Source organism: Tamandua tetradactyla, chromosome 4 (genome assembly GCF_023851605.1).
Source record: "Tamandua tetradactyla isolate mTamTet1 chromosome 4, mTamTet1.pri, whole genome shotgun sequence".
NCBI lineage: Eukaryota > Metazoa > Chordata > Mammalia > Pilosa > Myrmecophagidae > Tamandua > Tamandua tetradactyla.
Genome location: NC_135330.1, coordinates 122,061,423 through 122,133,511, shown reverse-complemented (window position 1 = coordinate 122,133,511; position 72,089 = coordinate 122,061,423). Strand labels below are relative to the sequence as shown.

The 72,089-nt window shown below is 37.2% G+C and overlaps 1 protein-coding gene and 1 pseudogene across 1 annotated transcript; one reads left to right on the top strand and one right to left on the bottom strand.

Moving 5' to 3' along the window:
* Positions 1 to 25,761: 25,761 nt before the first annotated feature.
* Positions 25,762 to 63,771, bottom strand: LOC143680482 (uncharacterized). The gene is made up of 3 exons (XM_077156899.1): positions 63,619 to 63,771; positions 28,264 to 28,439; positions 25,762 to 25,928 (listed from the first exon to the last, which is right to left on the bottom strand). The coding sequence occupies exons 1-3, from the start codon at positions 63,762 to 63,764 to the stop codon at positions 25,762 to 25,764; spliced, it is 489 nt and encodes a 162-aa protein (XP_077013014.1). The 5' UTR covers positions 63,765 to 63,771.
* Positions 59,087 to 61,262, top strand: LOC143679522 (HAUS augmin-like complex subunit 5 pseudogene; annotated as a pseudogene).
* Positions 63,772 to 72,089: the final 8,318 nt, after the last annotated feature.

The window sequence follows — 72,089 nt, the reverse complement described above, 5'->3', positions numbered from 1 at the left end:
GATACCCGGGTCTCTGGATGACAGATGAGAACTCTGTCACTGAGCCACCATGGCCCTCCTTAACTAATCTATTTTTGAGTGAACTGGGCTGGTTTGTATTTATCAATAATCTTTACAATAGATTTACCTTATCAAATTTATTGTCAAAAAGTTGTTCATGGGGCAGGCCACAATGTGATTCTTGGGGTGGGCCATGCAACAAAGAAAGAAAAGTTGTTCATAGTATTCTTGATAGGTTAGTGTCTGTCCATAGGGTCTGCAGAAACCCTAATCTCTCTCTCTCTCTCCTGTAATCTTGGTAAAAGTTTCACAATTTACCTCATTCTTTTCTCTTTTCTATATGCCATTACATTGATTTCTGCTCTGATGTTTAAATTTCATTCATTCTCCTTGTTTTATTTTAAGTCACTTTTTTTCTAGTTACTTAAGATGGAAGCATGCATAATTATTTTAAGAGACAATCTTTTACAATATAATAATTTAATGTTTAAAAATTCCCACTAATTACTGTTGTAGCCATGTCCCACATATTTTGAAGGGTTGTGTTTTCATTCTTATTCAGATCAAAATAATTTCTAATTCCTTTTGTGATTTCTTTAATTTAAGGTTATCTAAGAATCTGTTTCCTATTCAAATATTTGAAGATTTTGAATATATATATTATGTTCAAAATATATATATATTTCTAATATTGACTTACAGTTTTCATTTTTATCAAAGAACATAACTTTAAATTATTTCAAACTTTTTAGATTTTTGAGATTTGTTTTATGGCCCAGAATGCGATCTCTTTATTTAATATTCTTTATGCATTTGAAAGGAAAGTGCATTCTGCTGTTCAGTATAGAGTGATCTATAAAAGTCCAGTAGGTGAAATTAGTCAATATTGTCACTCAGGCCTTCTATAGCCTTGCTGATTTTTTTGTCTGTTTGTGCTATTAATAACTGAGAGAGAATTTTCAAAGCTCCAACTATATTTGAAAATATCTCTATTGCTACTTTCTCTTCTATCAACTTTTGCTTTGTAAACGTGTGATTTCTGTGCATACAAATTTAGAATTTCTATCTCTACTTGAGGAATGTGTCCCCTTATCATTATGTAACATCCCTCTCCTCTTTGGCAAAATTCCTTGTTCTCAAGTTGACTTTGTCTGATGTTAGCATAGCCATGATATCTTTCTTTTGTTTAATCACAGTGTATCATTTTTGTTCTCTTTAATTTAAACCAATGCAAGTTTTTATTTTTAAGGTGGTTTTCTTGCATACAGCATATGGTTGAATTTTGCTTTTATATAACATCTGACAAGCCCTGACTTTCCAATTGTGTTGTTTAGGTCACATACATTTAGTATGATTATTGATATCATTGGATTCAATTCTTCCACCTTTCTATTTGTTTTCTACATGTCTTATTTCATCTTTCTTATTTCTTGCCTTTTTTTTAACTGAGTGGTTTTAATTATGTTATTTTATCTTTCTATTGTTTTAGCATTTAAACCTTTTATTTTTGGTGTTTGTTCTATGGTTTACTACATGCATTTCATCAAATTATCACTGTCTATATTCAAAGAATATCATGTAACAAATACTTCAATTTTACCCCTCCTATTTTTACTTTATTGAAGTCATATAACATCTCCCTTTGATTTTGTTGAATGCTTTATCTCTTGATAGTGAGGGTTTTGTTTACTTTTTTCCCTTGTTCTTCTTTGTGTCTCAGTTTTTGAATGAATGGTAGATTAATATTTTTGGAATAACAGTGATGATTAGGACACATTGTATTTATAAACAAAACGGACAAGTCTATTCTTCTATCATGCTGTTCCGGTTGAATTAATATAGTCTTTAGATAAACTAGCTCTCTGGTTTGATGTTCTTGCCATTATTTTTAGGGCATCTGAGAGATGACAAACTCTCTCGGTTGTAGCCTGCAGCTATCCTGTGCTTAGTGTGAGGTCTGGAGGTGCCAATGGTTTTACTCAATTTTCCTATTCCACCTTCAGTTTTCAGCAGGACCTGCATGCCTGCCTCACAGAAGAGATCCTTCTCTACACTCTTCATCCATTGCGAAGTATAGAGTGCTTGTGGTGGCTTGGAATTATGTACCCCAGATAAGCATGTACTTAATTTTAATCCGCCTTTGTGCGTGTGAACCCACTGTAAAAAGAAACTTTGGACTAGTCTACTTCTTCTTCAATTAAGGTGTGGCCCAACTGAATGAGATGGGTCTTGTGTAGAAAGCCATGGAGAGAGATTCTACAGGAAGTAGCCAGAAGCTGGAAGTCAATAGAACCTAGAATAGAAAAGAAAAGACGCCACCATGTGCGTTGCCATGTGATGGAAAAGCTAAGGGACCCCAAGGTTTGCCAATCAACCAAAAAATAATGATGCTGTGGGGAAGTAAGCCACCTGGCCTCTGAAACCATAAGTCAATAAACTTCTGTTGTTAAAACAACTGATTGTATGGTATTTGTTTTAGCAACTTAGAAACTAAAACATGCTGCTGTGCATAGCTTGGGTCAGGCTTGTTGGGGAGAATGGAGTTCTCGGTTTTCCTCATCTAGCCTCATATAGTCAGGCTCTGTATACCTGGGCCTTGGAAATGGGGGTTTCTCAGGCACTTACCCCACTCCTGTGTTAACCATATTTTGCTATGTGAGTTTGATTTGCATATTACCTGTGTTGGGTAGCCTTTATGCATTTTTTGAATGTCGAGATAAAAATTCTTTTCTAATTCTAGGATTTAGCATTTCATTTTGTAGTCTAATTTAGGTTTTTATGTACTATGTGGGGGAAGAACAGGAAAATTTTCAACTTCTTCAACCCCTTCTCTTCAAATATGTAACTTCTCAGGATCTTTCCTTTTCTCCTTCTCAACTGTTCAGAATTCTACCCATTATTCTATTCCCATAGCTGCGAATAATACCATTTCTGTGTCAAGGACATTAATATTGCTAAGGTCTGGTTTATATTCCAATTATTATCTTCCTCATATGCAATTTATATTTTTATAGGCACAGCTTCAATTTAACTTCTGTGTGAAAATGTTTCTATCAGTATAATTATAATTGATATTCATTATTTTTTAAATTTATAATATTTTTAATAACACACATAGATGTCATGTCTAGTGTCATTTCTGGCACTTACATAGGACAAAATAAGTATGATTTATTTTAGAATTATTTCTACATGTTTAACTCTTCTATTAGAATTTTAAATCCTGGTCTCTAAGGAATATGCATATAAATACTTGTGCCACATTTTACTCAATAATTCATGGCATCAATGCATAGAAAAATAATTTATTTCCTTATTTGACTTCTGTTTTCAATTCTGTCCACTGTCTGGAAGCATGTATTAACTTAAGTTTAAGTTTCTATTTTTTCATGCTGAAAATTCAGAAAACTAGTCAGAAGCTTAGGTCCAGACAAAACTCATCCATTAGAGAGATTTTTAATCTTTCCAGATTTCCCTCAACTCAAAATCCATGTGGCTAAAATGATATTATTTAAGAAACTTTGTAGAATTGTCATTAAAAACAGAAGATTTAAATGATTTTCTGATATGCAAAAAATGCCTAAAGGGTCAAGTCATTCCGATATTTGAATAAAAACAGAAATATAAGTGATTTTCTGATATGTGAAAAATGTCTTTGCATATGCCTACCCCATAAAGGACTATGCTGATTTTATTTAATACAGACACATATTAATTTGAAAAAACTATACATAATTTTTATCATGTGCCTTTAATATATCTGTTGTAATAAATGATATAATTTTAAAATATATAAGAAATTTAGGACTTACTAAGAGAAAAAGTCTAAATATCTAAGATATCTCTATTTTCTGAAAGTTTATATCTTAATCAATCATAATTCAAATGTTTATTTATTGCAAGATCGCTGTTGCAACATTTCAAAAATCAACATTTAATGTTCTTTAATTTGATTAATTTGTACTACCTACTAAGACCAACTTATTTTAAGCATAAAATCATTACTACAATGAAAATTGTTCTCATTTTTGACAGCAATCACTCAGATGATATCATATAGCATGATAACATTTCCTAAATAATCTCCAAATAAATATGCCAAGCTTTCATTCAAAATTACCCTTTTCAAGTAAACATTTGAATAAACAAATGGGCTTTTTTATCATGCCATGAAGGTAAAAATGATTAAGACTCTTGGCAATTGACAAAATTTTAGAAGTATGCATCCACTGTCAAAGACTGTCCTTCATCTATTCCTCAAGAAGTTTTATATATAATTTACAAAGTGCTATGCATTAAATGAATTTTGCTATTGAATTTTTATAGGGAAGAAAGATGAATTTTAAGAAGACAAAATCCATATAAGCAAACAGATTAATGATTGTATATTTTTAAACCAATAACATGAAAATCTTGGTAAAAATATATAGTTTAGAATTATTAAGCAAAGTTTCTTGGTAATTAAATATCAAAAAAAGAATATATATAATTATTATAATTGTGTCATTGCAGAATATAAAATAAACACTGACTTGCTTGTATGCACAAATAACTAATTACAGTATCTTTCATATATATTAATGACTAAAATTTACTTTTCTATTTATCAAACTGATAACCTTACTGTTATACCTTTATTATAAAAATCACTCAACCATTTTAATATATTGATTTATACTCTCTAAATATCAAAAGAGCAAGGAATTACAAAAAAAAGTGTTATAGTGTATCCTAAATTTTGTAGATCACTTGTACAAGAAAGAAAAGCATAATTTGGAAGCAATCACTTTTGGTAAATATCTTCCTTTAATTAAGGAATATCTTCCTTTAATTACCAAATCTTGTTTATTTCTGATTTTAATCTAAGACCATGTTTGACTCAAACTGTACCAACAAAACATTCATGTACTTTCAATATATTAGATAGTCCCATCATTAATATTGCAATCTGAGTTAAGACAAAACACTTAATAATTTAATGAATTTAAATATTTGATTTAAGCTAAATATTTAGGTTGAGTTTTCACCAACTTATTGTTGTACATATTAGTAATAATAGAGCTACAAATTTTATTTTAAATTATATTATTTACTGACTAACCAAGATGATTTCATAAGGTGATCCAGGGTTCCATTTGCCCACAGAATATTTGAACAATTAACCAAAATTATAAGAGCCATCTTCCTCACACCCCTGGAACAGAGTTGAAGGTTGGCAGTAAGTGGGCAAATGCTGAATTGAGAAAATGGACCTTTAAAAACAGGTAGGTGCCATTCATTTTCCCTTCCTATCATGTCTTCCAAATCCTTCCACAACATGGTAAGAGTCACTCTTGATCTCATTGTGAGGTCATGGAAGTTTGGGCATAATGGATGCCTGTATGCCACTGCATATGTATTTGGAGGCATCCTGAAATACTGAATCAGGAAAATCATTCTTGGCTCATCCTTTCAAAAGTTTCCCTACTGGCAGAAATACACTGGAGAAAGGTAAAGCACTGTCATAAACAAATCAAAGCAGATTGAGACAAAAGATCACCTGCTTTACATCATACTGCAGAACACATGTAAAGAAGAGAAAGTTTACTTCATAAATAAATGGGGGATTTCTAAACAGAAAGCAAAAAAACAAACAAACAAAAAAGACAAGAAGCAGGACCAAAAAGCAAGAGAAGGCAGGCCACGTGGCTCAGCGGGCAGAGTTCTCGCCTGCCATGCCGGAGATCTGGGTTTGATTCCCAGTGCTCACTCATAAAAATAAATAAATAAATAAATAAAAAGCAAGGGAAATGAGGGAGAGACTAAAATATTTTCAGACAATAATCACTGAGAGAATTTGTGACTAAGAGACAGGATCTATAAGAAATTCTAAAGGGAGCACTACAGGCAGATAGGAAAAAAATGGAGAAAAGGATCTGGAGAAAAATGTAAAAATGAAGACTATGAGTATAAGGTAAATAAGAGGAAAAAAATTAGAAAGGACAAATAAAATCCAAAGGACAAAACAGTGGAAGAAAGTACTGCCTTAACAGGAATATCATTAAATGTTAGTGAATTAAACTCCTCAATCAAAAGATGTAGACGGGTGGAATGGATTAAAAAACAAGACCATTTATATGTTGTCTACAGGAGACTCACTTTAGAGCCAGGCCAAAACTAGGTTTAAAGTGAATGATTGGGAAAAGATATTTCATGCAAACAACAACCAGAAAAGAGCAGGGGTAGCTATACTGTGCTAGCTATACCCTAGATAATCCTAATCCATTTTGTGGAGGCAATAGTTTCTTTTAATCCCTGTTCAGTAATATAGGTTGGAAAATTGATTAGATTATCTCCACAGAGATGTGACTTATTCAGTTGTGGGTATTGGCTTTGGATTAGATGGAGATGTGACTCCACCCATTCTAGGTGGATCTGTATTAGTTTATGGGATCCTTTTAAAAAAGAAACAATTTTTGGAAAGAGTAGAGGAGCCATGAAAACCATGACAGCCCACGCAGCCAGAGACCTTTGGAGATGAAGAAGGAAAATGCCCTTGGAGGAGCTTCATGAAACAAGAAACGTGGAGAGAAAACTAGCAGATGCCACGATGTTTGTTATGTACTTTTACAGCTGAGAGAGAAATCCTGAACATCACTGGCCTTCTGGAACCAAGGTATCTTTCCCTGGATGCCTTAGATTGGAAATTTCTATAGCTTTGTTTTAACTGGGACATTTTCATTGGCCTTAGAACTGTAAACTTGCAACTTAATAAATTCCCCCTTTTAAAGCCATTCCATTTCTGATAGATCAAATTCTGGCAGCTTGCAAACTAGAATATATACTAATATCTGACAAATTAGACTTTAAGTGTAAAACAATTAAAAGAGAGAAAGAAGGACACTATATATTAATTAAAAGAACAATTCAATAAGAAGGCATGAGAATCATAAATATTTATGCACCAAACCAGAATGCTTAAAAATACATGAGGCAAACACTGACAACACTGAAGGGAGAAGTAAATGCCTCTAACATTATGGTTGGATACTTCAATTTCCAGTATCATAAGTGCATAGAACATCTAGGAGCACATCAATAAGGAAATAGAGATCTTGAATAATATGATAAATGAACTAGAATTAACAGACTTTTACAGAACATAACACCCCACAACAGTAGGATACACATATTTCTCAAGTATTCAAGGATCATTCTCAAGAATAGACTTTATGCTGCGTCACAATGCAAGACTCAATAAATTTATAAAGGCTGAAATTACACAAAACGCTTTCTAGGAGCATAATGGAATGATGTTGGAAATGAATAATAGGCAGAGGGCCAGAAAACTCACAAATGCATGGAGGCTAGACAACACACTCTTAAACGACCAGTGGAGCAAGGAAGAAATTACAAGAGAACAGTAAATATTTCAAGCAAATTAAAGTGAAATATATATATATATCAAAGTTTCTGGGATGCAGCAAAAGCAGCTCTGAGAGGGAAATGTATTGCCTTAAATGCCTCTATTGAAAAAAGGAGAAGGACCAAATATCAAGGAATTGACTGTTCTTTTGGAAGAACAAGAGAAAGAAGAGAAACTAAGGCAAGCAAAAGGAAATAAAGAAGATTAGAGCAAAAATAAATGAAATTAAGAATATGCAAAACAATCAAGGAAATCAGCAAAACCTGAAGTTAGTTCTTTGAGAAAATCAGTAAGATTAATGGACAACTAGGTTGGCAAGAAAAACAAAAACAAAAACAAAAACAAAGAAGAGAGAGGGTACAAATAAATAAAATCAGAAATGGAAGAGGGACTATAACCACTAATCCTACTGAAATAAATGAGGTAGTGAGAGGATACTATGAGCAACTATATGCTAATAAATTAAGAAAAGTAGATGAAATGGGCAACTTCCTAGAGAGGCATGAACAACCAACATTGAGTCAAGAAGAAATAGATGACCTCAACAAACCAATCACAATCAAAGAGATTAAATCAGTCATCAAGAAGCTTCCAAAATAAAAGACTAAGACTAGATGGCTTCACATGTGAATTATACCAAGCATTCAAGAAAGAATTAGTACCAATCCTGCTTAAATTCTTCCAAAAAACAGAAGAAGAGAGAAAGCTACCTAATGCATTCTATGAAGCATCACCCTAACACCAACAAGACAAAGATATAAGAAAAGAAAATTATAGACCAATTTCGCTAATGAATATAGATGTAAAAATCCTCAACAAAATACTTGCAAATCGAATCCAGCAGTTTATTAAAAACTTATACACCATCACCAATTGAGATTTATTCCAGATATGCAAGGCTGGATAAACACAAGAAAATCAGTTAATGTAATATACCACATCAGTAAGTCAAAGTGGAAAAGCCACATGATCATCCCAATTGTTACAAAAAAGGCATTTGACAAAATTTAACATTGTTTCTTGATGAAGACACTTCAAAGAATATAAATAGAAGGGAATTTCCTCAACATGGCAAAGAGAATATATGAAAAACCCAGAGCTAGCATCATCCTCTTTCCTTGTAAGATCAGAAACAAGATAAGGATGCCTACTGTCACCATTGTTAGACAACAATGTGCAGAAAGTTCAATCCAGAGTAATTAGATAATAAAAAGAAATAAAATGTATCCAAATGAGAAAAGAAGAATTAAAACTCTCATTGTTTGCAGATGACATGAAACTGTATGTCAAAAACACAGAAAAATCTACACCCAAGTTACTACAGCTAATGTGTGATTACAGAAAATTGACAGTATACAAGATCAATACCCCAAATTCAGTAGTTTCTATATTCTAATAATAAGGAATAAGAGGAGGAAATCAAGAAAAAATTCCATTTTCAACCAAAAGAATAAAATGTTTAGGAATAAATTTAACTAAGGATACAAAAGACCTAAACACATAAAACTATAAGAAATTCCTAAAAGAAATCACGGAAGACAAGGGCATACCATGTTCATGGATTGGAAGACTAAATATCATTAAGATGTCAATTTTACCAAATTAATTTATAGATTCAATGCAATACCAATTAAAATCTCAACAACTTACTTTACAGAAATGGAAAAGCCATTAACCAAATTTACTTGGAAAGGCAGGGTTCCCCCAAAATCTAAAAATATCTTGAGAAAAAAAAAAGTGGGAGATCTCACACTACCTGACTTCAAAGCATATTATGAAGCTGTAGTGCTCAAAACAGCATGGTACTGGCACAGATATAGATATATTGAATAATGGAATTGAATTGAGTGTTCAGAAATAGAGTCTCTTATCTATGGAAAATTTATCTTTGATAAGGCAGTCAAACCAAACAACCTGGGACAGAGAAGCTTCTTCAATAAATCATATTTGGAGAAGTGGATATTTATATGGAAAAGAATGAAAGAGGATCCATATCTCACACCATATACAAACATTGAGCCAACATGGATTAAAGACCTAAATATTAGAGCTAATACCATAAGACTTTTAAAACAAAATGTAGGAAAAATATCTTCAAAATCTTATAATAGAATGCAGTTTTCTAGACCTTACACCCAAAGCATGAGGACTAAGAAAAGAAATAGATAAATGGGGTCACCTCAAAATTAAACACTTTCGTGCATCAAAAAATTTTTCCAGAAGGTGAAAAGGCAGTCTATGCAATGGGAGACAATGCTTAGAAATTGCATATCAGATAAGGGTTTTGCAATAGAACATATAAAGAAGTTCTTCAATTCAACAACACAAAGACATACAACCCAAAAGACATGAACAGACACTTTTCAGAAGAGGAAATACAAATTGCTAAAAGGCACATGAAAAGATATATAACATCTCTGGCTCTTAGGAAAATGCGTATCAAAACCGCAATGAGATATTGTCACACAACCACTAAATGACAATTATATATAAAAAAAAAAAAGAGAGAGAAAATGACAAGTGCTAGAGAGGATGTGGAGAAAGAGGCATTATTATCCACTGTTGATTGGAATGTAAAATTTTACAAATTCTCTGCAAGGCAGTTTGGCGGTTCCTCAGAAAGCTAAGTATAGAATTGCCATATGACCCAGTAATCCTATTACTAGGTATATATTCAGAGGAACAGAAGGAAAGGACACAAATGGACATTTGCATGCCAATATTTATAGCAGCATTATTTATGATTGACAAGAGATAGAAAGAGCCCAAAATTCCATCAACAGAAAACTGAATCACCAAACTTTGGTATATACATATAATAGAATATTATACAGCTGTAAGAGAGAATAAAGTCATGAAGAATGTACCAATGTGGCTGAACCTTGAGAACATTATACTGAATGAAAGTAGTCAAAAACAAAAGGACAAATACTGTATAGTCTCATGATATGAACTAACATTAATGAGTGAACTTTGAGAGTTAAAGAACAGATAGAGGAGCTAGAAACAATTTGGTGCTGAAGTAATACAGATTGTACAGACTGTATAAATTCAGAAATGGATAGCACAATTCTACTTGAGTATAGCACAATAATGTATGGTACTGAAAGAAGCTGGATGTGAGAATGGTTCAGGGAGAAGAGCTGAGGACACATATGAAATCAGAAGGAAAGATAGAGGATAAAAACTGAGACAATATAACTTATTAATGCCTATAGTGGACAATAATGGTGATTAAATGTAGAAATATAAAAAAAATGTTTTCACATGAGGAAGAACAAATGAATGTCAACATTGCAAGACGTTGAAAATACATGTCATATCTGGAAAGGTACAATCAATACAAGTTACTGTCTATAGTCAACAGTCACATTGTAATGTGCTTTCACTGAATGTAACAAAGGCATTGTGCCAAGGGTAAATGCCAACAAGTGGGGGGTATGCAGGGGGTATGGAGGATGGGTATGGATTCTTTGTGGAGGAAAAGGAAATATCTTCCCACAGATTATGGTGGCAAAAGCATGTCAACTTACTTAGTGAATTAGTTAGGGTTCTCTGGAGAAACAGAATCAACAGCGAACACTTGCAAATATAAAATTTATAAAAGTTTCTTATGTGACCACAGGAACGCAGAGTCCAAAATTCACAGGGCAGGCTGTGAAGCCGACAACTCCGATGGATGGTCTGGATGAAATCCACAGGAGAGACTCACCAGCTGAAGCAGGAATGGAAACTGTCTCCTTTGCATCCTCCTTAAAAGGCTTCCTGTGATTAGATTAAGCATCACTCATTGCAAAAGACACTCCCCTTTGGCTGATTACAAATGGAATCAGCTGTGGATGCAGCTGACGTGATCATGATCTTATCCTATGAAATGTCCTCATTGCAACAGGCAGGCCAGCACTTGCCCAATCACATAAACAGGTACCACAACTTGGCCAAGTTGACACATGTCCCTAACCATGACAGTCCACCCCTTGTCAACTTTGGAGCCATATATATATATATTTCCAAATATATATATATATATATTTGGAAATTAAGTGTGGTTTAAGGTGATATATACCTTAAACCACACTTAATTTCCAAATGAAAACAATAAAGCACACATTTTTTCCTTTTACCTGACAATACTCAATTGTCCTGCATATACTGGAAACACATCATATCTCTCCAGAATAGAGTGCAAATCCTTGGGCAACATTCATTCTTAAACTTGATATCTTAAAACTTAAATAGTATAACATAAATAAAACAGTATTACAGTCCTCGTTTCTGTAACTGATCACGTGGTCGAAGTTCATATTTATCACTACCTTCTTCCACTACCCATTCCATTTTCCCTTTACCCTCAGTAAGCACTTCAGCTGGCCGTGGTTCTTTGCCTGGTGGGGTGACCCAAACGTTCATTCCTGAAGTTTCAGAGCCATTAGTAGGTCTGCCTGGATTGCACTGTTGCAGTTTTCCATTGATTTTAATCACAGGGCATGGTAGTACTAAAAGACACCCTAGGGGATCTCCTATATTCCAAGAAAACTCTTCTTTACCTCCATTATGTAGTTGCAGTCCTACTTCCTTGTGATAGTCAGGGTCTATTACCCCAGACAATAATTTAATCCTTTTCTTGGCTTGTTGATCCAGTGGCATAAGTAGCCCAAAGTGACCAGGTGGCAGTCTTAACTTCCAGTTCAGTGGAATCATTGTTGTTTCTCCAGAGGAAGCACACCCCATTTTGGAACTAAAACCTGTAGACCAGCAGAACTCAGGGTAGCAGGGACAGGAAGCAAAAATTTTCCTAGTGGATAACTAGAGGTAATAGTGAGTGGTATCACACCCATTTCCACCCCTTGGTTCCTGGACCCTTGGATCCTGGCTATGGGAGAAACAGCACCATATAGCAGACACTGATTCAGAGCATATACAGCTTCCTGGAGAGCATTACCCCAACCTTTCAAGGTATTTCCACCTAGTTGGCACCATAATTGAGTTTTCAAAAGGCCATTCCGCCGTTCTATCAATCCAGCTGCTTCTGGATGATGGGGAGCATGGTAAGACCAGAGAATTCCATGGGCATGTGCACATTCCCACACTTCATTTGCTGTGAAGTGCGTTCTTTGATCTGAAGCAATGCTATGTGGAATACCATGATGATGGGTAAGGCATTCTGTAAGCCCACAGATGGTAGTTTAGGCAGAAGCATTGTGTGCAGGGAAAGCAAACCCATATCCAGAGCATGTGTCTATTCCAGTTAGAACAAATTGCTGCCCCTTCCATGAAGGGAGTGGTCCAATGTAATCAACCTGCCACCATGTAGCTGGCTGGTCATCTCTGGTAATGGTGCCATATCGGGGGCTGAGTGTGGGTCTCTGCTACTGGCAGATTGTGCACTCAGCAGTGGCTGTAGCCAGGTCAGCCTTAGTGAGTGGAATTCCATGTTGCTGAGCCTATGTATAACCTCCATCCCTACCACCATGGCCACTTTTTTCATGAGCCCATTGGACAATGAGAGGAGTTGCTGGGAAAAGAGGCTGACTGGTATCCACAGAATGGGTCATCTTATCCACTTGATTATTAAAATCTTCCTCTGCTGAAGTCACCCTCTGATGTGCATTCACATGGGACACAAATATCTTCATGTTTTTAGCCCACTCAGAAAGGTCTATCCACAAACTTCTTCCCCAGATCTCTTTGTCACCAATTTTCCAATTATAGTCTTTTCAAGTACCTGACCATCCAGCCAAACCATTAGCAACAGCCCACGAGTCAATATACAAACGCACCTCTGGCAAGTTTTCCTTCCAAGCAAAATGAACAACCAGGTGCACTGCTTGAAGTTCTGCCCACTGGGAGAATTTCCCCTCACCACTGTCCTTCAAGGACACCCCAGATAGGGGTTGTAATGCTGCAGCTGTCCACTTTCGGGTGGTACATGCATATCATGCTGAACCATCTGTACACAAGGCTTGAGTTTTCTCTTCCTCAGTCAATTCACTGTAAGGAACTCCCCAAGAGGCCATAGCTCTGGTCTGGGAAAGAGAAGGTAATGTGGCAGGAGTGGAAACCATGGGCATTTGTGCCATTTCTTCATATAACTTACTTGTGCCTTCAGGACCTGCTCTGGCTCTATCTCATATATACCATTTCCATTTTACAATAGAGTGCTGCTGTGCACACCTAACTTTATGGCTTGGTGGGTCAGACAACACCCAGCTCATGATAGGCAACTCAGGTCTCATGGTAACTTGTTGGCCCATGGTTAAGCATTCAGACTCCACTAAGGCCCAGTAGCAAGCCAAAAGCTGTTTCTCAAAAGGAGAGCAGTTATCTGCAGCAGATGGCAAGGCTTTGCTCCAAAATCCTAAGGGTCTGCATTGTGGTTCTCCTATATGGGCCTGCCAAAGGCTCCAGACAGCATCTCTATTTGCCACTGACACTTCCTGCACCATTGGATCTGCTGGATCATACGACCCAAGTGGCTGTGCAGCTTGTACAGCAGCCTGGACCTGTCGCAGAGCCTCCTCTTGTTCAGGTCCCCACTCAAAATTAGCAGCTTTTCTGGTCACTCGATAAATGGGCCGGAGTAACACACCCAAATGAGGAATATGTTTTCACCAAAATCCAAAAAGATCAACTAGGTGTTCTGCCTCTTTTTTGGTTGCAGCAGGGGCCAGATGCAGCAACTGATTCTCCACCTTAGAAGGGATATCTCAACATGCCCTACACCACTGGACACCTAGAAATTTTACTGAGGTAGAAGACCCCTGTATTTTTGTTGGATTTATCTCCCATCCTCTGACACACAAATGCCTTACCAGTAAATCTAGAGTAGTTGCTACTTCTTGCTCAGTAGGTCCAATCAACATGATATCATCAATATAATGGACCAGTGTGATGTCTTGTGGTAAGCAGAAACAATCAAGGTCTCTGCGAACAAGATTATGACATAGGGCTAGAGAGTTGATATACCCCTGAGGTAAGACCATGAAAGTATATTGCTGACCTTGCCAGCTGAAAGCAAACTGTTTCTGGTGGTCCTTACTAATAGCTATTGAGAAAAAAGCATTTGCCAGATCCATAGCTGCATAGCAGGTACGAGGGTATGTATTGATTTGCTCAAGCAATTATACCACATCTGGAATGGCAGCTGCAATTGGAGTTACCACCTGGTTGAGCTTATGATAATCCACTGTCATTCTCCAAGACCCATCTGTTTTCTGCACAGGCCAAATAGGAGAGCTGAATGGGGATGTGGTGGGAATCACAACCCCTGCATCTTTCAAGTCCTTAAGAGTGGCAGTAATCTCTGCAATCTCTCCAGGAATACGGTATTACTTCTGATTTACTATTTTGCTTGGTAGGGGCAGTTCTAGTGGCTTCCACTTGGCCTTTCCTACCATAATTTCTCACTGCACAAGTTAGAGAACCAACGTGGGGATTCTGCCAGTTGCTCAGTATGTCTATGCCAATTATACATTCTGGAACTGGGAAAATAACTACAGGATGGGTCCAGGGGCCCACTGGACCCACTGTGAGATGGACCTGAGCAAAAACTCCATTGATCATCTGGCCTCCATAAGCCCCCACTCTGACTGGTGGTCCAGAGTAATGTGTTGGGTCCCCTGGAATTAATGTCACTTCTGAACCAGTATCTAATATTCCCCGAAATATCTGATCATTTCCTTTTCCCCAATGCACAGTTACCCTGGTAAAAGGCCGTTGGTCTCCTTGGGGAAGACTTGGAGGAAGATTAACAGTAAATTTGTGCCAGTGTAACAGATTTCTCCCCCAAAGGGACCTGGCCTCCCCTTCATTCAAGGGGCTCAGGGTCTGTAAACTGTTTCAAGTCTGGAAATTGATTAAGGGGCCATGACTCTGTGTTTTTGTAATTCAGGTTGGACTTATGTTCACTTGACCTAGAACTCTTTTGTTTATACAACTCCAACAAGAATTTAGTAGACTGCCTTTCTATTGTATTTCTAGGTACCCCATGATTTACTAGCCAATGCCACAAATCTCTGCGTGTCATATATTTTGATACCTGCTTTGAGTTTGCCGTCTATTATAATAGTTACATCTACCCCGTCTTTGGCAATTAAGTGCTGCCACCTGGCTTCTGCCAACTCGGGATCCTGTCATCCCCATTGTGTTTAAGGATTCCAGCTCAGTGACAGAAGTTCCTACAGTAATATCTGACCTACAGAGAAGTGCAACCACAGAGCTCTTGAGGGATGATGGGGCTAGTCTCACAAATTTATTTCTCACTGTTCTGGTAAAAGAAGCATCCTCTGGACATTCCTGGGGTGTAAGAGCAGGCTTTGCATGATAAATCCATTGTAACATTCCAATCTCTCTAAAATCCCCTCATCTACATTATACCAGGGCAGTTCTGGCATTTCAACCTCAGGTAATGTTGGCCACCTTTTGATCCATGTTTCAACCAACCATGCAAACAAACTGTTAACACCTTTTCTAACCGCTGGAGCTATAACATTGAATGCAGAATCTCTGCTTAGTGGGCCCATATCCATACATTCAGCCTGATCCAGCCTTATATCCCTCCCACCATTATACCACACTCTTAAAATCCATTGCCACACATATTCCCCTGATTTCTTTCTATATAAGTTGGAAAACTCACACAGTTCTTTTGGAATATAGCATACCTCCTCATGTGTGATACTTTGTACTTCACCTTAAGGGGCCTGTTGGGACTTTAGTTATAGGTCTGGAAGAAATGAGAGGTGGTGGGGGTGGGTCATGAAAAAAATTAGAACTATCTTCCAAGCCATTTACTTCAGGGCCTTCATTTGCAGTTTCATCTGATGAAACAGGATTAATCACTCTAGGGCTAATCCCTTCAGGAGGAGGTTGGGTGGCCAATTCCTCAAGGCGGGCTGGAGGTGGGGCACTTATGTCCTCAGGGCAAACTATTACAGAGTTATCTAGAGAAGACTCAGCATGACTTAGGGCTTCAACTTCACCCCCAACATCATTATCAATCCATATGTCACCATCCCATTTTTCAGGGTCCCACTCCTTTCCAATCAATGCCCTCACTTTAACGGCAGACACCGTGCAAGACTGAGATTTCAGTTTACGCTGTAAAGTTTCTGCTCTAACAATAAGATTCTGAGTCTGATTTTCAGAGATCTCAAGTCTGCGGCTATAGGAAATAAGATTTTCCTTCAGGATAATCATAGAAACATCTACATCTTTCAGACAGCACTTAAGCTTCTCATTTGAAGCTTTAAGCCCATCCCTTTCACCCCTAAATGTAGCCAGTGTATCTGAAAACAACCAACCAACATCTCTATAACTCTTATTTCTACAAAACTCTGTAAAGATGTCAAAAACATTATCCCCCAGAGTCTGGCTTCGTATAAGCGAAGCATTAGGAGAATCAAATAATGATAATTTGACTATCTCCTTTGCCAACTCACTCTATGGATTGGGAGTGTCATTCTGATTACAGGAATCAGAGTCCTTAGTGTCTCTGAGTTCAGTCAGAATAGAAAACCATTCATAAAAACCCATTTTTAAGATTCTGTTTCTTAAGAACCACTCCTGGTACCAAGATGTATTAGTTAGGGTTCTCTGGAGAAACAGAATCAACAGTGAACACTTGCAAATATAAAATTTATAAAAGTGTCTCACGTGACCGTAGGAACGCAGAGTCCAAAATCCACAGGGCAGGCTGTGAAGCCGATGACTCCAATGGATGGTCTGGATGAACTCCGCAGGAGAGACTCACCAGCCAAAGCAAGAATGGAACCTGTCTCCTTTGCATCCTCCTTAAAAGGCTTCCCGTGATTAGATTAAGCATCACTCATTGTAGAAGACACTCCCCTTTGGCTGATTACAAATGGAATCAGCTGCGGATGCAGCTGACATGATCATGATCTAATCCTATGAAATGTCCTCATTGCAACGGGCAGGCCAGCACTTGCCCAATCACATAAACAGGTACCACAACTTGGCCAAGTTGACACATGTCCTTACCCATGACACTTAGGTTGAATTGTACAATGTGCAAATAAAACTGAACAGAGAGAAACAATTATAAAGAAAATGTGGAAAAAGAGCTGTATCTATTTACTGTTAGTCAAAAGGTTGAGAGTTCAGAGTTAGAGTTCTGAAGCTAAGAAGGTCAGCACTACCCCATACAGGAACTATTTAAGAAGTTTGAAAAGGGATCAGACTTCAGCTAGAGATATTAAATGAAGCTGATCTGAATAGGAGTAAGGTCAATCAGAATACAGGGTAAAGGATGATATCGCCCATATTTTAGAGCTTCAATTTCTGTATGAGGCCATAGGGAGAGATGTTTATTTGGTGCAAAATTTATATTTTCGGTAGTGCATTATCTAATTTAACTTTTATCATCAGTTTGGTTGAACACCATAATTGCATGAGCTCTTGAACAGGGTGTAAGATCTTGTTGGTTTGTACAGGTTTTAGGATATCCCAATGTATCCCAGAATAATTTAGGCAGAGAATAAAAAAGGATTTGTAAAGTGGGGGGCTGGGGAAAATGAAAGTATAATCAACTTCCCTAATTGGGGAATTCCTGATTCTTGCAATAGGCTGAGCCCCAGATCTTGGGGTTCACCCATATGAAACTTATTCCTGCAAAGGATAGGCTAAGTCTACTTAAAATTATGCCAATGAGTCACCCCCAGAGAACTTATTTTATTGCCCAGATGTGGACTCTTTCTCTAAGCCAACTCTGCAGGTGAACTCACTGCCCTTCTCCCTACGTAAGGCATGACTTCCAAGGATATAAATCTCCCTGGCAACATAGGACAGAACTCCTGGGTTGAGATGGGAACTGACATGATGTGATTTGAAAAAACTTCTTGACCAAAAAGGGGAAGAGATAAATGATACAAAATAAAGTTTCAGTGGTTAAGAGATTTCAAACAGAGTTGAGAGGTTATGCTGGAGGTTATTTTTATGCATTATATAGACATCCCTTTTTAGTTTATGGTATATTGGAGTGGCTGGATGAAAGTACCTGAAACTGCTAAGCTGTGTTCTAGTAGCTTTGGTTCTTGAAGGCAATTGTATAACATTATAGCTTTTATAATGTGACCGCATGCTTGTGAAAACCTTGTGTTAAATGCTCCCTTCGTGCAGGGTAATGAGAGATGAGCAAAAAAATAAAGGATAGATTGAAATATTAGTGGTCAGTGAGAAGGAGGGGCAAGGGATATAGGGTATATGTGTTTTTTTCTTGTTATTTCTTTTTCTGGGAGTGATGCAAATGTTGTAAAAGCAATCATGGTGATGAATAAACAACTATGTGATGATATTGTGAGCCACTGACTATATACCACATATGGACTGTATGAGTGTGTGAAGATTTTGCAATAAAAATATTTTTCAAAAGAAAACAAGGAAAGGACACTGCACTTCACATTTGCCTTGCACTGACTTTCTTGATAAGAGGACTCAACTTTGAAAAAGAGCACCAAACAATGCAATCACAATTTGCAAAGACTATGCAAAATGCTTTTCTGTTTTGGTTGGTTTGTTGGGAGGCACATACAAGCTGGATAAAAACATAAGAAACAGTCAGCTCAGAGATTAAGTCTGGAATTAACACTTTAAAATATTAACAAATACAGTGTGCAAAAAAATTATAAGAGAAAGAAATAGGAAATGATGACCCATCCAAAGAAAACAGATGAAAATCCAGAAATTATCAATTAAGAAGACCAGACTTTAGAAATACTGGAAAAATAATTTTTAAAAAATGATCCTTGAAATGTTCAAGGTGATAAAAGAAAACACAAAAACCTTAAGCATAGCAAGAAAACAATGAGTGAATAATATGAGACTCTCAATAAAGAGAATATTTTAAGATGAAGCAAACAGAATTACTAGGGATGAACACAACAGTAATTGAAATGGAAATTCCCTAGATGGATTCAACAGCAAATTAGAGGTCAGAGAAAAAGAATCAGTGTACTCAAATAGTTAAAAAATTGAAATGATTCAGGTTAAGAAACAGAGAGTGAAAAGAATTTTTAAAATGAACAGCATGTAAGAAACCTGTAGGACATCATCAAACATGCAAATTTATGCATGAGAATCCCAAAGGAGAAGACTTAAAGAGATAGAAAGAAAATTCAATGAAATAATGGGAGGTAAACTTCCAAAGGTTAAAAAAAAAAAACATGAAACTATACATTTAGGAGCCCCAACAAAGTCAAAGAGGATAAACTCAAAGAAAATCAGACTCAGACACAATGACACCAAGCTGTTGAATTGCAAGGACAAGGAGAGCATTCTGAAAGATGCAAGAAAATAGAAACAAGCTATGTACAAAGGATTGCCAACAAAATTGTGTCCATTTCTCATCAGAAACCATTCAGGCGAGAAGGCACTGGTCAAAATATTTAATGTGCTGAAATAAAAAAAGTGTCAAACTAGAATTTTATATCTGGCAAGATTGCCTTTTTAAACTGAAGGAGTGATTAAGACATTCTAAGCTTAAAACAAGCAAATAAAAAATCAGGAATTCATCATCACTAGATCTGCCCTACACGCAATGCTAAAAGGACTTCTACAGACCAAATGGAAAAAGACACTAGACAGAGTATTGAACAGAAATAAAATAAAAAGATATCCAATAAAGGTAATCATGTAGATAATTATGTAATTTCCAGTTCTATTGTAGCGTATTTTTTGTATGTGACTACACTTTTTTTTTTTTTTTTACTTCTGACAGGTTCTTAAATGCAAATGCATAAGAAATAATGATAAATCTATGGTTTTGGACATAAATTGTATAAAAATATGATTTGTAAGAAGTACACCATAAAGGTGGGTGGACTGCAGGATATAGAAACCGTGCTTCTTGTATATGCTACCGATATAAATTGATATCAAATCAAACATACCTTTTATATATTGATTGTATTAAACCCCCGAAACATAGAAAACTTGAAAAATATATACAGAAAGAAATGAGAAAGGACTTAATATACCAAAAAACTAAAATTCAAATGAATAGGAAAATAAGCATTAGTAGAAGAATTGAGGGACAAAAATGAATAAGACTCACAAAAAACAAATAGTAAGATGGTAGAAGAAAACACAGCATACCAAAACTTATGGGATGTAGCAAAGTAGGTGCTGAAAGGGAACTTCACAGCTCTAAATACTACTACATTAAAAAAGAAGAAAGACTTCAAATTAGTGACCTAACCTCATAATGGGAGGAACTAGAAAAAGAAGACCAAACTTGACAAAAAGTGCACAGAAAGAAGTAAATAACAATGATTAGTGTGTGAACAAAAGAAGTGGACAATAAAAAAATAAATAAAATCAATAAAACCAAGTTTGAGTAATGAAAGTGGTAATGGTAGTACAGCATTAATTAACACTACTGAACTGCATATTTGAATATGGCTAAAATGATAAATTTTAGGTTGTATATATGTTAGCAGAATAATAATTTAACAAACATAGAGTTACACTTGCAAACTGAACTCTAGTGAAAACTATGGGCTGCAGCTAATAGCATGGTTATTATAATTTTGTTTTATCAATTGTAACAAAGGGACCACGCTAATTTAAGGTATTAATAATAGGGAAAACTGCATATATGAGGGGCACTGGCAACATATTAGAACGCTGTACTTTCTGTGTGAATTTTCTCAAATATTACAAGTTCTCTCAGAAAAACAAATAAAATATATATTCTGAAGCTTCTTCATTGTGAAGACATTTTTCCTAGCAATGTCTGTTATATCACAACAAATTAATTCAATGTATTTTCAATTTTTTAAAGGTACAGGAGGCCCAAGAGCAGAACTTTAGTAACCCCACTGACTCTTTTTTTTTTTTTTTTTTACTTAGGCAGGCACTGGGAATTGAACCCGGGTCTCCAGCATAGCAGGCGAGAACTCTACCTGCTGAGCCACCATTGCTCACCCCCAACTGACTCATGTTTGAATGAAGAAAAATATTTCTCAGAAAGCTCTAAAGTAATATATTTGAAGTATTACTATATTTATATTTTGTAAATATATTAGTTCATTTAATTCCTATAGCACTATTATAAAGCCAGTACTCTTACTTGGTAACCTAATGTCAAAAGGGAAGGGAACTACTAGCATGAGAGGTGATAATGCTGCTAAATAACACAAAGGAACATTAACTTGCCTTATGATGGCACAGCTGGTGCTTTCAACATCTCTACTACATCTTAAAGACAGTCCAAGTAAGTAAACAAATGTTAACTGGGTTATGCAAGTTCCTATAGGGGGACTGTATTTCACAGAGCCTGGATTCTTCAACATGTTGACTTACTAAATCTACCAATTTTCCCAACTAAGTAATACTAGAATATTTAATGAGGCTCATGTTGTTCATAAATGTTCAGAGCAGCTTCAAACTCCTAATGGTCATGTTGGTCTACAGCTGTCACAGCTAGCCATCTCCTCGCTGACGCTCCAATAGGCAGCCATGCATTCACTAAAAGATGTTCCAACTCAAGCCAAAATAACATTTATCTTCAAAATTAGTATGGAAAGTGTAGTATGTTTGAAACATTATTTGAAAAGTTAATTTCCTTGTCTAAGCATTATTTAGGAAATTAGTTACATTTACCTGTGGTCCTCTGACTTTGTCATAAATTTAGTGTGAAATGTAAAAATTCTATCTACATTATGAGTGAATTAATAAGCTGTTTCCCATGATGATACATAGGTTTTCTTTTTTAAAATAATTGAAGAAGTATAATATACTTTCAGAAAATGCTTATAAGTGTCGTTGAGTTTGTTTGAATAAACTCAAATAAAAAGAATCCTGATTTTAAAATTGTACGTTAGGGCGGTGCAACAGTGGCTCAGTGGCAGAATTCTCGCCTGCCATGCCAGAGAACTGGATTTGATTCCTGGTACATGCCCATCAAAAAAAAAAAAAAAAAAAAAAAAAAAAAAGCAAATGGGATGTTATCATTTTATCATTACTGGATAAGCCCTGCCTCCCCCATTGCATTCAATCATTAGTCCCCAGCAATAATACTACCACAATTTGTGAAAGCACAGAAGTTCTGCTTAATTCTCTTTCTTTATATAAAGGGAGTCATTTGCTTTTGCTTTTATTCTTGTGTTTTTAATTCAGTATTACATTTCTGAGATTTACTCATTAACGTGGAAGGGGTTATGGCATTCCACTAGCATCCCACGTTGCAGATATTAGAGATTTGGGAGGGGCTAAAACGACTAACAGCAGAGAAGTAGCAGAATGCAGGAAATCCCTTGAACTCTCATTATTCTGAAGCACAGTTTGGACAAACTTAGTCCATGCCCCATGGTCAAGGTACTTACTGGGAGGGGATTGAAGCGGGGTGTACAACCAGGAGACATATTGCAAGACCTATTTATAAGTTAGCAGCCTAATAGGGACTTAGAGAATGACTAATCTCTGTATGGAATAAGAAATACAACATGGTATCTTTGGTCCAGAATCAATGCTTGGAGTGTGCACAACGAGTGTTAAGGGCTGTACACTGAGGATCTGGCAAGAATGCTGACAGGAGCTCAGCTGAACCAGTGCTCTACTAAGGTACAAAAAGGTGAAGGAATAAAGTCTCAAGGTCTTCCAGGTTTGCCTCTCATTGTCTATCATAGTGCATCTGTATATGGTTACTCTTAATGTTATATAGTATACACTTGTGTGTATATAAAAAATATATATTTATCTGTTCTACTGTTGAGGGGTATTTGGGGCATTTATAATGTGGAGTTTTTAAATGCAGTGTTGCTCATAACATTTTATTACATGCTTTTTGATTAACATGTGTGCATTTATACGGGATACACTGAACAGGTTAGTTCATGGGTATGCACATATTCAGGCTTGGTTAAATAATTTCGAAGAGTACTCAAACAGTGGTTAGATTAATCTAGATTGCAGGAGCTTTCCCTAGCTCCCGCCTGGGGTCTTCCTCGCAGCGAGACGGGGGAACTCGGTAGCCGACCGGTCCCGGGGGCTCGAAGGTCTGGAGGGTGCGCGAGATGAAGAACGAGTCACGGGAACTGATGGGGCTGGCAAGGCATCGCGCACCAGAACATTTATTAGGGGAAGTACAGAGGTTTATATAGTGGTGAGGCGGAAATGGGGGGGGGCAGGGGAGGCACGCTGCGTGATTGGTGAAGAGGCTAAGGGTGGCAGCGAGGGATTGGGTATGCTGAGAGCAGAAAGGTCCAATGGAATGGCTTGAATATGTTGCTAGGCAGAGAGCTAGAGGAACGGGGCTGAAATTACATCCGGCAATTCCTCCCTTTTTTTATTTTAAAGGAGGGATAAGGTTAGAGGAGAAGTGGAGAAGAGAGGGCACGCTGCTAGGTATGGAGTGACCGGAGGGCTAGGTGGGTAGCAGGCTCCCTTGGAGTCTCGCGAAGGGCAATACCGACCCATACTCACGGACTTCCCCTGGGGACCCTCGCTGGCCGGGCGATTAGGTCCCAGGGTGGGCAACACTGGCTAACCAGACCTGAGCTTGGTGGCGCTCTTCCAGGCAGGCAGTACCCCTCATTAGCTGTAGGGTAGCAAGAGCGAGTAGTTGGGTTTTTTGCCGGTCGGCGGAAGCACGCCGGGCTAAACACACAATAATCAGGATGAGTAAAATTAGAAGAAGGAGTAGAATACTATAGAAAATTAGGTTTGAAGGTTGAAAGAGTGAGGAGAATTTTGCCGCTAACTCGGAGAGAAGGGTGGTTGAGAGTTTAGGGACGGTGGTTTCTTGCAGGGTAAGAATTTTGGCTTGGAGCTGGTGGGTACAGTTCCAGAAGGACTCGTTATAGGCAGTAAAGATCCAATCACGAAGGGTAAGGCGGGGTTGAGACCTATTTACGGGTATTGGGGTGATACAGAGGTGGGAGAAGGGGTAGCGTCCATCACATGTGGAAGAAGCAAGTTCGTAGAGCGCTTCTATATCTAGCGCCATTAAGTAGATTTGGTGTTGCAGGTGGAAGATAGCACGGTGTTGTAGGAGGTTGATGGTGTCCTGGTCGCCGAGGGCGCGGGTGGCAGTTAGGGTGATGTTTTCGAGGACATTGGCGGTGGTGGAGGTTTGGGTAAGCGCAACAGCGGCAGTGGTGGTGGCGGCCATGGACGCAATGAAGGCAGCCGTGATGGCGGCGGTGACCCCGAAATCTCGTTTTGCTCTGCTATGTAGAGTTTCTGCAGGGACTGAAAGAGAGAGTTGCGGGGCGACCCAGGTGGTGACATTGACAGGAATCCAGAGTAGGCGGGGCTGTAGGACCAGAAAGGCGTAGGGGAATGAAATGTTCCAGAACTTTGCAAGGTAGCAGGAGTATTGGAAGGGTGGAGAGGGACAGAGCAAGAAGGCGAAAGGTGGTTGAATGAAAATGTGGGTGCATATAGTAATGTTGGGGCCGGGCGTTATACTAAAGGGCAATGGTTTTGACGCTGAAGAGTCTGGTGGTTTTATGGTTGCATTTGTTATTGTGCAGTTTTTGAGGCAAATGAGGGGTTGGAGGTTAAGGCATGCCCAAGACCCGCATAGAAACATGTCTGAGAAGGTGGGAACGGAGGTTGCATAGGTGACTAGTCTGGCCTGAACGCCAATCATGGGGACATAAAATGCAAAGGAGGAGTTAGGTAGAAAAGGCAGGGAGGAGTTATTAACACGGTCGAAAAGGATGGGGGTGGGAAAGTGACAACTGTACCAAGTAAGATGAGTGATGGGGAGGGATTTGCGCTCCTGAGTTAAAGCTGGGTGGGGGGTAGAACAAGGCCAGCTAGGGGGTGAGGCATATGGATGTTTTGGGGAGCTGTATGTGCCGGCGGGTTTGGTGCCGTTAGTGGGGGAAGAGGTTAAGTTGAGGTATGGCATAGAGCCATTTTGGCGGTAGTGCTCAGCAGAGGGCTATGAGGCACCAAGCAGCGTTAATGAAGTCCAATTTTTGCTTTTGTCAGTGGGGCGATAGGTTTCCGAGATGTTGGCAGAGGTGATATTGAGGCAGTTAATGAATGGAGGGGGGCATGAGGAAAGATTGGAGTTTTTGCCATTGATATCGGTGAAGAACAAGAGAGCAGGAGTGGGTGGAGTGAGTGAGACATTAAGGGGGGCTTGAGTAGGCAAAAGGTGGGGATTGCAAGGAAGGCCGAGAGAAAAAGAAGAGTGAAGTAGAGTGGGGAAGAACGGACTGTCCGGTGTGAGGAAAAGAACTCCTGGCGGGTTTTGCACTGCGGCCCAGAGTTCGACGTCTTGACCTGTGGAGGCAAGGGAAAGCATTATTATGAGGAGTTGGATGAGGGTGGGGGAGGTGTGAGGGCAGTTCTGCCGGGCCCTCGAGAACAGTTGTAGGAGCTGCTCAGGTGTGGCAATGTTGCTTCATTGGTCCTGCTGAGGTGTGTCTCCTAGGGACATCTGGGCAGTCTGGTGAGCTAGGTTTCTCATTTTGCGGCGAAGCCGCCTGCTTGGTCGCCGTGGCGGGTCTGACGTTCCTTCCGGGGATCCAGATTGGCTGCGGTGCATTTTCTGGAAAGATACAAGCAAACCCACGCCCTTGGGCGAGGAGAGGGGCTGGCCCTTCCCATGTGTTAGTGGCCGGGTCGCGCCAGCGAACCAGCGGGGCTGGCGTGGGCCTGTGAGAGGGTCCCCAGTGTTTATGTAGGGGAGATAGGCCCTCTTGATCAAATGTGAGGAGATTTAGATGTATGAGAGTAGCTGTGACAAGGTCGCTAGGGGGTGCTCGAGGGCTATTAGTCTTCTCCTTTTGTATTTGAATTTTAATTAGGGGCTAGTGGAAGGCTCAATGTGACCAGCTTCTAACTGCTCTAAGACGAGGGTTTTAAGTATTTCTAATTTATAGGAGGGTAAAGGCCACTGCTCCACCCAGATGGGCTCCTCTGTGTCCCATTGAAGAGGAGTGGGTGCTGGAGGTGTTACGCGAGCAGTGGCATAAATTATTGGGGGGGCTGCGTGGTGATGATAGCTCCCGCGGCAGTTAGAATGTCCCGGCCCCACAGGATTTGATCAATGGTAATTAAAAAGAGAGGTCGGAAGGTGCCGGAGCGACCTTCCTCATCCTCCCACTTTAAGGGACGGGTGGTGCGCAGGGAGGGGGCGGAGCCTGTTGCTCCTATGACAGAGGGTCCTTTCTCCACCTCCCACTGTGTCATTAGGTGAGCTGGTAGGCATGATATTTCAGCGCCAGAGTCGACAGTGCCCGTATACCAGCGATGATGTATTTTAAGTGTGCGGGTAGGTTTGTTGGGCGTGATGGGGACTGTCCACATTACGGCTTGGGGCCTGGTTTGACCCGAGCCTGTGCCTCTTGGGAGCGGGGCTGAGGCAGGCCCCTTTTGGAGTTTAAAGGCGGCTGCCGAGAGGACGAACGGCAGTCTCGGGCCCAGTGGTAGCCCTTGTTGCAACGAGGGCAGGGCGTAGGAGGTTTGCGCTGGGACCTGTGTGAAGGGGGGTCAGCATTTGGACACTCTTTGGCAAAATGGCCAGTCTCACCACACCTGAAACAGCCTGAGGTGAGAGACATGGCGGTGGCAGTGGCTTGGGCTAGAGAGGAGGCACTAGCGTCGATATTAGTACACGCTAGTACCCAGTTGTGCACCCCCTTTTCTTTTATTGGGATGAGCGCTTGCGTACAAGCGGGGAGGGCTCCCTCAAAAATGAGCACTTTGGCAAGTGCCATTCGAGCGTGGTTGTCAGCTACTTTTCGCTCGCAGGTGTCAGTGACCCGTGAGACAAAGGAGGCAAAATTTTCCTCCCGGCCTTGAGTGAGGTTAGCAAACTTTTCTGGCTTAGCAGCTGAACATGTGCGGAAGGCTCGTAGAGCTACTTCCCTTAACTGGAGCCAGAAGCCCGGTGGGGCTTGCACGTAGTGTGCAGGAAGGGTGAAGGGGCCTGTCCCGGTGAAGGCTTCAGCCGGGAGGTCAATGCCGGAGGCATGGTTAGTGATAACCTGTTTTTCTATTTCTGCATGGAAATGAGCCCACCAGTCAACATATTGACCGGGGGTGAGGATAGCTCTCGCTAGAGAGATCCAGTCAAAGGGAGTGCATAGCTGCTGGGACAGTTCCTCAATGAGATGGGTGGCGTAAGGGCTGTTTAGGCCATCCTCTTTAACTGCCTTGCGGAGGCACTTAACCTCATCGGCGTTAAACGGATACCAAGGGAGGGGGCGTTGTGGGGAGAGCTGAAGGTTCATGGGAAAGTAAGAGACTGGTGGCGGGGCCATGGGGTCTATCTGCGTGAACTCAGGCAGTGGGGGGATGAAAGGTTATCATGATTAGGAGGTCTGTGCCAAGGATTCCTTGTTGTATCGGGGGGAGGTTCCCATGGGTTATTGGTGCTCGCGGCAGGCGCGGCCTGCGGCCAAGGGGACGGATTAAGAGGAAGGGCATCAGCACAAAATGGCGGGGGACAGGGCGGGGCAGGGGCACAAAATGGCAGCTGGCCACCCTTCTCAGTGAGGGCAGGGGGAGACCACTTCCCGTTTTTGTTTGTTGAAGAAGGAGGAAGTGTGCCATTTTGATTAGCTTCGAGGTTGTTTAGTTTAGGGGGATCGAGTTCAAGCGCATTATTTAGTTGTTGAAAGAGGGATTCGGTATCAGGATTAAAGTCATTGTGAGAGTCCTCGGCGTTATGGGGGTGTTGAGCAGACAAAGCCTCCCGTGGGGCGCAGTGGGACAGGGCCGCGAGCCTTGAAGGCAGGAACGAATAGTGAGTGATGAGCGTAGGTAAGAGACCGGGGGTGGGGGGGGGAGTGGGGGGGGAAGTGCTGAGTATTTCATGGAAAAGAGTAATGGAATAATTTTATACAGGGTCCCTTGCCGTTAGGGACGGGGGCCCTTACCTGTCGAGCGACGGCGAACGGGGCTGATGAGGAGACGAGTAGTGCCGGTCCCTGTTCGGGCGCCAATTGCAGGAGCTTTCCCTAGCTCCCGCCTGGGGTCTTCCTCGCAGCGAGACGGGGGAACTCGGTAGCCGACCGGTCCCGGGGGCTCGAAGGTCTGGAGGGCGCACGAAGGTCTGGAGGGCGCACGAGACGAAGAACAAGTCGCGGGAACTGATGGGGCTGGCAAGGCCTCACGCACCAGAACGTTTATTAGAGGAAGTACAGAGGTTTATATAGTGGTGAGGCGGAAATGGGGGGGGCCAGGGGAGGCGCGCTGCGTGATTGGTGAGGAGGCTAAGGGTGGCAGCGAGGGATTGGGTGTGCTGAGAGCAGAAAGGTCCAATGGAATGGCTTGAATATGTTGCTAGGCAGAGAGCTAGAGGAACGGGGCTGAAATTACATCCGGCACTAGATTACATGATCAGTATTTTAGAATTCTGGTGGCTCCACATCCTTCCCAAAACATGGTATTTTCACTTTTTCTTTTTAATCGCATCCATTGTGACAGCTATGTAGAATCACTGCATTATAATGATTAATCAAACTGATCACTTTTTGTATGTTCATGGATCATCTGGATATTCTTTTTTGTGAAACACTGATTAAAGGTCTTTTTCTCCTTTTCCATTTTTAAAATATATTTTTCCTATTGATTTATATGGTTAAAAATATTCTGGTGAGTGACATCATCGACATGGTGATGTGAGATATCCCCTGAAAAGTCTTGCCCAGAGAAATGGCAAGTTAAAGGACAAATTCTACTTGCTTACAATGCTGGCGGATGGTACAGGCTTGAGAAAGACTCCCCACATGCTGAATCAAAGAAACAGAAAAATACCGCATAGGTAGGAAAATTCCATCCTGTACTGCTGGCCTGTTCCCATTCCCCTTTCCCGCAGCTTGAGCCCACACAGCTTCAGAGTCACTCAGAGGCAGCATGGGGACCTCCCACCATGGACAGAGACTGCAGAGTGACCCCCAGGAGCAAGCCAGAGCACAAACCGCTAAATACAAAAGGGCCCCAAAGCAGGGAGGATAGAGACACTGCAATAGAAATTCCCCTTTCTAGATTGACCCCATCTGGTTCCTTGGGGCAGGATACCTTACCAGGGAAGAAATGGGAGGCAGAAAAGTCTCTCAGAGAAAAAAAAACAAAAGCAACAACAACACACTGTTGTAAGACAGGACAGGTCTCAGGACAGAAAAATTGTTTAAGAGAAATGAGACACTGAGTAAGGGAGAAAATGTGAATAAATCACAGGAGGCAAGGAGGAAAGTCGCACAAAAACAGACAGACCATATCATGATTCCCAGAGAAGGAACAGGGGAAAGAAAGATCTTCCGTGGAGGAGGAACAATTACACAAAAAATGCAATCTTGAAAACTGCACCACGTATCTGTGGCAACAATCAGATGAAGAAAGGCTGAAACACCCATTAAACATGGGCGATTCTCAAGGTCTAGTATAAGTCAGCCCAAGTGTTAAAGAAGAGCAATACAAATCCAGTCAACAATAAAGCCCTTGCCAACAGGGAAAAACAGACCTTCAGAATAGTTCATCAAGATAATCAGATGCCCAGACATTAAGAAAAAATTACAGGCCATGCAAACAAACAGGAAGACATGGCTCAGTCAATAAACAAAATCATAGCTTCAGAGGAGTCTCAGAAGTTGGAAAAACTAATCAAAGCTGTTCAAAAAAATCTAAATCAGTTCAAGAAAATGAAGGCAAGGATGCATAAAGAGATAACGGTTATTAAGAAGACAATGTGTAAGCTTAAAGAAAAATTGGAAAGTATAAAGGAAAGTAACAGAAATTAAGGGGATGGAAGGAATAATAGTAGAGATTAAAAATACACTAAAGACATAGAACAGTGGATTTGAACAGGCAGAAGAAAGAATCAGTAAACTAGAAGACAGGGCAATCAAAAGCATACATTCATGTTGAATACTTAATTTATTATTATTATTATTATTATGTAACAAATCTTGTCAACTTTGCGCTATAAAAATATTCTAGGTTTCCTCCTAAAAGTTAGTGTAAGTCATATGTTGCTTCATAAGTGTTAGTCTTAAGCTTTACTCACATGATATTACTAATGACTAATACAATAGCCAAGCTTTATTAAAATTCAGGTGACAATGTGAATTACCAGCAAGGGAGCTATAATTTTTAGTCAGTGTCTCATTTCCCATAAGAAATAAATTCAACATTGCTATTGAAGATGTAATATATTAAACAGAGGTATAATAGACTTGTTTAAGCAGCATTTTAGGCAACCAAAAGAAAACATGCTTATTTATATTGAACACTGACAGTAAAATGTAACTAGCTTAATTTATGTGTGTGCGTAGGGAAAAATTTGCTCGAACTATTCTGAATAACAATGTGAAAAATGATTTGGGGGAAGCGTTCTCTTAATTATGTCTGCAGCTGATAGGGATGAAGAAAATAAACAAAGGGGAATTAGAATGCACACAAGTATGTTTAATATTTGTCTATCAACACCTGGCAGACCAAATTATTTAAGTAATAATTCCATCTTAGCACCTAGCAAATATTGTTAAATCTAGCAGAGTTATTATTTTTGAAAAAGAAAGAATGCCTATCTCAGGATAAACTCTATTATGGATTCAAAATTTTAAGTTGAATTTCTAGCAAAACACAGATTTATCACAATTATAGAGATGAAATAAATAAAGCCCAGATAAATTAAATAATATCTTAAAATTCCTATGTTCTTGAATGTGTTTTGCACAATTTTTTATATTACAAGAAAAAGGGAGATTGAGAAGCTGTGCGTTAAGAGAATTATTGAAAGCATATTACTTATGTTCTAAAAAGGTTAGCAAGAGATACAAGTAGGGCGGTGTGATGGTGGCTCAGCGGCAGAATTCTCACCTGCCATGGTGGAGACCCAGATTCGTTTCCCAGTGCCTGCCCATCCAAAAAAAAAAAAAAAAGACACACAAGTAAAGCTTATATTAAAATCCTATTTTGTTTCTTAATACAGGAGCCAACTAATATGTCAACAAAAGATAAATATTGTCAAACAAAAAGTAAACATAAATTACTTCTTAATTGCTAAGCTCAATTACTTGCTATGCTTAATAGACTAACTTTTATGATTAAATAATGGATACTCTGTATTTCAGCTAAACATATTTTGCTTTGTTTTAATTGTATTTACCTTTCAGCATGAAATTGCTACCCAGATGAAAGCAGGAAAAAAAAAAAACTACTAAAGCATATCAAGTCAAATCCAAATTCAAACATAAATGAGAGCTCCTTCATTCCCCATGGAAAAATTTTAATGAGAAATTCCAAATTAATAATAAAATAATTATCTAGACTTTCAAGTTGCAAAAGTAGGGGAACTACTTGATTATATACGTTCTCTCATTAATAAGTGTTTATAGAAACAGGCGGTGAAATCTTCCCAAATTGCCTTTCAAAGTAAAACGATTAGATAAATAGAAGAAAATCTCCTGCAAAAAATACACTGTTACTGATGTTTCCTGATAACGTTGATATATCATTTCTCTAGAATCTATTAAAATGTTTTGTAGGTATTCTGGGGGAAGGGAGGTTTGGTGTTTAACCCTGTGAAAAATGAAGACAGCATTTTCTTTTTCAATTTATGTTATTCCCCATATATGAAGTAAGGATAATTCCTCCAGCACCTGAAGGAAAGACTGAGTCTTCATCAAGGAGTATTCTATCATAAGCTGTCAAATTAGCAGGAACATTTTATTGTTGTTGATTAAATACAGGAAGAAGGCATTGCTATCTTCCTCTATGTTCAATTAGGGTGATTTACATTTCATACCAGAAATTTCTTTATGCTTAAAAAAAATAGCCAAATTATTAGAAATCACATGCTGTTAAACACCCAGTTAAAGACATGTGAATTTGAGCTGGTTAACTTTTCCTTAACACCACAGAATACCTGAGCATATATATTTGTGCCCTTGCCATGAGACTATTTGCTATTAGGCTGTCTTATTGAAAGATCAATATTGACTTATCTACAATGAGTCCTCCTATTTAGGGTTCCTTGTTGCATTTTATCAGGAAGTTTAAATATAGCATGGATATTTTGTTGCCACTACAGGTACTAGTCAGTGTTTTCTAAGATTTTGTTCAGATTTTCTTAGCACTAAAGTCTGCACACCAAGAAATGTAGCTCACCATCATTTTAGTATAAAAATCCATCTCAACTGTTTACTAAAGGTGGAGAAAATATCCCAGGTTTCAAGCCACCAAAAGTATATACAAAGTATGTTTCAATTATAAAATTTCCACCATCCAGAAATTATTTTAGTCATTTTACTTAAGCATGATCTTTTCTTATGATACACCTAATTTTTAATGTAGCCAGAAATGTCCCTGTGAACTCACTCACCAATGAACTGCAAGGATTGTTCAAAGAAAAGTCTTTTGAGCCAATTTTGAAGGAATATAAATAAAAGAGGAAACACTCAACAGGACTGAAGAACCATTCCCCCTCATAAAAGTAAAATATATATATATATAATGATCTCATTCATGTGTGAACACGAAGTCAACATTTTGCTCACCATTAATTGATAAGGAACAAGAGGATCCAGATGTGTACACACACACACAGACACACACACAGATACAGTCACACACCCCATACTGGTGATTATTGGTAGTGGTCATGATGTACATACTATATGGGAGTATCTTTTTCACTTATCTGAAAGTCTGAACTAAAACTTCTAAAACTGGATATTTTGTTTTATTTTGTTTTGGGTTTGATGTATTATTGTTCAGATTTTAATTATCTGATAAAGGGCCCTCTGAATTGTTATATTTGTGTATTTTACTGATTTGTGCAGTAAAGTGCTTATAAAGTTTTATATTTTTCCAGAATTTTTCCTCTTCTAAGTTTGCATTGCCATACATCAATTATCTGTACATAGTCACCTAAATAAAACTTTCTATTTAAATAACATTTTCTTGTCATCTCCTCAGAATACATGAATTAAAGCTAAGCCTCCAGAAATTAAACCCTGAGTTTTATGTTATCTTACTACTATAAGCCAATCTCCAATGAGAGTAACCTAATGGAAAGTCAAGTTGTATCTGCACTTCTAACAAACAGATATTAGAAAAAGAATGACCAAATATTCAGTAGAGGGGACTCATATAAATGACAAGGTATCAATCAGTTATTTTAATAATTTTAACAACTGATCTTAATGCTTCAAAATTTTTAATGTTTATGTGTTTTTCTTGCATTTCGTACATTTGTACGATTATTTTTTTCTTTTATTTTGCTAATTTGTTTTGATTACCATTCAAAGAAGGCTATTTTTTTTCTCACTGATTTTCCAGTTATTTATTCTCTAACATACTGATGTAAACCTATGAATCCCTTCTGAATATGGCTAAATGCATCCCAAAAATATGGGGTATATTGCCTTTCATTCTGTTGAATAGACTTTCTAATTTCATTGCAATTTATTCTTTTACTATTTGATATTTGTATGTTTCTTTTTGAGAATGTTTTATTCTATGTATCTTTCTTTCAGTTTCATTCATTTTCTCCCCGGGGTTAAATGTACTTTTTTTTGTTATTTTATATTCATGGATTATCTCTTCAGCTTTATCACGTTTATTGCTAAACCAATTTTGTTAACGATTGTTATTCTTATTTTTTGTACTTTATTATATTATATTATTTTGCAATTTTAAAATGTTTTGTTTGTATCATTGTACAATTGCTTTCAAAGACTTGGCTGAATTTTTGAAAGGCTACTCTATGCATGGGCAATATTTCTGAATGTTTAAAAATGCATTTCCAATATCTAGAATACTACTTTTCTATTCTTATCTGTCTTTTAAAATGTTGTATTAGACATTGAATATGTGTTAATTATTGCTTATTAAACCATCTTAGGCTACATTCTAAAGGGGATTTTGGATGATTTTATGAGTTCAGCTCCTATGAAAAGTTACTTTTTCAGGTTTATCTATGTTCCTATAGTTACATTCCTTTATGCTTTCTAATTGAAAATACTGGGGCTTCTCAGAGTTCCTTCTTTTGGACATTGCATTCCAATTTTAATCTTTCACTCCCATGAGTCTGTCTACTCACTCATGCTCATTTTTCGCAGCTGTCTCTTTTGGAATTAGAAATATACTTATGTAGCAGAATAAAACAACAACATCAATACATTATCCCCAAAGGAAAAAAAAATACTTTTAGACAACAGAAATATTCGTGTTTAATCATTGTGACATCTTCAAGGCTTGAAAGTAAAATAAATACTGATAAAATAAATGAAAACTTGGAAAATAGAGCAATTCAATAAAATAATGCTTACAGTTGGTTTGATTTTCTTCATTGTGTCTTTCTTGCGTGGAATGTTGATGTAAATGCTTTGACAGCATTTCAGTTCCTTATCAGTATCTTTTACCACTTTTGGTCAAGACTACAGAGTGACATGCAAGCCTCCCAATACACCATTACAATTATGGTAAAAAATCATTAAACCAAGAGTTTAATACATAGAGGGAGATTTACATAGGAAGAATCCATGAGGCTTGCAATTTTATAGAGAGGTTTAAATTTCTGGAATCTCAAGCTACTAAATGAGAAAAGTAATAAGAGAAGGGTTGGAAACAAGAGTTACATGGATATCTATCTGTGAAACAATATATCATTGCTGCTCCTCCTTCCTTATTCACTCTCCTTGCACCCACAAGACACATGCAACAGCAACAGATATCCATAGAGTTCTCTCCAGAGAAAAGCATCCATATACTTAGTATAGCAATAGTATGAAAGTTGTGCTCATAATATATCAATCTAAATTTAGTTTCCTAAGCAATAACCCACTCAACATATATAGAACTTATGAGCAGCTCTAATGAGCTTTAATTTTTTTAAATAAGCAAAGATCACCAATGTAGACATTTGGCCCTTTAGAACTTAATGCAATTTTATGAAATTCATTCTCTTTCTCCTTCTCTTTTCTTCTCCCTCCTCTCACTTCTTTTTTCCAGTTTGCTTTCTCTTTCCCTCTCTTTTCTTTTCTCTCTCTTTGACCCTTCAGCTGGTCAGTGTTAAGTCCCTGACACAGAAGCATCAGACATTGAGATTCTGGAGCATCTCATTCTTGGCGGGGGGGGGGGGGGGGGGGGGGGGGGGGGGGGGAGTTGGGAGGGTTATTTTTGGAATCCTAATTTAGGACTTGTCCAAACCTTGTGGCAGATCAAATTATGTAACCCAGTTTGAACATATTCTTGGAGTGGAACCACTGAACATTAGATCCCTTCAAGATGTTATTTCAGTTAGGATGTGGCCCAACAGAATCAGTTTGGGTTTTAATATGGATTACTGGAGTCATTTATAAGTAGAGTGATGGAAAGAGAGAGAAGTCATGGGGCACAACCGGAAGTCAGGAGTCAATCGAACTTGGAGGTGAAAGGAGAAGATGTTGCCTTGTGCATTGTCATATGATGGAAAAGCCAAGGAGCCTTAAAGTTAGCTGGGCAGAATGGAGATATCCACCCTAGGAGGAAGCAAGCTTTCCAGCATCTAAAACCATGAACCAAAAACTTTCTGTTATTAAGTCAACCCATTGTATTACATTTCATTTAGCAGCTAGGAAACTAAAATAACTCTCAACAATATTTTGAGTTACTTAAAAATCTGTTCAATAAGCTATTTATTTGTTTTATCACACAGAGTATGGTAGTTAGATTCAGGTGTCAACTTGGCTAAGTGAAGGTGCCTTAGATCTATTGCTGGGGACAAGAGCCAATGGCATGTGAACCTCATCTGTCTCTGATTACATCTGCAATTGGCTAGGAGGCATGCTTGCTGCAATGAATGATGTTTGATCTGATTGGCTGGTGCTTAAATGAGAGAACTGAAAGTAGCACAGTCCAAGCAGCTTGCCGTACTTCATCTCAGCACTTGCAGCTCAGCCAGGTGAAGATGCAGAAAGAAATCACCCCTGGGAAAGTCGTTGGAACCCAGAGGCCTGGAGAGAAGGCCAGCAGAGATCACCCTGTGCCTTCCCATGTAAGAAAGAACCTCAGTTGAAAATTAGCTGCCTTTCCTCTGAAGAACTATATGTCAACTAAATAAATCTCCTTTTATTAAAAGCTGATCCATCTCTGGTGTGCTGCATTCTGGCAGCTAGCAAACTACAACACAGATTAGCTTTAGTTCTTACAACAAGATCATTCACTCATGCCGAAATGACAACCAATCTATCTCTGGGCAAGAAAATTTCAGGAACATCATAGGAAGCTAGTATTTGTTATCTCTCATGTTTGTGGCTGAAGACAGTGAAAATTCAGGTCAGCTTAAGACATGGGATTCAAGCAAACTGTGACATTCAGTGGCAAAAAGCTGTTAAATTATTACCTGTGCTCAACTTAAATAAAGTATCTAATAATAACAAGGCTTTGAGAGATGGAGTTCCCTCAAAAAGAACAGAATTAAGTCAGGTCTCAAAGGTGGTTTGGTTGCTTTTAATTTTGCTGGACAGCTTAAAGGAAATATATAACAAGCTCAAGGTACTAAATTCTCAGCTTGAAACTCAGATAGACAACCAAGGATTTTCAGCATCTCTCTCTTTTGTCTCTAGGCTGAGATAGATGAAAATCAAACTAAATCTTTTTTGCATGGACAGGCACTGGGAATCAAATCCAGGTCTCCAGCACAGCAGGCGAGAACTCTGCCTGCTGAGCCATTATGGCCCGCCCCAAACTAAACTTTTATCTTAAGGATTTTCAATTTATGTCTGTTAAATTAGCAGTCTGACAATATGTCAAATGTGACACAGCTTTGATAGGTAAAGAATAAAATTGAGTACACATTAATGACATATTAAGAGATCTGGATGTCCTAACCAAATATTGAGAGTTCAAGTTAAACTCCATTTCCAACCGAGAATTTTCTGCTGTCTGATGTAACTATTCTTGTTGTACTTAAAAATCCTAAAATTGTTTGACTAAGGCATTTCCTTGTAAAGAGAATTCAATCCTTCATGAACTTCCTACTCAACACCTCTTATTATCTTCAGACCTATAGCTAAAATCAGTTCCCAGCAGGATGCATGAAATTACATATTCACACACAGGAGAAAAGCTCGTGATTTTGCCAATATATTAAAAAACTAGAAAACATATGAAGATGTATGTGTTAAGTCTGCTAGACATTAAAAAAAGAAATAACATAATCTAAGGTAGAGCTGAATTTGTAGATACAGATGCAAAAAGTACATATTCTAGCTTATTATACTAGCTTTCAAAAATATAGTCATTTGCTTTGGTGGCTACTGAGATCTTGTTTCAAAGATTATGCATTCTAACAAGTGGATAATCTAGAAATTCGTTGAACATGTAGAGGAAGGAAGAAAAAGATTTAGGAATATATTTGCCATATGTAACCCCTTAAACTACAAGCCAAACTCATACGTTCCAGAAAATATTACATTACCTAAAGTACTGGGAACACCTCTGAAAAGGAAAGTACCATATCTTTGAAAAGTGCAGGAATGCCAATTCTCCTAGGATGAGTTTGTTGATGGAGGGCGATTCAACACTTGAAATGTACTTCCAGATGCAAAGTGGATATTTAAGAGATGGGCCAGAGAGATAATCAGAATTACTTGATGAACAGGGATCTTTCAAGATCTTTCACGTAATTCCTTAGGTTGGAATTGGTAGCTCCCTCCTTCATGTTACTTAACTCATTCACAATCTCATCAAAACCTCCAATATTAACTTTACCAATTCACTTATATTCAAAGGACTGGTCAAAATTGGCATAGATTCTGACCTTCAGCCATCTCTTCTGATAAAAAGAGTAGTGGCATATATGAATAACCATTAACATCTTCAGCCCAAGAAGATTTTCCCACTCTAATGCTTCCTTTTCCCTTAACTTTAATACCAAAATAAGTCAAGATGCTTTGGGCAAGAGATTGCTGGCTGTAGGGGATACAGTTCAGTACTCAGAACCATGATGAAACTGTTTCCTAATAAAGAAGAAACATGCAAAACCGTGTACATCCAGGAATTCTTTGGGTCACATGTACATTCCCAAAGCAAGATGCATGAACAGAAAGGATGAGAGAAGGTTCCACACTTTGGCCTCTAGCAATTCCCTAAACTTATTGTACATATAAGCCCAGCACTCACAGGGCTCAATATACAAAGTCTAGAACAGGCGTTTTCCTTTTTCCTTCAAGGAAGGCTCTCTCACAACACTTGTTGGATAAAGGCATAAAGAACAGATATCTCAAAGCTTAAATTCCAGCAAGAACCACATTAAAATATCAAAGTGTCCAGGTTTCAACAAAATATTGCAAACCATAAAAAAAAAAAAAAAGCAAGCAGTGATAACCAAAGCACAGGAGAAGATTAAAGCATTGGGAACCATCAATGAGGAGGACCAGACCTGGGACATACTAAGCAAAGGCTAAATATTTTTAAATAATAGCCCTAAACAAGCCCCCCAAATATAAGAAAATAGGAAAACAATAGATGAAAATATATAGCAGATTAATGTAAAGATGGAAACTATGAAAAGAAACCAAACAAAGCTTAAGACTATAGTAACTGAAATGAAAAATTCCCTAGAGGAATTCAATAGCAGATTAGAACTGGTAGAAGAAAGAAACAGTGAACTTTAGGATAAGAAAACCAAAATCATTTAATCTGAGGAGCAGGAAGAAAAAAGAATGAGGAAAAGTGAACAGAGCCTGAGGAACTTGTGGCATACCATCAAACATAGCAACATATGCATTGTGAAAATCCCTGAAGGAGATGAAAGAAACAAAGGGGTAGAGAGAACATTCTAAGAAATAAAGGATGAGATTGTCTCAAATATAACTAAAGACAAGACATGAATATACACATCCAAAATGTTCAAATAGACCCACACTGTGGGATATAATAATCAAAATGTTGATTGTCAAAGATAATTCTGAAAGCTGCAAAAAGAGGTAACATGTTACATTCAGTGTTTCCTAGAGAAAATTAAGTATTGGATCCTCAAAGGGAACCACAGAGACAGGAAGGTAAGGGTATGAAATATTTAAAGTGCCAAAAGCAGAGAGTTGCCTACTTAGAATTGTATAGCTGATAAAACTGTCTTTCAAACATGGTGGAGAGATTAAGACATTTTCAAATAAATAAAAGCTGAGGGAGTTCATTACCACTAGACCAGCTCAACAAGAGATGCTAAAGAGAGCTCTGCAGGTTGAAAGGAAAGATAATAAATCAAAGGTACATGAACAAATAAAAGATCTCCAGTGAGGGTAATGGCATGGGTAAATAAAAACGACAGCGTTATTTTATTTTTGTTTGTAACTCCAATTTTTACTTCCTACAGAATTGAAAAGGCAAATTCATAAAATATAATGACAAATCAGTGTTTTTGAACTCATATAAAAGTGGGAGGACAGAAGGTTTAAGAACATAATTGGTATGTACTATTGAAATTAATATCAGAGCAAACTAGATCGTTGCAGATTTAGGATGTGAAATTGAAGCTCCATGATGACTACAAAGAAAATATTGGAGAATATGTAAGCTGATAGAGACAGAAACTAGAGTACAGGTTGCTAGGGGCAAGGGTTGGGGGAATGCAGATTTAATATGTAATGGATTTAAGGTTTATATAGAGAGAGATGGGGAAATTTTAGTAATGGAAACTGGTAAGGGCATGGCAAAATTGAGAATATTTTAAATCAAATTGAACAATATGCTTGCAAGTGGTTGATATTGGGAATTTCATTTTGTTTATGAGCTTCCACAATTCAAAAAAAAGAGCAGATAAAGAGATAATGCCATTTAAATGTCACACATGATTCTGAATAGGATCCAGCAATGGACAGGAAAAGGCTGAAATGTTCATAATTGGGACAAGAAAAAATTAGAATATAGACTGTAATTTTTATATCATTGTTCATTTTTTTAGATTTGATAACTGCATATGATGGTGACAAAAACTGGAATATCAATTGTAATCTTTATATCAATGTTTATTCAATTTAATAACTGCCATTATGGTGATATATATACATGTTTACCCCTGTTCATAAGAAATGCATTTTTTGTTCAAGGAATAAGATGTATACAACCTACACACAAGTATTAAGAAAAATGGATCGATAGATAGATGGATGAATGATGGATAGATAGAAAGATGGATACATAATGATATGGCAAATGTGACAAATGTTTTTAATCACTGGATCTGGATCTCCGTGAGATTAGAAATACTTTTGAGTTCTCTGTATGAGATTTGTATTATTTTTGTAAACTTTCTGTAAGTAAGAGCATATTTCAAAATAAAAAAGTTTTTAAAAATGCATTCAATATTCCAATTAGTTTAACTGCAACTTTCAAGTTTTATTTATTATCTTAAAGAATAGCAACTAACTAAAATATGGTGTCACAATGCCTACTGGCCTTGGGTCCAGGAGAAATTCTTAAACCATACTAACTTTAAAACCCTACTGAAGCTTGCTATCACCCTCAGAATTAAATCCCAGTTATTAGCTTTTTAAGCCATAACCATGACCTAAAATATCTCAACTATCTGGCCTTCTTTTCCTAGTCTGACCTTTTCTCTTAACACTCTCTTACTTTATCATTCTGCTTTGGAAGATTGGACACCTTTCAGAATCAATCTGTTCCCAAATGCTTGTCGGCTCCCTGGTGTGAGAAGGAAGAATGTCAATATTCAACTTCCACTCCAAACATTTTATCCCCTCCTGAGGTCGAGAGGGGATAAATGAATGTTAGAGGATAGATTTTTTTCCCATAGCAACTCAATAGATTTTGTTAAATATACCTCTCCATTCTTCGTTTTACTGGAACCTGTCACTAAAGGTGAGGTGAAATGATGTTTATGAGAGATCTTAGGAAAATAGTGATCATATTTTGTTGGGAAAAAATGGACTTTTAAGAATGTGTAGAAATTAGGTAAATATGAGACTGTGAAGGGATTATCAAGACGGTTAAACGTTTCCAGGTTGGCTGGGTCAAAATGGTGTTGCTTTTTTGTTTAAATCCTAAACAAGTATTTTTTCCTCAACATAATAGCAAAATAGTATACAAGAACTGATGTTAATCACATTAATGACCCAAATATTTTACCCATACTTGTGGCCAAAATCTTTGATATTTGGCCTTGCAGTTTGTCCTTTTTAAAAGGTTGAACATATTGTCCCACTTTTGATTTAGAGTTGGCTTTGTGACTAGCTTTAGCCAACAGGATGTCAGTGAATACAAGTTGACCAAAGGTTAGAAAAGTACAGATGTGGTTGGGTTTTCTATCCTGCATTATGACCAACAACATGAGAAGAATATATCTTGACTTTCTCCTGGTCCCCAAAGGAATGCAAAAGAAACATGGAGCATAGCTAAGATTATCCAAAACCCTTATGATGAAATACACAAAATTGCTTGTGTGCCCAACCAAATTGCATGAAATGTATTTCCACAAAGCCCATTTATAAGTTTCTATACAGAGATTTTTTTTCTTTCTCTAAGTGAATAAAGAAAATATCTTTAAAGCATGGAATCTTTTTAACTCCTCTGTGTTTTTTTTTTTTTTTTTTAATAGTAGATATTGAAACCTAGTTAAAATGTTAATGGCCATTCTGTGGCTTTCAGATTTTTTTTAAAAATAAAAACTCAAAGACTGCTGCACTGAAATAACATCAAAAAATGAACCAGGGTCTAGTGATAACCAAGGTTGATTATTTTGGGAGCGTGTGAATAGAAATGGAATGATAAGAAAGGCAGGTGAAGAGGATTCTCAGAAAGGTGAAGGTATATTCATCTTGACAACACATGTCTTCTATCTGCCCATCTTTCAGTCTGCACTGGATTTAAAGTTCCAGTGTCTTCAATTCATTTTCCTCCATACTATCTTTGTCCTTGCTAATAAAGATCTAGCCTAAATGAGTGAGGTCGGTACAGATTGCTAAATAGGGTGTATTAGGAAAGAGGTTATGAGATTGCAGAAGAAGAAGCCTAGAGAGTTTTGTTTTACTGACTATTGTTGCTGACCACATGAATATATTTTATCTTGGAAGTAATTTAAAATTATTTCTAGTTGTTAAGATTTGAAAATACTCTTGATTTGGCACAGTGATTCAAGCTCATTATTGAATAGAGTTTGATGGAAACTCTAGAAGTATTTCTATAGAAAAATTTGCGTATAACATTGCTACTCTGAGATGAGGTGTAAAACAACTTCCACACATTTGAGATGCTTTAGAACACCATTTTTAAATTGGGAATTGCTTGTATACATAAAACTTAAATATATATATATATATCTCATTTTGCTTAATATGTTAAGTACTTAAAATCATAATCAAATTCTATACATGAAATGAAAATTTTAAGTTTTTTCTATTATTTAACATTGTTATGATTTTTTAAGAAACATTGTGAATTTGATCACTCAAAACACATAGATAAATGAACCAAATGATACATGAATCATATTCCATGTTTTATTTTTTAGCATCAATTTGAAATAAAGAAGTATGGAAAAGTAATTTACTATAGTCACTAAACATTGAAATTCAGATCAAATATAAATTATGCCTTTGTAGTGCCAACACAGAAACTAGATAAGCAACCATTTTCACTTTAATGTCTTCCCATGCTTTAAGTAATCATAATTTGATTCAAATATTATTTGCATTTTCATTTCACAAAATATTCATATTTTTGAGCTGTCATTTGGCTAGACATACTGTAAAATTTTGCCATACAAAATACAAATTTAAGGCATGGGTTTTAATAAAGAGAAACTGCTTTTGATGATTTCACCATTTTTCAAATGATAAACAAATAGATAAGTGGGACATTGGTAAGTGAATAGACAGACCTAGTATTTTAAAAGTGGAATGTGAAAATGAGATTTAGGACTTGAACATACAACTGTCAAAATTAGAACTTTTGAAATGAAAAAAAGCGTTATAGAAAGTCAAAGACATCATCCTTTGAAATTCTATAAATACAGCCCATTTGAACAAGGTATTGAAATTTATTAGGTCTTTTATAAGTCATCACTATGCAATAGAAATTTCAAGTGTATCACTTAACTGCACCAGACTTATTTTCTTATGCTGAATAGTATGAAGGAAAATTATCCTCATTAGTAAGAGAGGCCAGTTTTCTTTGTCAAACTTTAACTTATTGTAGAAAAAGTATAAATATTCCCTGTCTTCATTTTATTTTTAAGCCCTTCTATATCATCACTGCATAGTTAAATTTTACTTGAATACCCAAGTAAAATTAATCCTTATATTTACTGAAAGGTATTTGTTTTTCTTAAATAATATAGACATTTGAAATGAAACCTATTAATTACATGAGCATTTTAATATAATCCTACTTATCTACCTGAAAGCCTCTACCATAAAATAAAAATTGTATATATGTACACATGAGAGAAAAAAGTATAAAACCACACTGCCTTCAAAGATCTTGATGTAATGGTATATCACAATTAGATGCAGCTAAATTTTTTCTTCAAAGCTCAAATGGAATTTTAAGGCAATGGATGAGTTAAGTCACAAATATTTCAGTTGATGGGAAAAACACTCATTCTGGAACTTCCATGGGGTCATACCCCAGTACTCATTAATGCACAACTTTTGTTTACCCAGACACATCTCCTGGCTATCCCTAAAAACATTCACTTCTGGTCTGGATCAGACTTCAACCATCCTGTATCCCACATACCTAAAGTCTGTTTGGAGTCGTACTTCCTCAAAAACTTTACTGGCCAGGCTTTTTTTTTTTTTTTCCCTTTATTGCTTGATTTATGTCAAATAATTCTACCACTATTCTTGAGATGAATAAAATACTACATTGTACTCAATTGTTTGGTTAGAATATATCTTGACTTTTTTCAAATACAAAATCATATACCTGGAGACAAAAGTCATAACATTTTATTTGTATTTCTCTCCAGCACCCAGAATTGAACTATGCCAAAAAGTTTTCCTATAAAGCACATTTTGAATAATTAAATAAGAAATATGTGAGGCTGAATACTGATTGTTATTCAGGACGGAACTGTAATAGGTAAGTGTATATATGAAAAATAATACATGATCTTGTGACTATATAAAATACTTGACTTAAATTTTCACATTTGTTTTTTTTAGAATACTTTAAAAAAGTAATGCAACGATTTTTCTTATTTTGGATATGAGATTCCAGAAACTTGTGAAGATCAACAAGAAAAAGTTATAAATCCAGGATTCAGGGTGTTCACAAAAGATTTTCTTGTTTCTACCTGTATAAATTTTCCTATCACTTCTAACAGCCCTTACACCAACTGCAAAGTCGCAGTAACTCAGTCAATTCGATTCTAAGTCTAAGTACTTGGAGATAGACCAGACTCCACAGGTAATGATAGTTCTCACAAGACTGCCTGCCATTGAAGCAGTAGTCACAAGTTTGGGGACCCACCTTATCTGCCCTTTTGACCAACTGTCTACAAATTTGGGAATATCCATTAACCCCCTCAGTCCCAATAATTTATTAAAATGACTCACAGAACTCATGCAAGACACTACACTTAGGATTGTAGTGTTATTATAGTAAAAGGATACAAACAAGAAGAAGCTATAAGAAGAGATGCTTAGGGCAATGTATGGGAAGATCATAAATGCAATTTTCCATGTCCTCTCCATGCAGATTCAGACTGTCGCCTTCTCAGGAAAGTGACATATTTTCTCTATCTTGGACATTCTCTCAAACTTCAAGTATCCTGAGTTTATACAGGGTTCCATTACATAGATGATTGATAGAATCAATATCCCTGTCCTTGGACTAAATCTGCAGCCACACTTCTTCTCCCAGAGGTTGGGTGGTGGGCTGATGTGGGCTGACGATATGGGCTGATAGGATGTGGCTCAATGCCCCACCCCCCTTATCAAATAGTTGATCTTTCTGGTGTGGACAGTCCCACAACCTAAGACTGCAGGTATGACTGGCATCATTTTGTTGCCCAATCATTAGGTGAGGTTGAGAGTCTACCAGGAATAACAAAAACAAAAAGATTCTTCTATCACAAGGATTTCCAAAGGTTCAGAGGCTACTTCTCCAGAAACTAGATGCAAGACAAGTCAAGTTTTTCATTGTGCTAAACTACTATTTAGATTATAACCTTTTAAAAAATTATAATTGCCTGTATTTTCATTTTCTATGGGTAATGACCAGACAGTACAAGTGAAGAGCTTTTCACCTTTAATGTGTATCTCACTGGGATTCAAACATTCCTCAGTGAGGGTAGCACATATCTGTTAGGCTTCTTATCAAAGCAGCAAGCATAATTTATTAGCCAGGTAGCAAGTCTATAATTCTGATACAGGATGTACCACGGCAGAACGATACAGATACGATGATAATTGACCCAGCTATACAGGATTTCTCTCCAAGTACAGCCTTTCAGATTAAATATGAATTATGAAGCTGTTGTTTGTGACTAGCTGTCTCTACTACAGGATTGGGAGAGCTCCTTGACAGAAGGGGGTCAGATCTTATTTGCTTTCATATCACCAGCTCTCCAAGTGTTGAGGTAGCATTAAATATTATTTTGGAATGAATGAGCATTCAATAAGCTAGACTGCCAATTGACTTCTAAGTACCAACAAGATCAAGTGCAGGAGTTTAGATAAGAAGACAAGTTAGAGTCATGAAAGTGAAAGAATACTGTGACAGCAGAGTTTTCTTCTCTACCACTACCCTTACTTACTCAGGTTAAGTTTCCAAATTTAAATAATAAAGGAACTAAGCAAGATGAGGAACCAAAGCAGAGGCTTTACTAGAAAAATGGTGTTAAAATGTGAATAAGGCAGATGGATAAAATAGGATTAGGATTTGTAATTACATTGAATTCACCAAATAAGGTTGATTCTTACTAAGATTACTCAATAGCACGAGCATTCAGAATGATATCCCAAATGAATGGAGACATGGGAACCCTGAAACGTTTGTATACATTGGTTCAGAAGCCTAAGTGAAAAAGTTCTCAAGGCATAGATAGAGCCTAACCCCAATGTCTATATAATTAGCAGCAATAGAGTTTCTTTTATATAAGGAAACTCAACACATGCTCTGGTATAAACATGTTGAGGTGGCTTAACTGTTAATAGCACCGCTGTTTTCTCAAAAGTATCTCAGTTTTGTATTGTAAATTGTATGCTGACTCTATTTAAAGATCACTGATATTAAATTAAAAGTTTTGGTCAAACTCCATGCATATTCCATGAAAACACAGTATTGTATAATTAGATTTTCTGTTCAAATCTTGACTCTGCCAGCATGTGACCTTGGGCAAAATGATTTAAACTCTAAACTTTAGTTCCCTCAGCTATACAATAAAAGTAATTATACTACATAATAAACGGGGTTGTGAAATTAAATAAAAATATATGCAGATATGCAGTACAATGACATAGTGCTTGGAGCATGTCAGTAAGCACCTTAGATATTTTAGCTATTGTAACACAAATTATGAATCCAGGGAAATAGTTAACATTCTCAGGGGAAGATGGGGGATGGAACGTCAAAGAAAAATGCATGGATGTAGGAGACATTTCAGAAATTGAATATGTGAAGATGGTGGAGGAAATTCAGAGCCTTCTAAGTGAAGAAAACACATGAGCAAAACTATAAAATAAAATGTAGAGTGAATAAGAACATGATAGATGATTCATTTGATAGAATTATAGAATAAATGAAAATGAGTCAGTACCAAGAAGACTTAAAATACCAGCACAAGAAGCTCTTATTTGCTTTTTTCAAGCTAGTAGAGAGATCTGACTGAATTTAAATCTTGTTTTTTTTTTTTTTCCACTAAGTAGAATATATTCTGAGTAGGTTACTTAGATTTTGTGTGCCTTAGTTTCTGTCATCTTTAATATGGGGTCTAAGAGTTTGTGCTTAATACGGTTGTTTTGAGAATAAAATAAATACATATAGATATATCACAAATGCATATAGACATATATGCTTATTATCAGAATAGATTTATGACATCCAATAAATGTTCATTAAATCACAATTATTAATCAAGAGGTATTCTTAAGAAATTGACGGAATGGAATCATTGAACTCTGGTATCTTTATCTTTGAAAGGAAAGCATACCATTACTTTAATAAATTGACATAGGTGGAAGAAATTTGGTCTGAGAAAGACAGAAATTTTGATTTTGAAGGTATTAAATTTAAGATGCTTGTGGAACATTCAAGCAGAGTTATCCATGTGGCAGTCAGGAATTTTAGGGCTTTTCAGAAATATTCAGTGATGTAGAAATTTGAATATTGTTTGGTGAGGGTTGGAATACAGAATGACTGGAAATAAAGGGCATAAAAAAACAACTTGCCACTGGCTTAATAAATTTTCAATTTTGAGATTCAGATGCTACTTTGGTATGTATAGGGTAGGTAACTTAATTTCTGTGAACTCAATTAACTGTACAATGATGGGAATGGGCTAAGAATCTTTTCATTTCCATCAAAAAGGAGTATGTTAATTTTTACAGAAACTCTTAAACTAGTTTTGAATATGGAAGATTGATTTGAGCACATGGTTTATCTGTTAACCCAGATAGAAAGAAAAACAAGATTTGATTTGTTGTGTCTTATAATGCAGTTCTTTTAAAACTATTTTCATGGACAGTAGATTCTTTTCTATCTGAGGTTATTAGCAATCAATTCTTCTGTATTGATTCCTATTTTTCAAAAAGTTTTGTCAGGAGGAAGAAAATAACGGTGATGAAAGGCCAAGTATGCTTGATAACAAAGATGATATTGCATTTATTGTAGCAATTAAGTTTTCTTTGACAAAGTATGGGCAGTATGTGTACACATGTTTATATATGAACTATTTATCTCTTCCATATTGATTACAATTTGGACATTTATAAACATTTTTTTTCTGAATAGAATGCATGTTTTTGCAATCTTAGTAAACTTCTATCCTTTAATATTGATATTAACGCTGATTTTCTTAACCAATTTTCCTATTGAAAAATGTGCTGATTTGAAACTGTTTGGTATCCCAGAAAAGTCATGCTTTTTTAATCCAAACTTGTGGGTACAGAACTATTGTGGATGGGACCTTTCGATTAGGTTGTTTCTATGAAGATACGACTCACTCATTTCAAGGCGGGTCTTGCTGGAGCCCTTTATGAGAGAGCCAGACAGGTTAGAAAAGAAAGAAAAATGCCCCAGGAGGTTCTCTCGAAGAAACTGAGAGAGCCATTTTGAAATCAACGCAGGAGAAAAGGGCCAATAGCTCTCCCAGGTAATGCAGAAACCCTGGTCTCCATTAGCCTTCCTTCAGAGTCAAGGCATCTTTCTCTGGATGCCTTAATTTGGACATTTTATGGCCTTAGAACTGTAAATTTATAAGTTAACTGAGCCCTTCTGAAAATGCCAACGAATTTCTGATACATTGCATTCTGGCAGCTTTAGCAAACTGAAACAAAAACTAAAGGAAATTAATTTTTGTTTGTGAAAACAACTTAAATGATGCCTAATTTTTTCACACTTGAGTTATTTGAAAATTTATATTCATTTAGCTGAAGGAGTCTATAATGAGTAAATATATATGTGTGTGTGTGTGCAACACATTCATACACACAGAGAGGCTTTATCTAAAATTTCAGTTATTTGTATATATTATTTAATCACTGTTTATCTAGGCAATATATCTTACTCAATATCATAATACATAAGGAATTATGTATTAAGATTTAAATATAATTTATTTATTAAAATATCTTAACTTCTTGAAATGGATGACAGAATATTATATTAATGTTTTCCACTATGGTTTAGCTAATAAGAAAATATTTTAAAACTCACTGCAATCCTTTAAATAGATTCACTTTCCCTCTTCTTGTAACTTTTTTATAATTCCCTTGCTCCCCTGTACTGCTGCTTTCTTTCTCCATGAATTTATAGCCAATTGTCCTAAAAGGTTATTCTCTTTAATCTTTGTCTTTGCTTCCTAACTTTCCATTTACACCTTAACAACCTTTAATTGAGTCTTTGCTCTTGCCATTACAATTAAACAACTGATTATAAATTATCATCACATCATCATTGCTAAATCTGGGAAATTTAATACTTCCTTATATTCTTCATACTGGATAGCGGCAGCTGTGTAACTAATTACTACAAAGCTTAGCACTTAAAACAACATTTAGTAGGTCATGGTTTCTGTGGGTAGGAACCTGGGTTTCTTACAAGCTGTAGTCAGGGCATCAGCCAGGGATTAAGTGGTTTTAATCAACTGAGGATGGATCCACTTCCAGACTCAATCAATTGGTCTACTGGACTGAGGGCTATGAAGTGAAAATTATCACTTATAATATATATATCTTATAAAAATTACATGTAAAGTACATATGCAAAATACATAAAATTATTGCAGTTTGTTCAGCACTGTAAAGGCACATAATGCTAAATATTTTGTTTAAATAATTTTTCATTAGGTATTGCATAATATTAATTTTATTAAGATAAGTATAATTTATGTTCATGGAATAAATATAAGAAAAAACAAATAAACAGTAACAAGTAAGAAAATTAAATGTCAGCATCTGGAAACAGCACTTTAAGGCTGAATCATTTTAGACATGGTACCATGTGTGGTTACTTTCTTCCCACCCCATGGGCCAGTCCCTTTCCTCCAGGCCATCTCTGAGTTTAGGTATTAAGATTTTTCTCACTCCGTCAATAAAGAAAAGCTGGCTCTGCTGTTCTTTTGAATATTGCAAAGTATTGTATATATTGTTGACCATTTACATTTTGTTTGTTCCCAATTTCCTTTTAGGTATTATAGGGAAACTATAATTCCTCCTCTTTATTTTCCCTTTGGCCATTAGTCATGGCAAAAGACAGCAATTAGGGATTGAGGAAGAATCGGGCATGAGTGTCGTAGTGGCTTCATCTTGTTTTTACAAGATGAAATGAGTGTTCACATTTTCAACCAGCTGGAAGTTAGTGTTGCCAGTTTCTCCTTGTGACTGAATGTGGCAGTTTAATTCTGGAGTAAGGTATTAGAAAACAGATTCTAAAGTAGTTTCATGCCAAGTACTCCAATTAATTTCATCTTGGTTAGGTTCTTATTTGTCTTTTTCTCAGAATTGAACCTTATTTGGAGAGTGAGGGAATGGGGAAGCAGCGATGTGATTGTCATGCTGAAAATCTGAAAATCAATATATTGCTTCCTCTGTAGAAAGGCTAAATTTACGAACATAAATAAACAAGCATTTGTAAATGAACTCTGAAATAATTGCTGTCAAAAAGCTTTCCAGAACTGAAAGAAAATCTCCAAACACTTTGCAGCTGGTATCCTCTTAAAGTTGAAATATTTTATGGTTTCAAAGCACTTAAAGTCTCACAAGTCTGTGAACTCCGTATTTGGAGGGATCATACCTATTCTCTGTCCATTGTTTTATCCTCTATTCCTTGAACAGTGTAAGTCACGTAATTATCATTCAATAGGCATCTATTTAAGTACAACTTATAAAATGAATGCGCAATTTCTGTTAATGTTTGTAGGCCAATGGAGCAATGATTTTCCAATTTATTCTTGAGAAACCCAAAGATATCTAGTCATGACACTGGGACTCGAAAGAGAATGCGACAGAAAATTGGGCAAAGTGAAAAGGCAAATGACCCATAATCCACATATGGAAGATTTCCACAATATTTAAAAGAATAACCTAACAGTTTTTTTTTTTCCTTCTTTCTGTTTTAATTTTCTAGGCTGCTGAAAGCAATATGTCATGAAATGGTTTGGCTTTCTCTTTTGCGTCCATGAAAATGTCTGACTCAAGGCATCATCAAGGCAATGCTTTCTTCCTTAAGACCAGCCACAGAGATCCTGGGCTTCTCTGTCACATGGCAAGACAGATAGTGATGTCTTCTGGTCTCTCGCCATCTCTTTCAAGTTTCTTTGTTTCAGCTTCTTCTTTCCATGGCTTTCTAACTCTGTCTGTCTCTTTATTCATCCCATTTATAAAGGACTCAATATTAGGACTCCAGCCCACCCTGGGCTATGTCTTAACTGAAGTAACCTCATGAAAACCTACTTACAATAGGTTCCAAATCACAAGAATGGATTAGGTTTAAGAATATGATTTTCAGGTGTACATACAGTTTCAAACCGTCACACTTCTTTTTTTTTGATTGACAAAGAATGACAAAACACTCAAGATGAAAGAGAGCCTGGTAGGAAAAATTAAACTGCCCAAAGTTGCATGTTTAAAAAATAAACATAAATAAATTAAAATAATCAAAAATATAAAAAATCACATTTTGATATTTAGAGATAAGAGTAAAGCCAATCAGGTTGGGGCTAAAGTAATTCAAAACACAGGGGTAACGAAGACATTGTCTATATTTTAGAACCACACAGATCTCTGAGACCAAAGTAAGGAAGATTTATTTGGTCTGGGACCTAAATTTCCTGTAGCACATAATCTAACTCAACCTATCTGTTTAGCTCATTTGAACAACTGAAACACAGGGAGCCCAGAATAAGAATGAGGGCCTTTAATCCTGTATAGCTTAATGTAATGCCTGGATATATCCTAGAGTATATTAAGCAGATCATCAAAAAGTATTGACAGAGTCCCTTGAGGGATGGGAGAGAAAATAAGGAACTATTAATTTTTATCATCAGGGAATCCCTGATACTGTGTCAAACTTTAGGGACATCCAAATCAATAGCCCAAGCCCTTGATCTTGAGGCTTACTCTTCTGAAGCTGAAGTAGGTAGTGGAAAGGCTCAGCTTACCTATAGGTATGACTAAGAGTTACTTCTGGAGGCCCTCTTTTGTTGCTCAGATATGGCCTCACTCTCTCTGAGCCAGACTCTGCAACTGAAATCATTGCCTTCCCCTCTACATACAACATGACATCCAGGGGTGAAAATCTCCCTGGCAATGTAGGAGATGACTCCCAGAGATCAGTCTAGCCCTGGCACAATGGGGTCAACAATTTTATCCTGACCAAACGGGAGAAAGAAATGTAACTAATAAAGTATCAGTGGCAGAGAGCATCAAATAGTTAAGAGGCTACTCTGGAGGTTGCTCTTATGCAAGCTTCAGTTAGACATTGCTACCTATCATAACTTGCCAACCCCCAACCAGGACCATTCCAAACAATCCTAAAGAACACTTAGGGCAATATGTAAGATTCCACAAGGGTTCCATGTACTAGGGTAACTTTCCAGAAATCTAAAACTTCCAGATGGGTCCCTGGACCAAATAAGACCTGAAACCTAGAGGGCCCAGCCTCTCCAGAACATCAGATAGTTCCATCTCCCTACCCCATATTACTGACAGACCCTTTCAACATGAAAAAGTTAGAATGGCCACAACCCAAACACCCCTAAAGAGAGGGACAGAAAGATCAATGGTGATCGTGGAGTGATACAGAGAAGACAGGATTTAACAAATAGAATATGATTGTTGAAACATTAAATGATCTCTTTTAGTCTCCAGTATCTTAGAGAAGCTAGAAGTCAAAACCTAAAATTGTGGAATTGTAACGCAAGCCAAACTTTTGTAGTGCTGTGCTTTGAAACTTATTGCTTTCTTGTATATATGTTATATTTTACAAAAAAGAAGAAAAAATATTTATGCTTTCTAGCCTCCTATATTATGGAGCAGCTAGAAGGAAAAATCTAAGATGATGGTATGGTAGCCTAAGACAAACTCTGGGATATGTCCTGTAACTACATGTTTAAGAGTGCTTTGAAAACTATTGCTTTTTTCTTTCTTTGTGTTGTATATATGTTATTATGCAATAAAAAAGTTAAAAATAAAACCAGGTTTACTGCAAAATGCTTACAATGGCTGTTTCCAGATGGTATCATTTTATTTTCTTTATTCATCCTTGGTTATTGGATTTTCTAATTATTATTCCATGAGCAAGTGCTATTTTTGTCTTAAGAAAATCAACAATACACAATGCCTAATGGAAATCAATTTAAACAGAGCATTTAATGTTAAGTCTCTTAAACTGTGCCTGACACCTAGTCATTGTTCTATAAATATTGCCATCATTTCTAATATCCTTATTGCCAACTCATCATGGTTCAGTATATGCTGTGAGAACACAGAAATGAGTATGGGATCCCAATAAATCAAAGTATTTACAATCTCAGGAAAAAAGGATGCATGTTGTGTGTGTGAGTGTTCTTACAGATGTCCACCAAATAGACCTATTTATTTATGTAAAGCTTCTTTATTTAGATAATCAAGTGGTCACATGCTTCTTTTGTGTTTTATAATCATAAATATAAGCATAACCTGCTCAATGTTTTCTAGAAGAAGTTTTATTGGAAAATAAGTATTTGAAATACTATAACATTACATTTAAGCAACAAACACTATCTAAAATAGATCTCTTTAGGGAAAATTGGCCATGTAGCATGTCCTTCAAAGCCTGCAGCATGAATTATGCCTTTAGTTTTCAATAATATGAACACGATCTGTGTCTTCAGATATATTCATAATAATTCTGAACATGGTCCAGTAATCATATCCAACCATACACGTTTGGTGTTGTGTTTCCATATCATGTGCAGTCGCATTTTTCATACGTTAAGAAAAAAGCAGTTATCACTCAGAAAGAAAAAGCAGTGTGACTTTCAGGAATAAAATTATTATTTTATTTCAATGTTAACTATTAAAAGAGGAAGTTTTTTTGAGAGTTTTTATTTCAATTGCAGAAATTATTCGTACAGAATCTCATTAGATACATCTATATTTGAGCACTAAACATAGGAACAAAACATAGTTTCAAATTTTCATGTTTATCAGGTGTCCCAAGGGAAATTAAAAAATTCTGTGAGTAAGGTGGGCTTTATGAGCAACAGCCAAACTGACAATTTTTAGAGGGGGCTGATCTGATAAAATGACCAAAATGTTTCAGTAGAGCAAATCAAGTTCAGATTATTCCTGCTAATGGAATGTGGCTTTAATTAAATACCTTGAATATCAAGTACGTTCTTTTAAACTAGAATGTTATTGATTTAAATACTACTTAAATGCAATAGCAATGCAATTGCATGTTCAGGTATCTTGGTTTTACATTGGAAAATTCTAACTAAGGGGAAAGGAATAACTAACTTAAGACTGAGCTGATTAATACTTTAAAATATCGATTTAAATTTATATTAAATAAACACAAGATTTATTTTTAAGTAAGTAAAGGTATAATTTGTGGAATTACAAAATTAATGTCAATATGCATGACCAAAGAAACAAAACAGAAGATTTGTTAATAACTCTGATTTCACTAACAACCTTTACACTATCTATTCAGTTCAGTAGTTATTCATTGAGAAACAACTATTTGTATATTCCAAGTAGATTACCAGACTCTGAAAATACAGTATCTATGTTAATGAAGCTGTATTTTAGCTGCTATGACATAAAATTTGCTCAAACCAGCATCTCATTAAATTTCCATTGACATATTTTTATCCAAAGGTTACAATTAATAATGCAGCAATAACAAGATTTTGACATTCCTATTGCTATTGAAAATGTATTAATAATTTGCTTTTGGTTTTCTCTACATTGTTTAAAGAATATTGTAAGTTTTGAAATACTACCCTACTTTTATTTATGCTACATTCTCATTTTTCTAGATTTATTTATGTACAGTAAGCATATTTATAGCTGTTTCCCTGTATTCATATAATGATAATATAGAGATCTGTTTACGTCCTTCCTCCCCATCTTATATGCAGATCAATAAACTTGGATTTAGAGAACTACCCCCATAGTAATAGTAAGAAAATTGAGTAAGTGTATAAATAGAAATACTTGTGATAAACATACATATTTTAACATTGTGGAAACTGAGGCAATCAGTAAAAATGCCAACATTCTGTGGACAATTCTACTTAAAAACGAACAAAGAGGGATTATTTTCCTATTATTTTCAAAACCGAAAATGTATATCTTATAAAAGAAATTATTACCCATTCAGAAGGAGTGCTCCTTAAAACTACTTCAGAATATGTGCTTTTCTTGGGACGAGTATGAAGCAGACTTTGGGGACACAAATGCAATTTGAAGCATTTCATTTCTACATTACTTGTATAGTCTCTGTTATTAAAGCTTCTTTCACAGTTAAAGAAGAAATGGAGCACTGAACTTTGTGTCAAACAAAGGGAATAGAAAATCAACCTCAAAACTCAATACTGTTTAGTCCAATTTATGAAATGATTTGAGGCAGGTAATTTAGATACTCGAAAAACTGTCTTTCACTTAAGCACCAAAAAATCTAATTTAATGCAGCTGATATCTTCATTTCAGCCAGGAAAGCTGTTTCATCTTCATTTTAGTCTAGATTGCTACTATATAAAGTGACAGTGGGTTTACATGCTCTGGTTGTATATTTATTTTCTGAAAAGAATTGAGAAGCCTTCATTTTCTAATTTCATTTGCCATTTCATTGCTCATCCTAGGAAGGCTTAAAGTGTGAAATGGACATGAGGAGCTCATTATTTTTAATTAATTTGAATTCACAAAGACAATATGGTGATGTTAAATAATTAGTGCACATCTACACATTGATTATGTTAGTGGGCTTCTCATTCTGATATTTTAAATGAATAAAAATATTTACTGAAAGCACATTTTATGAATTCCTTTCAAAAATTGCTACCCAGATTGGAATGCTAAGTCTTTTTGATAGAAGTTTTTCTCTGTTCTTCTGTCACTGTCCTTCTCTGTTTTCATTTCTTTCTCTATTTATCTATTTTCTATCTTCTACATCTCACAATTAAGTTATTTGTTGCTGGAAGACAGAAACCATGAGTACTGAACTCCACACGCAAGACCTTTAATTCTGATATTAGTAAGCAAGCTGTTTCTACACACACTAAAATAAAAAATGTACTTATCTAAGCAAAGAAGTCAGATAAAGAGTGGAAGGGACTGTAGAGAAAAGAGAAATGGGCTTTGCAAATGCAGGGTGTAGCTGTGAAACAATGATATGATTATACTCAAGATCTGCATTTCTATGAATTTTGATTCATACACAACTCATTCACAAGTGATTTATGCTTGGAGTTCTGGTATTTAGTCATTTTCTTTAAAATAATTCTTGTAGTTACTCATTTCTTTCAGATGTGATATAAGTCACTAGATTCGTACCATAAACAGTCTTTTATCAAACAAGTCATGCTATAATCAATTGATGGATTTTTCTGGAATGCTTTTTTTTTTTTACAAAATCCCCCCCTTATTGATATTCTAATTATAACCTTGAAGTTACAATCGCGTGCAAACTACACTGTATATAATTCAAGTAATTCTACAATCTAACCCATCTTGCCCTGACTGTTATTTCCAAGAATCTTCTCTTCTTATTTTCAGATATTAGATTCAGAGTTTACGTATTTCAAATCTAGAAATACAGATGTCGAAGGTATACGAAGTCAAAATCTTATACATGCAAAAGAAATTTAAATGAATTCTTGTATGTAGCCAAGCTTGAGAACAATCAAATGAACCTAAAACTCTAGTATCCAGATCTTTTGATAACTATCTTACGTTTACTCCCTATTCTACTATATTCGACCATATTCATTATTACCATATTTTGTTCACCTATTGGGATAACACGATTTTTATATCTTATCTGCTGTTGATACTTTTGCTTTACTTACTCCAAGGATGTGTTAGTGAAGTAGACACCTCTGTCAGCACCATTACTTGAAAATGTCAGGCAAACACCATATTTTGTTGTCTCCATGCCTGCTCTATCCCATTTTAAACATGCGAGTCTAGGACTTCCAAATAATGAAATCAATCAGCGTAGCAGTGCGGTTAGTAAACTACGCTATGCACAACAAATATCAAACAAATACAGATGATATCCTAGCAAGTTTTAAAGGACAGTGAAATACAATACAAATTTTAAGTGATTTGCTCATGGCTTCAAGAAACTGGAAATAATAATCTCACCTTGAAAAAGAAAGGTATGTGGTATCAAGGGAGGCTATTAACAGGGTCCACACAATACATCATATTTGACTATGAGATGATCATGTAATTTTGCTTATAGATAGAGATTACTATCAAATAGGTAGGGATTTCAAAGGATTCAGTTTTGAAAACTGTGGTATGAAGTTTACAAAATTTCAAGCTTGAATACAAAAAGTCAAAATATAAGGCTTTGGGAGGAAGTGTAGTTTTAGATCAGTCTTAACAGGGGAGCTTACCAAGAAGTGAGGTCCCATGAAATGAAAATATAACAAAAATTGAATTACTTTTCAATAAGTACAGATCCTAGTGAGCTATTTATAAAACCCAAATTTGACCATGGGATTTCTCTGCTTAAAACCTTTCAAAAGTTCCCACAACTCTAAAGGATGAAGTCAAAACTCCTCACCGCATGCTACAAAGCCAACCCTTCTTCTCTCACTCTGTGCTCCAGAAACTGCAGGGAAAAAAAATTCAAACTAGGAAGTACTCTTCTTTGCAGTGCTACACTATTAAGGTAGACTCTCCAAACCCTCCTGGTCAATAGTTGGAGTGGTCCTGGGCTCAAGATTCACAACACAGTCAGAGTTTTAGTGAATGGAGGTGTATATAAGGAAAAGACTTGGAAATTATAAGGGTTTTGTTGTTGTTTCAGTCTACTGAAGTGAATGCACACCTTTTAACCCTCCAAGGTCACATATCCATAGATATTGGAGGAGATGTCCTGTATCTACATCGGTCTACTGGTAATTTTTGAATGGGCTCTATAAATATGAACAAGGTGTTACATAAAAAGTGTCATCTTGATGATTAATTTGTCTAATCTGGATCATTCCTTTTTCTTTGACAATGCATAGATACTATGCATGTTCTTTAATGTGCTTTTATTTTGTGGTTGTAATTCAATTTAATAAAATGATCAAGAACAAGACTCTTGGAGCCAAACCATTTACATTTAAATCCTAACTCCAATTATTTTGAACTGTTGACCTTGAACAAGATCCCTAATTTCCTTAAATCTCAGGATCTTCATCTCTAAAATGGAAGCAATACCACTCACAAAATATATTTACTGTGAAGATTATATGTAAATTTCTTCTAACAAGGTAGTTACTCATGATGTGAATTGTTTTGTCTTCCATTTTTCGTTCTTTTTCTTCCTTTATCACCCTTCTGTTATGATTGCTTCCATGAGGAATATATATTAGCAAACCTATCTAATTAATCACATTTTAACAAATTCAAAATAAGATATTATTTAATTGTCCCTTTTCAAGAGGAATCCTTCCCACCCATATTGTATAGCCAGTAAGCTCATGATCTCAAGAACCAGAAACCGTGTTTCACCTAGTTTCACCACTTCTCAGGTGTGTTAATTCCATGCAAGAATAAGCATTCCATGCAGCTACCTTCACTACAATTTTTTTCTTGTAAACTGTGGATAAAAATATTATTTGCCTCAAAGAGTCACGGTGAGACTGAAATGAAGTAATTCATATAAAGCACTTTGCATGGTGACTCATATATAGTCAAAATGTATAAATAATGGCATTTAACATTATGTTTATTTTACAGAGAAGGTTATATAAATTTTAAGCAAATAATTAAGTAGTTTGTACAAATGGCCCATAATTAATAAGACTAGACACCAGATGTTTTTATTTCCAAGACAATGGTCTTTCCATCTTGCCATGCTATCGTAATTAAATGGTCGATGCCTAATCGGAAGCTAATTGTCAAACTGGAGAGCAGTGCGATATATCGCAAAGAGTGTGGGCTTTGAACTAACGTAGGGATGCGTTTCACCTTGAGCTCTGCAGACTTTTAACCTGCCATTCATAATGCAGGGCCATGTCCAACTCTGAAGCTTTGGAAAAGCAGCTGTGTATTCATTTTTTTAAACAGTAATACAAAGATTTGACACTAGCTACTATACCTACCATCTCAAATCTAACCCTGCACTAATTCAAAAACATGCAAATCATCTTTTTTTTCAGTTCTGATCTGTTCAGAACCTCGTCATGTAAGCATGAGAACTGGGCTGTTGGGTAGTGGGGGGAGATAGGGGTGCCTTGCCTAGCCCAGGTCCCAGAGGCCACACCATGCAGGCTGTGTCTGGACCAGGGGGCCAATATCTGCACCTCTGTCTTGCGGCATGTGTACTGTGAGAGGAGTGCCAAGAAGATTTGGGGAAACCTGCTCAGGTACAGCCATCAGGACAGGAAGCTGGAGTTGGAAGCCTCTGTGACCCATCTAGGGCTGAGATCCAGGAGTTAGACCAGATCCTGGAGCTGATGGAGCTAGATACTGAGACTCAGAGCATGGCCATGGAGCAGGCACTGCAAAACATGTGAAAACACCCAGCGTCATGCTCTCCTATTCTGGGCCCAAGCTGGGGCCATGCAAAGACATCAGCATAAGCTGCAAGATCCCATACAGCAGCTGCAGAATCAGCTCAGGCACCTGAAGACATAGAAAGGAAGGCCAAAGTAGGTGTGACCTTTAGATCCCAGACATCAGCTGCCTTGGGTCTGGATCCCATAATCCTGCATAACATCTGAACAGCCTGTACCCTCCAGACCCAGTTACTGCAGAACCTCCTGATTCCACAGGCCAAGGGAGGCAATATCCTGACAACCCCCTCTGATGACCACGTTGGAACCACCTACCAGCAAAGCTAAGCTCAGTGGAAACAATACTGACAAACCACCCTCTGGGACACGTTCTACCCATTGGAATGCCTGGCTGCAGAGGGCGAGGCAGAGATTGGATCGCTGTGCAGTGCGGATAGGCTTGGAGGTCTGGAGATACCCAGGTCCTAAGCCCTGGACCAGCTGGACTCCAGCCAGGCCTCGCCATCCATAATGTACCACATCCAGGAGGGTTGTCAGGATATGGTTATGCTGGTGATACGGGGGGACCCCGACAGAAAGACAATCAAGTCCTGACCTGGCGCCTCCAGGAACTGATGAAGGAGATGGAAGGGAGTGCCCTAGGATCAAGGGAAAGGCAGGTGCTGGCACTGGGGCTCCTGGGCTGTGGGCTCTGGGTGGAGCTCAAGGCTCTGCATACCCAGAGCCAGAAACTGTGAAAGGCAGCTTGACAGCATCAGCTTCTGCTGAGGGACTTACAGGCCAAGCAGCTGTGAATCCTACACTGGTGCCACTTATGGGGGAGACTCAGGAACAAGGCCATCTGTTCAAGGGAAACCCAGCAAGCAAGACCTGCCTGTGCTGGAGCCCTGGAGAGGTTCTGGCTCTGATTCAGTGAACTTTGGTTCCTACATCTGAAGAAGCAGCATCACAGAGCCAGGAGCTGCTTCGCTGTCTAGAGGAGGAGATCCAACATCCGCCCCACCTTCCACTGTGTACCTTCCTGTGGCACATCTCCAGATGGTTCAAGCACCTCCCCACAGTCTTACCATCCATCCACCAACTGCAACCCACATCCCCAGGGGGCTCCAGCCTCCTAGGATGGAGCCACATGCTGAGGCTGCCTGCAGGGAAGGCCCCACAATTGCTTCTCCCTCAGGCTGCCTCTCTGCGACAGGACATTGTGTTCCTCCAGGACCAGTGAAGTCTCTGTGCTGGGATATGCTCCACATGAAGACGAACCTAGCTCCAGGATCATCCACCCAGGAGCTGCTGCAAATCCAGGCATCCCAGGAAAGGGAGAAGAGAGAGAATCTGGGGTAGGCTTTGAAACAATTGGAGAACCTGCTGAAACAGGTGTTGGAGTGAATCTCCCAGCTGCAAGAGGCTGTGGGGGGCTGGTGGGAGCAGCCAGGCCAGGCCGCCCTTTCTGAGGAGCTCTGCCAAGGCCTGTCTCTGCCCCAGTGGTGGATGCACTACGTCCAAGCCTAGGGGGTCCTGCAACAGCTGTACAGGTAAAGAGAAGGCTCAAACAGGAGTCAAGATCCACATTTGTTCACCCCAACACCCAACCTCCTCCAGGAAGACACTTGGAAGAAGGGATCATCTGGATTTGTCAGCCCATTGTCTCTACCCATGCCTGCAGTCCCTCCTTACACACACTTCTGCTGCTTTCTTCCACTCCTCGCCTCCTTTCCCTTCATCCCAAGAGAATGGGGCCCTTTGGGCCCTAACTCTGTGTACCTGTGAAAATCCCCTCGTCCCTTTCATACTTGGCAGCAAAACATAACTGAGCAACTCCCTCCTCTAGGCATTGGGGATATACTGCTGAATAAAAATGCCAAATGTTGGTGTTCTAGGACAGGAAGACCAAGAACTGACAAGGTAAATAAGCAAAATGTACAGTATTTTGGCATATAAGAACCGTGGAAAATATGAAGCAGAGCACTGGAAGCAACTTACAGAGACCCATACTAGCAGAGGCCACAGTTTTGTAAAGGTGGTGAGAGGGAGCCCCGTAGGTATCTGAGGAAGGGGTTGCAGGTAAAGGTAGCAGCATGTGCAAAGGCCCTGAAGTGTGATGTGCTAATGCCAGGACCCACTGAATATGCAGTATAGCTGTGGCTAGGGGTTATTAGGAGATGAGCTTGTCCTCTAGTTCTCATACAGTTTTTTTCTTTTTTACAATTAAATCTCAGAGCCATTTGGAATTTATCCAAGCAAATGCACCCAATTTGTACAATATCCCAAAAGAATTTATTAAAATTCCAAGTCAGAGCAGCAGTTTCTTCAACATACCTGGTTCCAAAAGAAAGGGGATTAAAAGGAGGGTGGTTTTATTGGCACTGCAGTAACAAATTAAGGAGACTTGAACCTTTTTGTTCTTAAATCTTGCTATCTAACCTCCTTCCTTACAAACTGTCTCTCCCAATCTTCCTCTTACATTCTGGCTTTTCTTTCCCAGACTTTGCACATTTGCTTTCCTCTGTACCACTCCTAATGTTCTCACAGCTGGTAGTGGCCTCTTCTTTCTCTTCTCATCTTGGTTCCCAGACCCCTCTCTCTGTTGATTTTTTCTCCATAGTATGTCTTACCTTATTACACACATAATACTGTGTGTTTTACTTAATTTATATTTATTATCTTCTTTAGATAAAATGTGAGCACCATGAAAGCTAATTCCTTTATGAAGTGGAAGTTGGGTAGACTTTCCAAACTATGATTCAATATCCCGATGTAATACGAGGAAATACTGATAAATTCGACTATGTAAAAATGAACTTTTATAATAAAAACATGAGCAGAGAAAAAATAAATAATGTAAAATATTTGCAACTGACAACATAAAGTTATAAAGGCATATAGATATATATGTGCCTATACACACATACCTACATGTGGTATCAAGGTGGAAAAGAAAGATTCCAACAATTTCATAGAAACTATATGAACGGAAAATTATTGAAAGGTGCTCAAACTCAATTACAAGAGAAAAATCAAATTAAAACTGTTTCTTGGTACATTTCCCACTACCAGACTACCACAAAGGAAACCCCAAATTTTGGCAGCTCACAGTGTGGCAAGGCTATGGGAAAATGAGCACTCAAACATCAAAGTGTGATATGAAGCACCACCATGGGGAACTCTCCAGTAAAACTGCACATGCATTTACCCTTTGCCCAAACAATCTCAGTTTCAGTACTCTGTTTCATAGACATACAGGGTGAAAAAAAAAATAGAATCTTAAGAAGCCCAAACTTGGAAAAAAAAAATCAAATAAAAGAACTAGTTTGACACATTTTAGCATTTAAAATTTGGTTTAAAATAAAAAATAAAGTTCTAAAGTGACTCTACTCTTCCAAAATGAATACAAGGGAGTCAAATTAAGAATGAATGAAGGTGTACACATGTGTGAAGCAAGATGGAAAGAGTTCTTAGGTAAGTATATATCAGTTTTAATTTTAAATTATGTGATGGAAAGCACTAAACCTCATTAATACGTAATTCCTCTGAGGTCTTATAATAGCCCTTGTTACTGTTACCATTTATATTGTAAAAAAATAAAGGAACTAAGCCTCAAATAAACTGAGTGACTTTTCTTTGTTCACCCTAGACATGAAGAGAAAAACCAGAGTTCAAATCTGTATGTCTGGCTTCAGAACTGGTGCTTTTTCCATAGCTCACTACAAAATTAATAATGACACCCTTGTATACATAGATTTCTGAAAAAACAAGTATACTGACTTCCAACTCATAAAATAAATTTATGAATCTACATTTAAAAGGAAAGGAGTGTGTATTATTTTATCAGTCGGCTATGACAAGTACCACAGAATGGTTTGGCTGAAACAACAATGGGAATATACTGACTTACAGTTTAGAGGTCGGAAGAGTCAGAAATGCAAGGGCTAGCAAGAAATACTTTCTCCCCAAAGTCTGTAACATTCTGGTGTTAACAGCCTGTAGCGTTTGCTTACAGCAGCTCAGTTTATCTCCTTGCCTGAGGTCACATGCTGCCATCCTCGGCTTTCTCTTCTGGGTCCTCATCTTTCTCTTCCGGGTCTCAGTGACTTTTGGCTTCTGCTCCTTCCTGTGGCTTTCTCGGAAGCTTGAAGTGCATTTCTTTCTCTTATAAGGCTTCCCAGTAACCCGGGTTAAGGCCTACACTCATTCATTTGGGCCACAACTTAGTTTAAAATAATGACTCTCAAGAGATTATGTAGATACCCACAAGAAACAAATGACAGTAAAGAACATGTCTAAATTGGGAAAATAATTCAATCTACCAGTGTTTACCTTAAAGTGCCATAATATAATTGTTTCATTAATTATATTAAGCAAGAAAATGCTAACTTGGATTTGATATTGGGGGGGAATCCTTTCATTAGTATACACTTTGTTTCCTATGTATTTGTTATGTGGATGGGTAAAGATTGATGCTGTAATGTACTTTTGATGAGAAATAGACTGCTAACTTCAAAAAGAAATTCCGGAGCCAGTATAAAAGTATTTCACATATTCTGCTTGCTTCCAGTTAAATATTCAATTGGAAAGTCTTTACTTTCATAAACATTTTAGGGATACACATTTCGAAAAAGAGTTATCAAAATGCTGGCTCATTTCTACTATGCAGAAATGTCACAATCAGAAAGATTATAAGATTGAACACTAAATGTTGAGAATTTGTATTAACACTGGTGGATCTGAATCATGATTGGTACATCCCAGTCACATGTCATACAAATTTTTATAAAGATAGTGTTTCTAAATTATACTTTACACAGTACTTCACTTTCAGGATTCTTCAAATTGTAGGGGATTTTGATTGCCTCAGATTAAAAATGTTTTGCCTTTGGCTGCATCACATGCACTTCAAACTTGGGAGTTAACACTTTGGCACTACCCTGGAAGTGCTCATAACCATAGGAATGGGAAGTGGGATATTGTATATAGTCATTTTTTAGAACATTTTCACTGTGACTTAAAATTTTATGATCACAAATCTGAGTCATTAATTCACTAGATTTGCATTATATGTATAGGATCTAGAGATCCTTCATGCTTAAATCTCTAGAGCAAGAAGCAATTCTGAGAGTAGTTTCCCCGGCTTACATCCCTAATAATTTTAACTGGATTGTTGTATTTAGCAATGCATATGGATTTGAGTTTTATCACAGCATTAAAATGGGTTCTTGTGTTATTGTCTTTTAGTAAGAAGGCACATTGAATGATACTGAATCTACTTCTGCTTTCTCTCTCCTTTTTTTTCTTTTTGTTTCTCTGTGTGTCTCGCACATGCACACACACACTTATATAAATCATTTCTCTTCCTTTTAGGAAAACAAAGTCCTTTTAAATATGCAGGGTATTTATCAGTTCTAAATCTATCTTTCATGAAATCCATTTTAATATGCATATAAGAAGGACCACTTTGAAGTACAGTCAGGTTATTTTTTTTTCTGTTTTACATTTCAAATAATGTTTATTTTTCCTCCAAGCTTTCTGCTATGCTACTTGTGCTTAGTACATGAGTGGACATGTGTTAAGCATTAACAACAACAGAAACATTTCTACATACTATGCATAAACTCTGTTTTTATTCTGGCAATGTGTAAAAATATAACCATGATACTGGCAATACCAGGTTTCTTAACATGAGACAATAAATAAAAAGTTAATTCTATGAAAGTAGTCATCTCGGTCTACCAGGAGTGTGCTTCTCAGTTCTTCTCTGGACTTCCTCTGTCATGACTTTAGACACACAATGCTGAATGAATATGTTAGACGTCTAGGTGTATGAGGTTGTTATCTCTTTATCCAAAACTCAGAGTGGATGCAATAGCATCACTAATAAATTTAGTATTGAACAGGCATGTAAACAAATAAGTCCAGTAGAGTATACTAATGGAAGGATATCTGAATAGCTATGGGAGTAGAATGTACGTATTTGAATGTGGTGTTTAAGGAAGCCACTAATAAGAAGTTACCTTCGGAATGATTCTTTAAAATAAAAACAGTTTAGCAGCAAGAAAAGGTATTGCAGGCATTCTAGTTCATAGATGTATGACAGGATAATTCTGGGTGTTGCAGGTATAGGGAGCATGTGGAACAGGTGCAAAACAGGTCAGAAAACATTTTTTGAAGAAAAATTAACTACTTAGGAAGTAGTGAAATATTCTGCTTATTTCAGAATGTATACAAATCACTGTATTCGCCAAAGGTTATGAAACACAAGAGAAAACTCAATGCATTTTTAATAATTTTACTTTAGTTCCAAAACTTGGTAGAAAATGAAAAAATAGAACATATGAAAAGGAAAGTATATAGGACTAATGGAAAAGTCTTAATAAAATTTTGGCAAATATAATCTAACAATGTGGCAAAAATAATAATATGTTTGGAATGTATCAATATGATTCAATGCAAACAGTGTAACAAAGGAAAAATATTATGACCTTATCAATAGAAGTTGATAAAATTCAACTGTACTTTCTAAAATATAGAAATATATTTTTAAAAGCAGAAAATAGGCTTGTTCATGTTACTTCAATTCAAAAGTTCATATGTTTACTTCAATTCCATTTTGTCCTAGTGTATTGTGCTAGCTTGAAAGTGATGTGTACCTCAGGAAAGCCAGTCCTTTAATCATGATTTGATATTGTAGGGTGGAAACCATTTTGTTCTAGTTTGCTAACTGCTGGAATGCAACACACCAGAGACGGATTGGCTTTTAATAAAAGGGGATTTATTTTGTTGGTTCTTCAGAGGAAAGGCAGCTAACTTTCCACTGAGGTTCTTTCTTACATGGAAGGCACAAGATGGTCTTTGCTGGTCTTCTCTCCAGGCCCCTGGGTTCCAACAACTTTCCCCGGGGTGACTTCTTTCTGCATCTCCAAAGGCCTGGGCTGAGCTGCTAGTGCTGAGATGAGGAATGCCGAGCTGCTTAGCAGTGCTACGTTGCAATCTCTCATTTAAGCAACAGCCAATTAAGTCAAACATCACTCATTGCAGCAGACACACTTCCTAGCTGACTGCAGATGTAATTGGCAACAGATGAGGTTCACGTACCGTTGGCTTATATCCGCAGCAACAAGAATAGGTATGCTCACCTGGCCAAGTTGACAACTGAATCTAACTAACACACATTTTGATTAGATTATTTCCACAAAGACATGGCATGCCCGATTGTGGGTTTGGCCTGTTGGTTAGGTGGGTCTTGATTAGTTTACTTCCTTTCAAAGGGGAAACATTTTGAAGAAACCTCTGATGTAGATGCTTGGAGAACAGTTGCTTTGGAGCTGACAGAAGCACAGATGTTTGGAGATTCTTGGAATGCCAACAGTGAGAGCAGATGTCTAGAAATGGGCAGAGCCCAGCACACATTACCATGCATCTTCCCATGAGATGCTGAACCAACCAGAACCCAGAGCTGTGTTCCAGAAGAGCTAAATGAAGGCCCACAGACACTTAGAGAGGAAACCACAGGAAACAGAGGCTGAAAGCAATGGAGCACAGAAGCAAGTTATCAACCGATGCCAGTCATGTGCCTTCCTAGAAGACAAAGGTGTTCCGCATGGCATCAGCCTTTTTTGAAAGATGGTAACTTCATGTTGGTGCCTTAATTTGGACATTTTCATGGCCATAGAATTTTAATTTGCAGCTTATTAAATTCCCTTTTTAAAAGCTGTCCCATTTCTGGTATAATGCATTCTGGTAGCTTTAGCAAGCCAAAAAAAGACATTGAGAATATTATTCCACAGACTTTTTACTACAATTAATGATGCTGAGAAGTTTCCCATGGGTTCAATTGTCATTCCTCAGTATATGATCTGTATTTTCTTTCTGGTTGTGTTGTTTTTCAGAAGCTTCCTGTTACAAATCCCAGAGTCAGTATCTTTTCATTTATTCTATTTTAGGTTCATTGAACTTGTTTGGTACAAGCATTATATTATAAATTCTAGAGACTTTTTAATCATCACCATCTTGGATATTTTTTCCTCATTATATACGTTACTTTTGCTGGAATGTCGATATAATTCATATGCATTTTAATTAGTATAATTCATACAGACATATTCAGAGACAAAATAATCTTTCATATTAGACTTATTATCTCCAATCCTTGTTTATGATCTCTTTGTTTCTCCATGTTACGTTATGGATAGTAATTTTGGATCTACTTCTCTCTTCTGCTGATTTTCATCTGTTTTTTAAATCTTCCCTTAAATTTTACATTTCATTTGTTATAACTACTTTTCCTAAAAGTGTTAAATTTCTTAATACTTTAATTTAATTAGTTATATTTACATACTTTTTTATTTTTACTGTTAGTATTGGTTTCTTGGTGAACTTTTTAAGTTTCTCTGTCATTTAAAAAATGTTAACCGTCTTATAAAGCTTATTGGATGATGCATATAGTTAAAATCTTATGGAATTTATTTTGCTATTCATTGTAAATTGTAGCTCTCCCTCAGGATGAGCTGTTTGTTTTTGTGTTTACTTTGTGATGTTGACAGTAAACTAATTATTTAAGGCTTCCTTTGAATTTTTCTTCTTCTAGACAAATACCTGTGTTTAATACCATCAGTCATTTGAGAGTTTACTAGCCCCAAAATATTTGAGGTGGGAAAGTTTTTCTATACTTGTATTATGGAGTTATTTCTTATTTATGTTTTTACAAGCATGTATTCCTTTGAATACCAAATTCTTGTCAATGTTCAATTAGACTTTTACATTTTCTTGAGCCCTAGACATTTTTTTTCCTGTTTTCTACCCCTATGCAGCAAAGAAAATAAAATTCACAGTGAAATATGGTACTTGAATATCTACCAACATTTCTAATTTCACTTTATTTTAATCCTTTATTGTTTCATTTATTAAACAGATTTCTTTTATTTTTTTTCAAGTTAACAAGTAAATATATTGCTAGAAACAGAAGTATGCCCTTCAAATAATTCTGACTTTAAATATTTAAATACTTTGCATGGTATGCATTTGCTTATGACTCAATGCCTTTTTGTGGGAATTATGCTTTTATCAATATGTGGTATCATGTATCAAGTATGATAATTTTGTTGTTCCAACCCAACACAGCACCAAGACCAAAGAACATGCTAGGCAGAGAGTCACCCATGAGTTTTAAATTAGGAACTTAAGAACAGGAGAAGATTTTTCCAGGGGATGGCCGATTAGGAAATGAAAGTCAGTGATCCATGCAAACCAAAGAGGAGAAGTGCCAAGGGAGTGGCTTATTAAGCTCAGCAGAGTCTCAAAGGATTTTGCTAATAATGGAGTCACACAAGAATTCTTTACTAACAGTGGTTAAGGAGGGGATTCTTAATGCTTTGCAATATATTCTTTCCCCCTTGAGCAGCCATGTTGACCTTTAATGTCTGTGCTCTTGTCATACAGACTGTTATGTGCTTAAGGCTTCATTTTTTTCCCTAAGGGAGGGTTCCCGATCACTGGGTTGTCACAATCCACCCCCAATCAGCAGTTTGCATTGACTATAGGACAGACACTACATCCATATTTTAAAACAGTATAAGAGACAACAGAACATTGGGAGTCCTTCACGCAGAGATAACACCCCCAAAAGTGATGTCACCATGGCCAAGAAATGAAATTAATCATTCTACTGATAATTGATAACACTTATTATTTCAATCATAAATGAGAAAATTATTTTCCAGATTATTTTGATATGTTGAATTGTGCCAGGCCAGCAAGATATTCATTGTAGTCCAAATCATATAGGTAGCAGTCCAAAGCAGACCAGTGGCACCTAACAATGGGCGTTCAGTGAGCACTCAGTTTTGAGATTTACTATTCACATAGTTTAATGCAGAAGACAATTGCAGAAAGATATTTGCTATGATGCTAAGAATGAAAAGAAAGATGTTCATGGGGAACTGTGAGAGGCAAATCCACGATAAATTTCAAATAGCAGATAGATGTGTTCCCAGAGGAAGGGTGCTATGAGGGGTTTTTTATATACCACAGGCTTTCCCCCTGTAATTGGAGGGAGACTTCTGAAATCAAATCCACAGTTAAGCTAACATAATAAGTATCCACAGTCACACCATGCTGTGAGGTTTGGAGACCCCTGGGTTGATTACATATAATTTTGGTCTTAAATTTGGGGCAATGCCAATACCCCATAGGCTTAGGATTCCAAACCATTGTGGCTTCATTCTCCAGGACTATAGTCAATTTCAAATGCTTGTGATGCAGCCAAGAGCAAATTATTTTCATTACCTCATTATGGCTGTAGTACTGCTGGTCCTTTTACCTGAATTTGTAGCATCTGCATGGACCCCACCATTACCAGTTCAACAAGAACGGAAACAGCTACTAAGATTCGTAAATCAAGGCTCATGAGGGTGGAATAAAGCTGATGTGGCCACTGCTGCAGAGATTGCTTCTTATCTTTTAACTGCTCTATTAAAAGTTCATTCATTCTTTTAATTAACTCTGCTGCTCTGGGGCTGTAAGCCAAATGAAATATGCCTAAGATGTCATGTTCAGTAACATGGACTTGGACAATGATTATCCATACAGTCCTTAATTCTGCCCGTTGGCTGCTTTGCATAGTCGCAGTTTTCTACCATATAGTTTCCATACTAGTTGCATGGTTACTGCCATCCAGGTGGCAGACTGGCCATATGCGGATCCATTTGTATACAAGACAGACTCAGGTATACTGCCACATTTGTAAACAGTGGGCATAGAGACAGTCACCTTGGGTGGATTAGCAGTGAAGGACAAGTGTTGTTCTTCCACATAGGAAACTGGTCTCAGCATATCATGCATTTCTGCACATAAGGTGTTATTGTTGAAAGTGTTGCATTGCAGCAGATAAGTTTTTCATTTCATTAATGTGCTTAATTGTGCACAGCCAGTGTGAGGCTTAGTGGCAGCATAATGTGTCCCCCCCCCCGTATGGCAATGGCTGTTCTTAATTTCTCAGGGCATTTTGGATTTAGTCCTTCAACTTGCAGTAAGGCATTATCATAGTTGTTTTCTATAAGGCTATATTATATTTCAGACCAAAAAATGATGGGAACTTGCTTTGCCTGTAGCTTTTGCTATAAGCCAATATTGGTACTGGGCACATCTAATCTACAAGGCATATATGTCTTCATCCATCTAAAACCTAAGCCTGTGAGATAGTCCATTTGATTTTTTTCAAAAGCAGACTGCTGTGGAACATCCCATCCCCATGTTCCTCCTTTTCTAGCTGGGGCATACAAAGGTTTTTGAATGTGTGCTAAATGCAGCATAAATGGTCTCCAATAATCTAACAAATCAGGGAAAGCCATGAGTTGTCCAGGAATATGTGGGTTGGGGTAATTTTGCACTTTATCAATTGCAGGAGAAGGACTAATCTTGGTCTTACCCAACCAAATAACACCCAAGGACTTGACAGAGCATCCAAAGCCCTTGTAATTTGTCCAATTTACTGCCCATACTTGGCTCTCGAGGTGAGCCACTACAGTTTAGCAGTGGTTTCCAATTCTGCAAATGTGTTCCTGGTTCACCTATCATCAGTCTAAGAAAAAGAAGTGACCTGTGCTGGAGGTTTCAATATTTTTAAATCTTGGGCTTCCTAACCATGGCAAATAGTGGAACTATGAAGATACTCTTGTAGTAGCATGGTAAATATTCTCTGCTGATTTTGTTCCCACATGAGGGTGAATATAGACCAACTTGAGGGATCTAAAGACATACTTAAAAGAGACACTAGCAAGATCCAACACAATGGTCCACATCTGCCTGCAGAATACATGGTTTGAACCATCACATCCCTTGGAGCATGACTTGTAATTCTTACCTCAACCTTTCTGCACCTTAGGTATTCTGACTTTCTTAAATCAGCCAGAATTTGTGTAGCTCTTGAAATGGGTTAAGATTGAGTACAAAAGTGCCATACTATTGATTGGGGGCACTGTGCAAGATAGCAACCTTTATGCATGTTGTGAAGGTTTCACTATTTGTCCAACAAAATTAGCAGATAAATGGCATGCTTCATTCCTAGCCCTTTCAGTACATCCTGCAATTCATCTAGCATATTCCACTGGGGAGGGGCATGTGGTACATCTCCCACACTGGGCCAAGACTCTCTGTATTTAGTTAAAAGCAAGTTTAACAACGAGTTGGATTGTGGCCTGGCAGCCAGAGTATATATACTCTGTGGAGGGAGAGGTGCACATTAGTTGAAGGCAATTAGCTTACTTCTTTTCTTGAAAGTAACATTCCTTCCACACCAGTGTGCAATAATGCAGTACCTATTTGTCAGGGCTTCTTTAGGCTTTTGTCTGTGTTGATTCCCAATTTCTCATATCT

What these genes read in the sequence shown, in the direction of transcription:
- LOC143680482 (XM_077156899.1), bottom strand. Translation starts at nt 63,764, where the DNA reads ATGGCAGCATGTGACCTCAGGCAAGGAGATAAACTGAGCTGCTGTAAG. An exon ending in ACTCTTCCGACCTCTAAACT is followed by an intron (nt 28,440 to 63,618) that starts GTAAGTCAGTAT and finishes TGCGCCCTCCAG; the next exon opens with ACCTTCGTGCGCCCTCCAGA. An exon ending in CGTTCGCCGTCGCTCGACAG is followed by an intron (nt 25,929 to 28,263) that starts GTAAGGGCCCCC and finishes GTATCTTTCCAG; the next exon opens with AAAATGCACCGCAGCCAATC.